The following is a 72,089-nucleotide window of genomic DNA, read 5'->3' on the forward strand; positions in this document are numbered from 1 at the left end:
AACAAAAAGTGGGGGAATGCTAATTGGACATATAACGACATTTCTACATTGTTGTTATTTGTGAAGTAATAGAATAGTTTTTGAATGCAGACTGTGGAAAGTTACAGATCCACATTCTAAATAAACACCAAAAAATACAAAAAGGTATGGCTAAAATGTTATTAGAGGAGATAAAATGGAACATTAAAAATATTTCATTTCCATACAATGGCAGGGGCATGGGAACGGAGGAACAAAAAGCAGCTGTGACAAATAGAAATCAAATGCTAAAATGCTGAAATTACAGCCAAACTCGTCAATATTTAAATTAAATGTAAGTAGATTGAATACTTCAAGGAAAAGCTTTTCATACTGGGTTTATGAAAAACAAGAACCACCTATTTGTGTTCTACAAAAAAAAAAAATTGGAAAACACAAAAACACATACAGGTTGAAAGTAAAGTAATAGAAAGTATTAAGAAAACTGTTGTGACTGCCAATATCAAAGAAGACTTCAAGAAGAATGCCAAGTAAAGGGTTCTATCGTGATGAAAAAAGAGCCAACTAATTGAGAAAATACAACTATTAAATGGGTATGAAACCAATAACAAAGCTTTCCAATTCATGAAGAAAATTATGTCAGAACAGAAGTGAAGTATCTACAGATTTATATTAATATCAGAGATGTACTCCATTTTCAAATAGAAAAGGTAGATCCTCCCCAAAAATATAGATCTATATGATTGAACAATACTATCAACTAACTTTTTGCTAACAAACTTGCCCTAATTGACATTTACACCCAACAAAAATACTATGTGTGGCTCTTTCACCAAGACTGACCAAATGCTGAGCCAGAGTGGAATTAAATTAGAAATCAATAACAAGTAGATAACTTACACAATTCTAGAGATTTTGAAACATGGAGATTTGAAAATGAGCTACTAAATGATCCATGGACTGAAGAAAAATTATAAGGTAAATGTGAAAAAATATTTTGTGATGAAAAAAATGAGAACACAACATATAAGAATATGTGAGATTTAGGGAAAGCAGTCCTTGGAGTGACATTTAAGTTTGAAATGCTTAAAAGAAAAAAGGCTTAAAACTAATGCACTGTGCTTCCACCTTAAGAATCTCAAAAGAAGAGCAAAGTAAACAAAATTAATTTTAAAAGGAAATGATAAAAATCAGAACATAAATCAATGAAGTAGAAACAAACAATAGACTAAATCAAAGAAATCGTGATTCTTTGAAAGATTTCTAAACATGATAAGTTTCATGAGTTACAAGTTATAAAGAGAAAAAAATTTAGCAACATAAATTATGAATGAGAAGATATAAACAACTTTATAACTTAAATGATTTTCCTTGAATAATAGAAATTATAAGAATTTAATAAAAACTTTAAAATGTAATAGTTCTATATATATATTTAGAAATTGAATTTATAGGCCAGGTGCAGTGGCTCACGCCAATAATCCCAACACTTTGGGAGGCTGAGGCCAGAGGATCACGAGGTCAGGAGTTCGAGATCAGCCTGGCAAACATGGTGAAACTCCGTCTCTACTAAAACTACAAAAATTAGCCTTAGCTGGGTGTGGTGGCAGACACCTGTAATACCAGCTACTCAGGAGGCTGAGGCAGGAGAATCACTTGAAACCAGAAGGTGGAGATTGCAGTGAGCCGAGATCATGCCACTGCACTCCAGACTGGGCAACAAGAGCAAAACTCCGCCTCAAAAAAAAAAAAATTAAATTTATAATTAAACTTTCTACAAAGAAAATCCTGGGCATGTATGACTTCACTGATGAATCTTTAAAAATATTTAAGGAAGAAAAAATATCATTCCTACACAAACTCAGACAAAAGAGGCCGAAGAATACTTCCTAATTCATATTAGGAAACCACTGCAGCTCTGATACCAAAACAAATAAAAACATCCCAAGAAGAAAAAAAAATTAAGACTAATATCTTTCATGAATATAGACAAAAAAATCTTAAAATATCAAATTGTCCTACAATATGTAAAAAGGATAGTACACCTCATAAGATTGCATTCACAATAGGAATGCAAGGTTTAATATAGAAAAATTAATATAATTCATCATTTACAGACTAAAGGAAAAGTTCATATGGTCATTTAGTTAGAAGCAAAAATAAGCTTTCTAAAAAAATACATAAAAAGCCTCAGCAAACTCTGGATAGAAGAAAACCTGCTAAAGAACATTTACCAAAATCCTATAGCTAATATTGTATTTAATGATGATATATTAAATGTCATCCTCCTAAAACAGAGAGAAGGATAAGATTGTCTGTTCTATTTCTATTAATTTTGTACCGGTCATACTAACAGTGTAGGGGACAAGATAAATACAATTTAATATACAGACAGGATGAAGTAAAATAGCCTAACCTCACAAATGACATAATTTTGTAGGCAGAAAATCCTTAACCATGTACAAAGACTACTACCAATAAAACTCAAAGCATCCCACCTGTCCATCAACAGAGGAATGTAAAAACAAAATATGTTATATTGATATGATAGGATGACAATAGTAAGCAAGAATGTACTTCTGACACAAAAATAACATGGATAAATCTCAAAAACATAATGTTGAGTTGAGTAAAAGTCCCATATTAGAGAATCCATTGGCAGGATCCTGTTTCTACAATGATGAAGAACCAGCAAATAGAAGTCAGAGCAGTGGTTGTTAATGAGTGGCAGTGTTTGAAAGGGAACATAAGGAAACTTACTGGGGTGATGGAAATTTTCCTGATCTTGATGGATTAATAGGTTGCATGAGAAATTACATGTATCAAAACTCATTGAAATTCTTAAAATTTGTGCATTTCATTGTGATATGGTTTGGCAGTGACCTCCCCTAAATCTCTTCTTGAACTGTAGCCCGCATAATCCCCATGTGTTATGGGAGGGACCAAGTGGAAGGTAATTGAATCATGGGGGTGGGTTTTTCCTGTGCTGTTCTTGTGATAGTAAGTCTCACCAAATATGACAGTTTTATAAAGGGCAGTTCCACTGTGCACACTCTCTTGCCTGCCACCATGTAAGATATACCTTTGCAACTCCTTCGCCTTCCTCAATGATTGTGAGGCCTCCCCACACATGTGGAACTGAGTCCATTAAACCTCTTTTTGTTTATAAATTATCCAGTCTTGGGTATTTCTTCACAGCAGTATGAAAATGGACTAAAACAGTAAATTGGTACTAGTAGAGTAAGGTACTGCTATTAAGATACCTGAAGCAACTTTGGAATTGGGTAACACGCAGATGTTAGAACAGTTTGCAGGGCTCAGAAGAAGACAGGAAGATGTGGGAAAGTTTGGAGCTTCCTAGAGGCTTGTTGAATGGTTTTGACCAAAAAGTCCAGACTCAGGTGGTCTCAGATGGAGATGAGGAACTTGTAACAACTGGAGTAAAGGTCACTCTTGCTATGCAAAGAGACTGGTGACATTCTGCTGCTGCCCTAGAGATCTGTGGAACTTTGAACTTAAGAGAGATGACTTAGGGTATCTAGTGGAAAAAATTTCTAAGTGACAAAACATTCCAGAGGAAAGACAGCATAAAAGTTTGAAAAATGTGTAGCCCAATGGCTGGCTGCATAAATTTACACAAGTAATGAGGAGATGAATGTTAATCACCAAGACAATGGGGGAAAATGTCTCCAGGGCATGTCAGAGACCTTCACAGCAGCTCCTCCCATCACAGAACTGGAGGCCTAGGAGGAAAAAATGGTTTCATGGGCTGGACCTAGGTCCCCCTTGCTGTGTGCAGCCTAGGGACTCGGTGCCCTGTGTCCTAGCCTCTTCAGCCATGGCTAAAAGTGGTCAAGGTACAGCTCAGTCTGTGACTTCAGAGGGTGCCAGCCCCAATCCTTAGCAGCTTCCATGTGGTGTTGAGCCTGTGGGTACACAGAAATTAAGAATTGAGTTTGGGGAACATTTACCTAGATTTCAGAGGATGTATGGAAATGCCTAGATGTCCAGGCAGAATTTTGCTGCAGGGGCAAAGCCCTCATGGAGAACGAATGCTAGGGCAGTGCAGAAGGGAAATGTGGGGTCAGAGCCCCCACACAGAGTCCCCAAAGGGGAACTGCCTGGTAGAGCTGTGAGAGGAGGGTCACCGTCCTCCAGACCCCAGAATGGTAGATCCACCAGCAGCTTGCACTGTGCACCTGGCAAAGCTGCAGGCACTCAATGTGTAAAAGCAGATGGGAGGAAGGCTGTATCCTGCAAAGCCACAGGGGCAGAGCTGCCTAAAGCCATGGGAGCCCATCTCTTTCATCAGCGTGACCTGGATATAAGACATGGATTCAAAGCAGATCATTTTGTAACTGTAAGGTTTAATGACTGTCCTATTAGATTTCAGATTTACATGGGGCTGGTAGCTCCTTTGTTTTGGCCAATTTCTCTAATTTGGAATGGGTGTATTTACCCATTTCCTGTACCCCCATTGTGTACGGGAAATAACTAACTTGCTTTTGATTTTACATGATCATAGGTGGAAGGGACTTGCCTTGTCTGAGATGAGACCTTGGACTCTGGACTTTTGAGTTAATGCTGAAATGAGTTAAGACTTTGGGGGACGTTGGGAAGGCAAAATTGGTTTTGAAATGTGAGGACATGAGATTTGGAAGGAGCCAGGGGTGGAATGATATGGTTTTGCTGTCCCACCACCCAAATCTCATCTTGAATTGTAGCTCCCATAATCCCCACATGTCATGAGAGGGACCTGGTGGGAGGTAATTGAATCATGGTAGTGGGTTTTTCCCATGCTGTTCTCTTGATAGTGAATGTCTCATGAAATCTGATGGTTTTATAAGGGGCAGTTCCCCTGCACATGCTCTCTTCTTTGCTGCCATGTAAGACATGGTGCCTTTGCTCTTCCTTCGCCTTCTGCCATGATTGTGAGGCCTCCCAGCCATGTGGAACTGCAAGTCCGTTAAACCTCTTTTTTCTTTTTCTTTTTGTTTTTTTTTTTTGAGACAGAGTTTTTGCTCTTGTTGCTCAGACTAGAATGCAATGGCATGATCTTGGCTCACTGCAACCTCTGCCTCCCAGGTTGAAGTGATTCTCCTGCCTCAGCCTCCCGAGTAGCTGGGATTACAGGCATGTGCCACCATACCCAGCTAATTTTGTATTTTTAGTAGAGACAGGGTTTTTCCATGTTGGTCAGGTTGATCTTGAACTCCTGACCTCATGTGATCCGCCCGCCTTGGCCTCCCAAAGTGCTGGGATTACAGGCATGAGCCACCGTGCCTGGCTAAACCTGTTTTTTCTTTATAAATTACCCCCTCTTGGGTATTTCTTCATAGCAGTATGAAAATGGACCAAAACGTGCTATGTGTAAATTATATACATACGAATATGTTCATGATTTATTCTTTCAATGCTCTAATCTATACAAATTAGAAATAGTGTAATGAATTCCTGTCAGGGTTCATTTTACAGTTTCCTAGGATTATTGCTATAATTCTTCTCCCTTTATTTATTGAATCTTAGTGTCAAAATTCATTGGAAATTCTTGGGAAGAAACTCACAGGTGTGTGTGTGTGTGTGTGTGTGTGTGTGTGTGTGTCAGAGAGAGAGAGAGAGAGAGAGATAGAGAATCCATTTGCATGTGCTGTTTATTTTCTAGAAATTCCTCTATTTCTGTCTCATTCTGACAATGCTATCTGGTTTATAGAGTGGCTCTGGATTGATTGTGTTTTTTCATTACCTTTTCAGTCATTTCTGCATTTTTATGTTTGTTTTAAGTCAGTTATCTTGAATTTGTAATCCTGCACCCATCCCTTTTAAAATCCAGATGGAATTTCTCTTGTTTCTTTTCCCTAAATGAATGTTTTTATATGCAGGGCCTTGTGGGAGGTTTGGTGGTTTAGAGCAGCAGTTAGGTAGGAGAAAGCAGGTCTCAAGAAGATACTGCCTTTATCAAAGTGCCTACCTAACTTGTGTATCACTTATTCACATAGGATATTTTGGAAATCAGGTTTAGAAATTCTCTAGCGCTATTTAATAATATTCTTATTGGATCAAATGTATTTTAGAAATGTAAATCAAGGAAGGAGGTCAGTTTTGTTTTCCTGTACTAATTTTATTATTTTTATTTTTACATTACCCTTTCAGCACATCCCAGTTACTTTGGTTCAGGAGAAATTGCTATGTTGCCTTGGCAACATTTCATATTTTGGGCAAAATTTATTGCTAAAAATTAAGCAATTTAACAAGCTTATAAAATATTACTTTGACCAAATGCTTTTTTATAGCATGCCAAGGGAAAGATGAGTGATGAACGAGACTATTATTCTTTTGTGACTATTTAAAGTACTGAAGTGAGAAATCTGCAGCTTGAAATAGAAAACAAATAAATGTAATCAATGTTCTCATAGCAACAAATGCTCGAGCCATTGTGTTCGCTCATAAGCTACCATGGTACAGGAATGGTGTTGTGGGGTGATATTCACTGAAGTAAGTGACAACTACCCTTGTTTGGTTAGAAATACCACTATGGAATTATTAATTCTCCTACCTCTTTGATTCTTACTAAATATAATGTAGTCTTTCCAAGTCAAAAGTGTTTTGGAGTTTGCAGACCCATTATTTAACACTGATAATTTTATCCAAAATCATTCATTTTCATTTGCCATGGATTTTGGATTTTGTTGGGGATTGAGATGAGTAAGTATTTTGAATCAATAAACACAGTCCCAATCTTGGCTAGACCAGCTGCTCACTTTGATTTCTTCAGAAGGCAAATCAGTGTATTTGGAGCTATTATAAGACTAAATTGTGTGTGTGTGTGTGTGTGTGTGTGTGTGTGTGTGGCCTAGATTTGGTAGGGGTACAATAAATGTTGCTTACTTTTTATTTTGTTTATATGCTTTATATGAAGTATCAAGTAATCCTGCATTATTCATTCATTTATTTATTAATTAACTGAATTACCGCTTATTCAGAACTGAAGAGAAAAAATAATAATATCATGGAGAAAGAGAGAAAAATGAGGGAAAATGGAAAGAAAGAAAGAAATATCAATTTGTGAAAGAAGGTCATGTGCATTCACAAAGGTTTTTATAAACTTACATACTAACAGATCCAATTGGTTGTAAATTGCAAAAAACCTTTAAAAATAAATAAAAGTAATGCTTTGGAAATAAATTCTAGGACTTCCAGTATAAACAAGGTTGACTGATCCCAAGGATTTATTTCTATTCCTTTCCCAAATCCCACTGAAAGTACAGGAAAAAATGTGATTTGAGAATAAATTAAAAATAGCACCAGCAAGCTGGAAAGGTGCCATCAGCAAGCTAGAATAGATGGGAATTCAGAAAGTTACAAAGCAGATGCTATCAACTTGAGAGAGAAACCCAAGAGAACTGAGAAATCTGCTACCTCATAAAAATGAAAATGGAAACCTCCTAAAAAGCTGCATTTCCCTGGTAGAACATCATCAGAGGTGCTGTGGGCTGACCAAAGGGGTAGAACAAGTGGAAGAACTTCAATATTTGTTACATCATTCTCCAGTTAAATTTGTGCATATAATTCTCCCAATAACCAGGGTGTTATTACCAAGGAGACTTGCAGAGTTGGCTCTGGGGCCAAAGTGGAAGAACAGTGAGAGCCACAGATTACTTAGGCCACCAGAAAGCAAATTATCATACCTAGAGTAAAAGATAAGCTACCCCCAATACTGGAAGAAAGGCTTCCTTGTGGTAAGCCTCACTTTCCCATATGGGGAAAAGGGAACCGGCTTTGGGCTTCCTGTGAAGCTCCGTTTTCTCTCATATACAACCAACACTATTCTCCTGATTAGCTCTTCTCTAATTCAACATTTCAGTGTCATCTTTTGGGGGAAGACTTCCATGACTACCCTACTTAAAGCAGACTCCTCTTTGTTATTCTCTAGCTCAGCTCTTGTTTTTTAAGTGCTTGTTATGAATCGAGATTATTTTATTTTATTGCTTGCTTATTTTACTGCAAATGGTTTATTTGTCTGTCTTCCACAATCAAAATGTGAGCCGTATCACTGTGACCTTGTTTTATGTCCGTGGTACTATCCCCTTTCTTTCCCAGAGCTTGGCACAAAAAAAAAAACTGCTCAACAACAGTTTGCTGACTGAATGAGTGAATGAATAAGGCACTCATAAAACATTTCAAAATAAGCCACGTTTTTAGTTACAAGAAAAGTATTTCCTTAGAAATAATATAAAATATGTTTTAGTAAGCAATGTAATACTCTAGAAATTATCTCAAAAAGATAACAAGAAATGAAACAAACAAAATCCACCTCTATCCAACTAAGCCCCTTATAAGTTAACTCTAAAGGTAAAAACAATTTCTGCTGAAATTACAGATTTTAGAAATGAATGGAAACACTGACTGCATACAAAAACTGAAGGAATGAGCCTTAGTACATATTTTTGAAAATATGAGTTTTTCAAAAAAAAAAAAAGTTCACTTTGAGGAGCTAAGGTAGATGAAATAAAATTTAAAATACAAGAAACAATAAAAACAAGAAAACTAAAGATTAAAAATGTAAAAATAGATTTTATAAATAAAACTAAAAGTTGGTTTTAGGGAAAGGAACAATAAAATAACAAGGCTTTGGTATGTCTGATCAATATAGGCGTATTAGCTTGCTAGGACTGCCATAACAGAATATCACAGACTGGGGGGCTTAAACAATAGAAATTTGTTTTCTCACAGTTCTGGAGTCTGGAAGTTCAAGATCAATGTGTTAGTAGTTTTGGTTTCTCCCGAGGCTCCTATTCTTGCTTTGCAGATGGCTGTCTTCTCACTGCGTCCTCACATGGCCTTTTCTCTGTGTGCCCATATTCCTGGTGTCTCCTCCTGTATATACTAATCTTCTATTTTCACAAGGATTCCAGTCAGATTGGATTATGGTCCACCTGAATGGCCTCATTGATATGGTTTGGCTCTGTGTCCCCTCCCAAATCTCATGTCAAATTGTAATCCCCATGTGTTGGAGGAGGGGCCTGATGAGAGGTGATTGAATCATTGGGGGGACTTCCGCCTTGCTCTTCTCATGATAGTGAATGAGTTCTCACAAGATCTGATGGTTTAAAAGTGTTTGGCACTTCCCCTTTCACTCTGTCTCCTGCTCTGTCATGGTAAGACATGCTTGTTTCCCTGTTGCCTTCTACCATGATTGTAAGTCAGGACTGTGAGTCAATTGAACCTCTTTTCTTCATAAATTACCCAGTCTCAAGTAGTTCTTTATAGCAGTGTGAGAATGGACTAATATACACATTTTAACTTAATTCCTTCTTTAAAGTGATAATATGCAAATATAGTTATACTATTAAGTACTAGGGGTTGGGACTTCAACATGTGAATTTTTTGGGGGAAGGGGACACAGTTCAGTCCCTAGCATGAGGCAACAGATGTTAAGAAACTATATTAAGTGTTAGAAGAGGGTTAGAACCACATATGTGGATAATTTAAATATCTTATTAAATTACATTAAAATTTGTTATTTTGTGAACGATTCACTAAATCTCATAAAATGAATATGTCCAAACTTGATTAGTAAAACAGCATAAAACTTGAATTCTCTGCTAGTTCCAAAAAAAACGTAAATGGTAGCCAAATCTAATACACCATCCCTAGTTTTGCCCTTAAAGTTGCTAGACCCAGGCAACATCAAGTAACATGGTTTCTATGGATATATTTTTTTTCCAAAACAAAGAAAACAGAGTTTCTCAACATGCTGTATCAATCAGTGTAATATCCTTAACTCCTCACAATAAAACAAGAATGTTAGAAATATAATATCCCAAATTAATTCAAAATAATTACAAATATTCCAAATACACAGTTGTTTATGCAATCTAGCAGAGGACTAGAGGACTAGTACAACATACCTACGTAGTTATTCCAGAAATGCAAGGAGATTTAGCACTAGGCAATATGGTAAACTTAATTAGATTAATAAATTAAAGTACACACAAAAAATTCAATAAAAGATAAAAATATATTTGATATAACCTAGTAAGCCAGAAAAAGAAAATCATGTCCAAACTCAATAGAATGAAATATATGAGAAATATTATACTTAGAGTCACAATGTTAGGATCATTTTCTCTAAAGTAAATTAGTGAGTCTGGAAAAAGTCTAAATGTCCTAGCCAATTGAGTAAAGCAAGGAAAAGTGCGTATAGAGTAGATTTCTCTTTGAACAATATTCTCTCTGGGATACTGTTCTTTTAACATTGTAACCTTGACTTTAATATGCCTAAGTATTTGGGTATGTGTAGACAGACACACATATATGTATGTGTAAACATCCTTGCAATATATTTATATTTATATACACACATGCGTACTTTTGCACATACGCAAGTTGTCTACCTAAATATGTAAATATTATTTGAAGTAGTTTATTTGGAAATTCATGAATCTAGTGACCATTTCATCATACGTAAGTGTTTACATGCTTTAGAAACTACTACAGTGTAAAGCACAAGCAAGGATCAAAAAGCTATTTTTAATATAAGACCTTAATGGGAGTAGCCATCAGTAGTTTGTATTACAGGTCCTATTTGTGCCTGTGGCAGCCTCAAACCAAATAGTGATGAGATATTTAAAGATCAGTTGATCTTTACTAGACCTATATTTGCTCATGGCATCATTTGCTGTTTTAAATGTGTAAAATTATTCCAGTGTAAAATACAAGTTGGTGAAAGGGCCTGGGGGTTCATCAACAACAATCTAACCCTACTCTTCTCAGAATGCTGCTTCTGATAACCATGCTAGTGTAGCACACACTTCTCATGTTATATAACATGCCTACGTACCTTAATATTTTTTCCAGGCCGGTACCGGTGGCTCATGCCTATATCCCCAGCACTTTGGGAGGCCAAGGCCGGTGGATCACCTGAGGTCAGGAGTTCACCTGGCCTGGTCAACATGGTGAAACCCCATCTCTACTAAAAATACAAAAAATAGCTGGGATGGTGGCGGGTGCCTGTAATCCCAGCTACTCGGGAGGCTGAGGCAGGAGAATTGCTTGAACCCGGGAGGCAGAGGTTGCAGTGCTGAGATTGCACCATTGCACTCCAGCCTGGGTGACAGAGTGAGACTGTGTCTCAAATATATATATATATCCTCCAAAATAAACCCGAAAACATAATTGCACAGTATCTCTTTAGAAATACTGCATAAATAAATGTGCCAAATATTTATCTGAGTCCAATCTCATACTCTCCTTGTGTTATGAGGGGCTAGAATTTTAAATTATATTTCTTGGACTCCCTTGTGAACTGTTTGCCGGTTAGATTCTGCCAAAAGAAGGCACTTGTTTTAGACTGAAATTTTATAAAAAGTATAGGCCATATTGTTTCTGCATAGCAGAATACTGGAGGTAGCCATTTGCTCCAACAATGGGGAAAGCCAGCAGCATCTGTGGGAGAGTGGACTTCAGGCTCCTGCAGTATCATGGTGTGCACTCATAGCTGCCTGCTAGGAAGCCACTCTGATGGCAAGGAAGCCACAAAAAGAGCTGTGGGTAACACTACTTTCTATTTCACTCTCTAAACCTCCTAACACTTTTATAGCCAATTCATCTATTAACTATTTTTTTTGTTGGAAATACCTAGAGTGGTTTCTTTTCCCCAGCGTGGACTGATATAACACAAGATAAAAAGGAATTTGAAGACTTAGGGAGTTATATAAAACAGATGTGAAATCTGAATAAACTATGACATACAGTGTTGTTAAGGCCTTGAGAATTACTCTCAAACAGAACTTACTGCAGATAGCTGTTAGTTTTAGGAGATGTCTTAGTCTGTTTTCTGTTGCTATAGCAGAATACCTGAGATAGGGTAATTTATAAGAGAAGAGTATTTTTTTTTTCTTATAGTTCTAGGGGCTGGAAAATCCAAGATCAGGCAGCCACATCTGGTAGGCTTCCGGTAAGGGTCTTGTGCTGTGTCATAACGTGATGAGAGGCATCACAGGGTGAGAAGGCAGGAGCCTGCCACTTCAGTTTTCTCTTCCTTTACTTATAAAGCCATCAGTCCCATCATGGGAGCCCCACCTTGATGACTTTATCTAACCCTAATTATCTCCTAAAGGCCCCACCTTTTAACATCATTATAATGGGGATTAAGTTTCCCACACATGAAATTTGGGGTGCATATTCAAGCCATAGCAGGAATTACAATAATTGGAATTTCTAACTCCCTGTATATAGGCTTTTCTTATACTTTTTCTATTATATAACAAATTGGTTTGGGACAGCCCTAGTAATCACATTCTTGTCTACAGCTTGCATGGCTTTGCTAGAAAACTATGTTTCCCTTTGGCATGTAAAATTTTCAAAAAATGAGACTTTAAAAACACCACCCTAAAATTAGCTATAAAAAGGAAAATCTTCTTGCCAAACTATTTACCAAGAATTTATGACTCAAGATCAATATTCATCTCAGCAATGATATTTTTGTAATTGATATCAACTTGTATTAAAGTGCTTTCCATGTGGAGCTTCAGAAATCATTTGCTTTCACAAACTCCATTAATTCTAAGGAGTTTTATCTTTTCCCAAAATTTGTATAAACTTGCTTTGTTTTGTGATTTTCAGATTAAACCAGAAGCCAAAAGAAGGTCAGGGATGAGTGTGGAGAGAGGTAGGGGGAAGATTTCTGTACAAGAGGTTAAATTGAGGAATTACAGTATGGAGTTTTATGTGAGTTAGATGGCATAAAGGTGATGAAATTCATAGATTTTTATAACTGGAAAGCTTATTATTTGAAACTGTATATCATTTTCCTAAAATATGTACTCCATATATACAGATCTGTTTCAAATGTATAGTGTTTGTTAAAATATGTGCAGAACTATAATATCATACACATTACCCAAAGAACCATATACTTCAACCTAAAGTGTTAGAATTATCCTACTGAGCAAATGACTCCTAGCAGAAGAAATAATGTTATATGAGCTATTTTTAAATAGTCGGATGTGTCACAGAAGCTCTTCAAGAAATACATATTTTAAAACCTAAGTTATATGTATATATAAAGTGTGTGCTAGTCCTCTAAATAGCATATCTTATACATAAAATAGAAACTAGTTAATTTAAGCTCTTAAAATTTCATATAACAAGTCTGCTGGAAATTTTTGTAGAGTTTGGTGATGAGAACTTGGCACAGGGATTGGGAATTTATGTTCTAAAGATGTCTTGGATTGCTTTATATGGCTCAAACCAATTGTGGTGGCTCCCTTTGCTTATTCAGGCAATGAGAAAAAAAATACCAGCCTTTCATTTTCTGGATGCAATTTGAAAAATAAAACAAACTCTTTTATTGATGTTTTATAAGTCTCAATTTTTAAATTGAAAAAAAATAAATGCAAATAACTCTGTTAAAAAAATCCCTAAAGACTGAAATATGAAACACTCAAGTCTACAGTATTAAAACAGCTCATAATTAAGGGTGCTATCTTAATATATTCACAGTTGTTTTTCTGGGCTACATGAGGCACAGGCATTAAGAAGCACCTGTTAATAGGTTACCTAGGTTACTTCCACTCTAGTCAGGAGGAAGTGAACTTGCAGAGCTCTTTCGGTTTGGCTTGAAATGTCTTGAGCCTTGCTCAACCACAGACATAGTCTCTGGAAAATGAGCTCTTCATTGGAAGACAGGCTTCCCATTTGGTTTTCCCACCATTAAGGAAAATTATACAATATGCAGAACTTTAGCAATAATGGATTCTGGGGAAAGGATGTTTAACTTTCCTGCCTCTGATATACAAAAATATAAAATAAATGAAAATGAAGATACTAAATGATTATATACAGCATGTATGTAGAATAAAAACAATGTATAAACTTATTTTTAATCATAAAGTGTTGACATATATACTGTAAATTCTCCTCCATTTTTCACAGTTGATTGTTTTTTGCCTCATTTGCTTTTTAGCCAATAGGAAATTTGTGATGCAGAGCTCTCAGGGGAAATATCTGTGGAAAGTAAGGAAAGGGAACAAGATTGGGCAGTGGAGTAATTTGGCCAAGGGAGTAAAAAGTGGCACCTAAGTGGTTCACTTGAGTGTGAACCATGTTCTTTCATGCTCCCATTGTGTAATAGTAGCCAAACTTTCTCCAATGATCAGCGTCAGTAAATCACTTCAGAATGATGACTTTTCTATCTGCTAGTCCCTTGACATGAAGAGTTAAGTGCTCCTGTGGTATTTCTAGTTTATAGTTCAATGAGATTCTTGCCAAATCTCTGGCTGAAGCATCCCCCAGCAGAATCATTCATTGTTTTGTTAGAAATTTGAGAGTTTTTAAAAGAATTTTCCAAACCAGAATATTTTGAGTAAAAAGGGGTAAATAATAATGGGCAAACTATGCTATCTGGTTACTATAATCATGTATGACAGTATAAATAATTGTGCAACTACTGCTAGAGAAGTAAACCTGGTTTAATATAATAACACGTAAGGTTATATTTTAATGGAGTCAGGTTGATTTTTCTATACTTCCATTATGTTATGTATGATTATGAATGGCAAATTAACATGAGGTATAGATCTTTTTGTGTATTATGTTAGAACATCTATGCAAAACAAATATTTTGGTAGGTAGGTAAGCACTCAGGCCTTCTCAATTTTCACCATAACTCAAAAAAATCATTTTAGACTACGACTAATTTCATTTTCTCCAACTTATAAGAGAGCAAAACAAAGACAAAAGGAAAGAAATAATCCACTACAAATAAAGACATTCTTGCTTTGAGAATGTGATCTGAATGACTGCAAAGACAGAATATTTTCCATGGAATAGAGGACTTTTTTTATATTGCTCATCTGAATATTAATTGTCTTAATGCTTTGGAACATCTCAAAATGCTGAATGAATCAAAATTCCTCATTTGTGCAATGGAGGAATAAGAAGGAAAATTAAAAGATTATTATATTAAGAAATCATGAAGTTTATTGACATTAAAGTATTTATGAAAGTTACATAATTATGCATATATAGGTGAAAAGAAATTGTTATTGTCTAAAAGTGTGGATGTAGTTGAAGTTATACTCACTGTTGACTGGGTATACAGGAGAAACCAATGACTGATTGGAATTTTCTGGGTGTAATCAAGCACTAAATGTACTTGCACTCTTGCACTTTAAAGACCAAAGTCTATAATTTTTGACTGCTGAATTGCCTTTATAATTCTCATTTTCTCATATATTCTCTATTGCTTTCCAGTGTGTTTATTTTCTTAGTTTTTCTTTTCAATACAGCATCAAGTTAACTATCTCCTGTTCTTCCAGCTTCTGGGGCAAATAAGGAAACTTTCCCCCAAAGTTAGTTTATTTGGGGTTATGTTTATAGGATATTGGCAAGTTGCCAGCATCTGCATGATAAATGTGAATGTTATACTCTCCTGACATTTCTTACAAATGATTTGTTTTTAACTATAAAAGACAGATGTATTCGTATGATCGAGTATTCTACATTTTGCATAATTTTGGGGAATGAATATTCCTATTGTGCCAGAATAACAGGCACAGAATTTTCTGTGTGAGATTTGAAAAAACCTTGTGTTTTGCCCTTATTGATAGATGAACTAAGTAACTGCAACAAAAAAGTAACCCAGTGATAATTACCACTTGTTTTGGATTCCAAATATTATTGTAGAAAAGTGACATCATCTCTACTGCCTGCTATTAAATTATCATTATTTTTTCTTATTGTAACTTTGATGTAATTTAATATATTTTTTCAAATAGGCTGCATCTCTAATTATGTATTTATAAGAGAGTCTTCATTAAGGAGTTGTACTAGAAAATTTTAAACATTCAAACAATTTTTGCCAATTATTGAGCCTCAATAATAAGTGCTTATTTGGTACTAAGAGCACTTAAAAGGCCTTGTCAAAAAAATCTATCATTCCACCAGGCGCAGTGGCTCATGCCTGTAATCCCAGCATTTTGGGAGGCCAAGGCAGATGGATCACCTGAGGTCAGGAGTTGGAGACCCGCCTGACCAACATGGAGAAATACCATCTCTACTAAAAATACAAAATTAGCTGGGTGTGGTGATGCATGCCTGTAATCCTAGCTAGTTGGGAGGCTGAGGCAGGAGAATCGCTTGAACCTGGGAGGCAGAGGTTGCAGTTAGGCAAGATCACGCCATTGCACTCTAGCCTGGGCAACAAGAACAAAACTCCATCTCAAAAAAAATAAAATAAAATAGAATAGAATAAAAAATAAAAAAATGTCTGATACCTGCTCCTCTTTGTACCTCTGGTAGAGTTCGGCTGTGAATCCATCTGGTCCTGGGCTTTTTTTGGTTGGTAGTCTATTAATTAGTGCCTCAATTTCAGAACTTGTTATTGGTCTATTCAGGGACTCAACTTCTTCCTGGTTTACCCTTATGAGGGTGTATGTTTCCAGGAATTTATCCATTTCTTCTAGATTTTCTAGTTTATTTGCATACAGGTGTTTATAGTACTCTCTGATGGTAGTTTGCATTTCTGTGGGATCAGTGGTGATATCCCCTTTATCATTTTTTACTGTGTCTATTTCATTCTTCTGGCTTTTCTTTATTAGTCTGGCTAGCGGTCTATCTATTTTGTTAATCTTTTCAAAAACCAGCTCCTGGATTCATTGATTTTTTTTGAAGGGATTTTCGTGTCTCTCTCTCCTTCAGTTCTGCTCTGATCTTAGTTATATCTTGTCTTCAGCTAGTTTTTTAATTTGTTTACTCTTGCTTCTGGACACAGGGAGGGGAATATCACATACCAGGGCCTGTCAGGGCATTGGGGGCTATGGGAGGGATAGCATTAGGAGAAATACCTAATGTAGATGAGAGGTTGATGGATGCAGCAAACCACCATGGCACGTGTATACCTATGTAACAAACCTGCACGTTCTGCACATGTATCCCAGAACTTAAAGTATAATAATACAAAAAACTATCATTCCTATTAGATAAAAATGCAGGAGATAGTTTTAGATGATAAAGCTAGGTCAAAGTCAGAGGTATAAACAAGCTAGCATTTCTTCAAAAGCATAGGTCACAAGTACTTTCAGATGGAATGATACACCTATTGGAGCAGTATACCTGGGATTCTTTTGAAAATTAAGATTCATGTCTGTTATATAATTGCTTTGTGATCAGGAAACAATATATTATGAGATGTTTGGATTCTGCTAAAGTTACCAAATAAAAGATAGCTGATTATCTTCATCATTGGTGATGTAATTGGAAGTCAATTTTTTAATATTGGATAATTCTTTGATTATTTAAATAGCATGTTCCTTTTCACAGTACCACACCATCTTTTAAAAACTGCAAAAAATAAAGAGAAACTTAGCTGTTTCGTGCAATTTGATATAGATATAGACATACAATGTGTAATGAATCAGGGTAATTGGAGTATCTATCACCTCAAACATTTATCATTTCTTTGTGTTAGGAACATTCCAGATCTTCTCTTCTAGCTATTTTGAAATATACAGTAAATTATTGTTAAGTATAGTCATGCTACTGTGTTATTGAACACTAGAGTGTATTTCTTCTAACTGTATTTTTGGACCAATTAACCAACCTCTGTTTATCTCCCTGTCCTCACTTTTCTCAGCCTCTGATAACCTTCATTCTACTTTCTACCTCCATGAGGTCAACTTTTTTAGCTCTCACATATGAGTGAGAGCATGCAAAATTTGTCTTTCTGTGCTTGGTTTATTTCACTTAACAAAATGTGCTCTAGTTCCATCCATGTTGTTGCAAATGACAGAATTTCATTTCTTTTCTTATGGTGAAATAACATTCCATTATGTATATGTACCATATTTTCTTTGTCCATTTATTCACTGATGGACAGTTAGGTTGATTTCATATGTTGGCTATTGTGAATACTACTGCAAGAAACATAATAGTGCAGATATCTTTTCAAATACTGATTTTCTTTCTTTTGAGTATATACCCAGCAATGTGATTGCCAGATCATATGGTAGGTATATTTCTAGTTCTTTGAGTAACCTCCATACTGTTTTATATAGTGACTGTATTAATTTACATTCCTGCCAACAGTGTAAGAGTGTTCCCCCCGTCTGCATCCCTATCACCAACTGTTATTTTCTTTCTTTTTGATACCATTTTAACTGGAGTGAGAAGATATGTCACTGATTTTGATTTGCATTTCCCTGATGATTGATGTTGAGCATTGTTAAATGTTCTTGTTGGTCATTTGTGTGTCTTCTTTTGAGAAATGCCAATTCAGATCATTTGCCCATTTTAAAATCAAATTATTTGGGTTTTTTTTTTTTTTTTTTTTGGAGTAGAGTTGAGTTTCTTGTAATGCCTTGTCAATGGATAGTTTGCAAATATTTTCTCCCATTCTCTACATGCTCTAGGTTGTTCCTCACTCCGGACTGCCTGCCTGCTTGCCTCCCTCCCTCCCTCCCTCCTGCCCTCCCTCCTGTGCAGAAGCATTTTATCTTGATGTAGTCTTATTTGTATATATTTACTTTTGTTGTCTGTGCTTTTAAGTTCTTACTGAAAAAAAATCTTTGACCAGAACCATGTCCATAAGCATTTCTCCAAAGTTTTTATCTAGTAGTTTCATAGCTTCAAGTCTTATGTTTAAGTCTTTAATGAATTTTGATGTGATTTTTTGGTATATTTTGAGAAATATGGGCCTAGTTTCATTCTTCTGCATATGGATAGTCAGGTTTCCCAGCATCATTTATGGATTAGATTGCCATTTTTCCAGTGTATGTTGTTTGCACCTTTGTTGAAAATGAATTGGCCATAAATACATGGATTTAGTTCTGGAGTCTCTATTTTGTTCCATTGGTCTATATATCTGCTTTTATAACAGTATCATACTGTTCTGGTTACTATAGCTTTTTAGTGTATTTTGAAGCTAAAATGTGATACCTCCAGCTTTGTTCATTTTTCTCAGGATTGCTTTGGCTATTCTGGGTCTTTTGCGTTTCTATATGAATTTTCTGTTGGTTTTTTTCTACATTTATTAAGATTGTTATTGGTCTTTTGACAGACACTGCATTGAGTTTGCAGATTGCTCTGGATAGTGTGAACATTTAAAAAATATTAACTCTTCCAATCCATGAGCATAGGATATCTTTCAATTGTTTCATGTCCTTTTCAATTTTTCATCAGTGTTCTATAATTTTCATTGTAGAGATCTTTCACATTTTTAGTTGAATAAATTCCTAGGTATTTTTGGTACCTATTGTAAGTGAGATTATTTTCTTGATTCATTTTGCGGATTGTTGTTGGTGTATAGACATGCTACTGGTTTTTGTATGTTGACTTTGTATCCCACAAATGTACTGAATTCATTTATCAGTTTTAACAGGTTTTTGGTGGCATCTTTAGATTTTTCTAAATATAGGCTCATGACATCTGTGAACAAGAATAATCTGACTTCCTTTGCAATTTGGATGTCCTTTATTTCCATTGCTTGCCTATTTTCTCTGGGTAGGCCTGCCAGTACTGTGTTGAATAAAAATGGTGAAAGTGTGCAACCTTCTCTTGTTCCAGAATTTAAAGGAAATAATTTTAATTTCTTCTTATTTAGTGCATTACTAGCTGTGAGTTCGTCACATATGGCCTTATTATTTTGCGGTACATTCTTACTATGCCGAGTTTGTTGAGAGTTTTTATCATGAAGGGATGTTAAATTGTATTGAATGCTTTCTTAGCATATGTTGAAATAATTATATGGTTTTTCTTCTGATTCTGATAATGTGATATATCATGCTTATTGACTGCATATGCTGTACCATCCTTGTATTCCTGGGATGAATCCCACTTGATCATGATGAATGATATTTTTAACGTTGTGTTGAATTTTGTTTGCTAATATATTGCTGAGAAATTTTGCTTTTATGTTCATCAGGGATATTTGTAGTTTTCTTTTTTTTTTAAAATTCATCCTTGTCTTGTTTTGGTATCAGAGTAATGCTAGCCTCATAGAAAGAACTTCAAAGTAGTCCCTTCTCTTCAATTTTTTGAAATAGTTTGAGTAGAATTGGTATTAGTTCTTCTTTAAATGTTAAGTAGAATTAATTAGTAAAATTGTCTGGTCTTTCCCTAGGCTTTTCTTTGATGGGAGATTTTATAACTTCTTCAAACTTATTATAATTATTGGTCTGTTCAGGTTTTCTATTTCTTTATGGTTCAAACTTGGTAGGTTCTATGTATTCAGGAATTTATCCATTTCTTCTAGGTTTTTCTAATTTGTGGGTGTATAGTTTATAATAATCTCTAATGATCTTTGTATATCTGTTGTTTCATTGTAATGTATCCTTTTATATTTCTAATTTTATTTATTTGGGTCTTCTCTCTTTTCTTTGAGTCTAGCTAATGTTTTGTCAATTTTATCTCTTTTTAAGGAAACGACTTTTTGTTTTGGTGATCTTTGTATTTTTTAGACTTAATTTTATTCATTTCTGCTCTGATCTTTATTCTTTCCTTCCATTAATATTGGGTTTGATTTGTTCTTGCTTTTCTAGTTTTTTGAAGTGCATTATTAGGCTTTTTGTTAGAAGTCTAATTTTTAATATAGGCATTTATTGCTTAAACTTCCCTTTTACATCTGTTATTTCTGTATCCTATAGGTTTCAGTAGCTTTTGTGTCCATTTTCTCTTGTCTCGAGAAATTTTTAAAAATATTTTAAAATGTCTTTATTAACCCATTTGTTGTTCAGGAGTAAGTTGTTTAATAACTATGAATTTATACAATTTCTAACTTTTTAAATTGATTTCCAGTTTTATTTCATTGTTGTCAGAAAAATACATGATATTATTTTGTTTTTTCAAAATTCATTAAGACATGTTTTGAGGACAAACATATGGTCTATTCCTGGAAAGGTTTCATTGTGACATGGAGAAAAATGTTTGTTCTGCAGCTATTGGATGGAATGTTCTATAAATGTCTGTTAGGTCCATTTGGTATAGAGTACAGTAGTATAGAGTCCAATGATTCGTTGTTGATTTTCTGTTTAAATGATCTGTCCATTGCTGAAAATGGGGTTTTGAAGTTCCCTACTATTATACTGCAGCCAATTTCTCCCTTTAGGTGTATTAATATTTGTTTTATGTATTTGGGTGTATTGATGTCAGGTGTATGTGTGTGTGTGTGTGTATATATATATATCTGCAATTGTTACATTCTCTTGCTGTATTGATCTGTTATTATATAATGGCCTTATTTGTCCTTTTTTTCTTCTTGAATTAAAGCCTATTTTACCTGATATAAGTATAGCTACTTCTGCTCATTTCGTTTTTCATTTACATGGCTATCTTTTTCCATCTCTTCACTTTCAATCTGTATGTGTCTTCATAGGTGACGTGAGTTTCTTGAAGAAAGCACATACTTGGGCCTTGCTTTTTTAAAAAATCCCTTCAGCCATCGTCTATCTTTTAATTGAATTATTTATTTCATTTATATCCAAAGTTATTTTTGATAGGTAAGGATTTACTACTGCCATTGTGTTACTTGTTTTTTGGTTGCTTTGTGGATCCTTTCTTCTTTTTTCCTTTCTTACTGTATTCCTTTGTGGTTAAGTAATTTTCCGTAGTAGTATGTTTTGATTACATGCCATTTTTTTGTATCTATTATGTGTTTTTGCTTCATGGTTATTATATGGTTACAAAAAAAGTACATAGTTAAGTTATTTTAAACTGAAAATGACTTAACTTTGATTGCAAAGAAAACTAACACAAACAAATTCTGTGCTTTAACACTAGTTTATCCCCACCTTTTGCCTTTTTGATGTTTTTATTTACATTTTTATATTGCCTATTTCTTAAACAATGTGGTTATTATTGCTTTAAATAATTTTGTATTTTAGTCTTTATATTTAAGATATAAGTGATTCACTTATCCCAATTACAGTATTAGAGTTTTTCAAAGTTATCTGTTTTCTTTCTTTTGCCAGTGAGTTTTATACCTTCAGATATTTTCTTGTTACACTTCAGTGTTCATTTCTTTCAGAATGACGAACTCACATTAGCATTGCTTGCAAGACAGTGTTGGTGCTGATGAGTTCCCTCAGCTTTTGTTTTTCTGAGAAAGTTTTTAGCTCTCCTTCGTATTTGAAGAATTGGTTTTTTGGGCAGATTATTCTTTGTTGGCAGTTATTTTCCTTCAGCCCTTTAAATACGGCAATCCCCTCTCTCCTGGTCAGCAAAGTGTCTGGTAAGAAATCCACTGAAAGCCATATTGGTCCTCTGTTGAATGCCATGTTTCTTTTCTCTTGCCCTTTTGAGTATTCATTCTTTGTCTTCAAATTTTGCTACTTTGATTATGATGTGTCTTGGAGAATTAGTCTTTGAGTTGAATTTGATAGATGACCTAGGAGATTTCTGTACTTGTATGCTGCTGTATTTCTCTAGATTTGGGAAATTTTCTGCACTATTTCCTTAAATATGCTTTCTAGGCCATTTTTGCTCTCATCTTCTGTGAAAATTACTATTACGCAGAGGTTAATTTGCTTGACAATGTCCCATAATTCTTGTAGGCCTTCACTTTTAAAAATTCTTTTCTTTTCTTTTGATGGAGTCTCTCTCTGTCACCCAGGCTGGAGTGCAGTGGCATGAATGATCTCGGCTCACTGCAACCTCCACCTTCCGGGTTCAAGCAATTCTCTGCCTCAGCCACCCAAGTAGCTGGGATTACAGGCACCCTCCACCATGTCTGGCTAATATTTGTATTTTTAGTAGAGACGGGGTTTCAGCATCTTGGCCAGGTTGGTCTTGATCTCCTGACCTCATGATCCACCGCCTTGACCTCCCAAAGTGCTGGGATTACAAGTGTGAGTCACCATGCCCAGCCTTCTTTTCACTTCTATGGTTGATTAATTTTATATGTTCTGAGTCAAAGTTGCCAATTCTTTCCTTTGTGTAACCAAGTGTGCTATTGAAGCTTTCTAATGAGTTTTTCAGTTCAGTTATTTTATTCTTTATTTTTATGATTTCTATTTGTTTTTTTGAAAATTGTTTATATTTCTTTATCAAAGTTTTCATTTTGCTCCTGAATTGTAGTCTAAATTTTATTTTGTTTTCTAACTCTATTTCCTGTGATTTCTCAATCTTCTATAAGAGGATTATTCTGAATTTTCTGTCAGATATTTCATGCATCTTCAATTCTTCTGGGTCTATTGCTAGAGCTTTGCTGGTTTCTTTCGGTGGTATAATATTTCTCTGAGTTTTCATAATCCTTGAATTTTTACATTAATGCCTATGCATTTGAGGAAAGAGCCACTTTTCTCAGTTTTTGAAAGCGTTCTTGGGTGGTGTTAGAGCTTTACTGCTTAGTATGAGAACTTAAACACTCATCTGTTCTTGCTTCATGTTATGGGCAGGACTTACAGTGAGTGCTGGAACTAAACCTACTACACTGGAACTAACTTGCTGCCCTGATGTTGTTTTCTAATATGAGGAAGACTTACAGTGAACTCTGGAACTTCAATATTTCTCCAGAACAAAATTACTGCGCCTCTGTTGTTTCCCATTCTGGGGAAGACTTAAAGTGAGCACCAGAACCTAAATGTTGTCTTAGAACTATATTGCTGCCCTGCCATTGTTTCCAGTCTTGGGAAGAATTAGTGGACACTAGAACTTTATCCTGACCTTTTAGTTGTTTCCAGGCCTGAGGAAGGCTCCATATGAGCACGTGGGAATTGTGGAAAATCCTATTAGGTATTTTCATGGATTGTGCCCCTGGAGTGCTATAGCACTAGCCAATCTCTTCAAAGAGTTGTATCTCCATTGATTAGAGTGCAAGTAGCCATCAATATCTTCGTGACAGTCAGTGAGCTCAGCACCCCACTCTTTGTCCCCAATTCACCCCACTTGGTTCAGCCATCCTGGCACTTTCAATGGTTCAAATGGAATAGGACTGAAGTAGGCTTCCTGTGAACATTCCAAGAACAGAGGGGAGATTAAACATCCACATCTAATTCTCTCCTCTTGCTTAGAAACTATGAGTCTAGGAAAATCTGTGAGTGGAATTATGCTAGTTTCGAGGAAGGGTGACACAGTCTAAAGTAACCGTTTCTCTTACTTCTCATGGCTTCTCTTGATTCTGTGGGCCCAGTGGGTTTCTTCACTTCTCCCCAAATTCTAGTGAATTCCCGTGGTAGTCTTATCTTTGAATAGTTTCTAATTGTATTTTTGTAGGACGGAGTGATCCTGGGGTATTTTTTAATCGAAATCATGCTGACTAACTCCTTGCACTATGCAATTTTTTATCTCAGGTCAACTATCAATAACTCAGAAAAGATTTACCTAACATAAGATGTTAATTCAACTATCTAAATGTTGTATTATTACAGCTTCAATGATGTTCACTTCTTAATATTTATCACCGTTGTAATTTTACATTTTATGAAATTATTTGATAGCTGGCTCTCCCACCAGATTGTGAGCTACACCACAGACATTTTGTTCTTTGGTTTTCTTTTCTTTTCTTTTTTTGGTGGGAGTTGGTGGGAGGCAAGATGGTGATTTTATCATCCTACAACTAGTGCCTAGTAGAGTACACAATAAATAGGAAAAAAAAGTATTTATTACCTCATTGACTGAATAATAAATAAGGATTGAAAATCATTACTGATTTTAATTATCTAGGCAGTTGTGTTTAACAATGAAGAGGCCCCAGTCAACATAGCATCCTGCAGTTATTTTAGTATCTCTCCATAAAACATCAGAGAAAAAAAAACAGTGAAATGTAAAGCATATAAACAATAAAAAGGATTAGTGGTCTAAACAAAAACCAATAATACAACAAGTTAAACACTTACGTAGACCAAAAGTAGAAAAAAACATATACCAGTAATCTTGGCCAATGTTTTAGACTTACTCCAAGCTTAAAAGAAGATGGAGGTGGGTAGTAAAAGGGAGCTCAAAAGCAACATTTTGGTGGCAATGTCGAAAGCCAAGAGGAAATTTATAAAAAACAGGCCAGTAAAGGCCTGTGCAAGAAATATAAAAAGATTGTGATTATTATGTGAGATCAACAGCCTTGAGCATTGGTAGCTTTTAAAGTTTCCTAAATTAATCTATTGTATTAATATTACCAAGGTTGAGAACTATAGGTCTAAGAAAAGTTATTTTTAATATATTTAAGTCAATATGTAACGTATGTGTAAAACACCTTCTACAAATAGAAACATGGACTCCTCATGCTAACATTTCAGAGAGAAGAAAATGTGTAAGTTCATAAAGTGAAAGTATATAAAAATATATTCCAATTTACCAGTAATCAGAGAAATGAAAATTAAAACACCATTGAAATATTCATTTTCAAGGACTCATAAGTAGGAAGAAAAACAGATTAAAATTGGAAAGCTTGAAGAAATAGAAATTTTATACATTATTGGTGCTAATGTAATGAAATTATGGGAACCAATGTAGGTTTATATAGTGAAATTGAAATTTTCTTAGAACTTCTCAGTTTTCTTTCTAAGCATATACTTCAGAGAAGTTCTTACTCATGTACTCAAAGGAGTCATGCTCATTGCATGCAAATTGGACACAGCCTAAATATCTATCAATAAGGAAATAAATACCTACATAGTCATATATGGATCTGATGGAATACAGGTTCATAGTTTCTTATCTGTATTAGCTTTTGCTGCATAATAATACAGGCTTAAAATTTAATCATTGAAAACAATGCCTATTTATTTAATTCATGTTTCTGTGGGTAGGCAATTTAAACCGGGTTCACCTGAAAACTTCTTTTGGTCGTGGCTGTGCTCAACCATGCATCTGCAGGCAGCTGTTGGTATGTGGCCTCATTCACAAGTCTGGAAGTTGGCAGGCTGCTGGCTGGGGAGAGGGAATAGAAGAGCCTTGTGTCTCTGATCAGCAATCAGGCAAGGCCAGGCTTTTTGTCATGGTGGTAGTCACAGGATTTCTATGAACAGCAACTAATCAAGATCTGATATGGGGTCACCTTTCAAGCTTCTGCTTGTGATCCATCACTAACCTGCTACTGGCCAAAGCAATCAAATAGCCAATCCAGACTAAAGTTGTGGATAAATACACACTACCTTCTCATATGAGAAGTTGCAAATTATTGAGGCTATTTTTTTCAGTCTACCCTTGGGGTTAGAAGTGCCTTCAAATTCAGAAATTTTTCATTGTAGAAAAGTGATTAACTGTATATATTAAATATTCACTGAGACCTCAAGCAGAATCTGGAATAGCTCTCTATATTCAAGCTCATTAATATACAGTAAAATATATAGCTATTGATAAAGGTAATAAATTACATCAATGTAAATTCAGGAGTTTTGTTAAAAAATTAGTTTTGTTATCAAATTGACAAACAACACAATAGCAAACTTTTGGATTTAGAGCTTTTGAGGTGTCAGAATTGTAAGTGATTTTGGACCTTGTAAACATGAGTTAAAACTAAATGAAGTTGATCATATATACTAACTTTGATAGAGCCGAAAACCATAGTTTAGATGAAAGAAAGCAAGTTGCATAAAGATACTTATCACAGTTTAACATTTATATATAATTTTAAAATCAGACAAAATAATTTTTATATATGTGCATTAAAATATAAAAACACAAATTGAAATAATATACACAAATTTCAAGGGAGTACTTAGTCCTGAAAACAAAAACAATGACAGATCAGGCTGGGGGTAAATAGAAAAGGAAAATTATTTTAAAACAATCTAAGGCAATACAAATAAGTACAGATGGAAGCTTATTATATATTATATCATGTACTATATGATGCGAATCTCAAATCACTAGGGAAAAGTCATACTTTTAAATAAAAGGAATGAGGAATTTGATGGCCATTGGAAAAAAATTGGAAAATTGGACCCTTACCTCATACCACACACTAGAATAAAACCCAAATAAGTCAGAAATTTCAATTGTAATAATCAAGCCAAACAATTACTACAAAAATGGATTATTTTATAGACTGAGAGTGGATAAAAGCTTTCTAACTGTGATTAAATTCAGCCATGAGAATTAGGAGAAAGATCTTATATATTGAATGTGTGAGATCTTTAAGACATATTGCTGGGAGAGAAAGAAAAGTGTAGAATAATATATGTAGCATACTTCCTTTTGGATAACAGAAGAAAAGGAAATAAATAATGAAATCTATAGACCCACATAATTCACTTAGTTTCAAAAAGGAACACGTGTCTATGGCATGGGAGGAGGTAGGCAAAGTGGAATAGCAATGGATGCAATACTTCTTTTAATAGACTATTAAATATAGCTTTGACTACAACCATTTAAATGTTTTTTTCAATTAAATAATAAAATTAGTTTAAAAAGAAAACAAACCAAACCCCATACTATTGAATACAAGAGGAAGCAAATCACTAGTTTTTATCTCAAATTTACAAAAAACAAAGTAGCAAACTTTTGGATTTAGAGCTTTTGAGGTTTCAGAATTGTGAATAAGTGAATAGTCTATTTACAGTGTGATATAGTTAGGATATTTGTCCTTGCCCAGATCTAATGTTGAATGGTAATCCTCTATGCTGGAAGCTGGGGGCCTTGTGGGAAGTGTTTGGATCATGTAGGCGGATCCCTCATGGCTTGGTGCTGTCTTTGGATAGTGAGTTCTTGTAAGATCTGATAATTTAAAAGTATGTGGCACCTCCCTCACCACTCTCTCTCTTGCTCCTGCTTTCGCTATGTGATGTGCTTGCTCCCCGCTTGCTTTCTGCGGTGATTGTGAGCTTCCTGAGCACTCCCCAGAAGCAGATGCTGCTATGCTTCCAATATAACCTGCAGAACCATAAGCCAATTAAACTTCAGTCTCAGGTATTTCTTTACAGCAGTGCAAGAGTGGCCTAATACACCACATTTGTAACATAGCCACACAGACAAAAATTTCAAGACTGCACTGTGTGTATTCTTAGAGGAACATATCCTGAAGACATAAACAACAAAGAAATCTTAAACTTCAGACAGTATCTTATTTTTCATATTATGGTTGATATTCTAGAGTAAAACCATTTAATTCATACATTGCAGGCAAATTGCAGAAATTATCTTGTGATATTTTGGAAACAATGTTTTCAGAGAAAGAAAATACATATTAATATACTAGTACGCTAATAATATATTAGTGCACTGATATATGTTTATACATATATTCTAATATACAATCAACAAAATTCAGAAAAATCATTTTGATGTTTGAAAGTGAATTAGAAATACTAATGTAAACTCATTATTCTATTTTTCAAAACATATATTCTAATTTTGTCACTGAAAGGGCCTACAAACAGTAAAGCATCCCTAGGGCCCCAGTCTTATTTTTTAAACGTAATATTCCATTGAAAGCAATTAGAACTCCTTCAAGAAATAGTTGATTCCAGGTCTAGGGAAGGAAATGTTCAAGATATACGTAGTATAAATTATGCCAAAAAGCAAGGAAATGCTCAAAGAATAAGGGAGTGTATCAAAAGGATATAGAAGTAAGTTTAACTACATGTTAATTGCTTTAAGTGTTGGATCCTGAAAAGACTGCCAGGACTCCAGTGGCTTCACTCATGGAATAGCTTTCTTATAGGCAAAGGAGGCAGTACAACGACTGCAGGGGAAGGATATGGATTGAAAGGGATATGGAGATCTCAGGGTTAGGCTTCTTTGATTTTCTACCACTGGGTTGCAGAGGAAGCACTGACAAATCAAGACAAATCTTCAACTTTGGATCATGGGTGGCATGCTTGTGAAGCAGCTTGGTAGCAGGAAACCCAGTTCTGCTTGTGAGAAGAATCTCTTATATTAAGCAAGTCTTATAGGTACATTCGAATTCTATAATCAACCTTAACCATCAAAACCCCTGAGTCTCTAATAAAACCATGTGTAAAACATGAGTCCAATTATCATTGCCAAGTAATGCTGATAGGCAGGTATGTCCTGCAGATCTGTAATTAAAGGACATCACTTATCTGTAGTTAATGTAATTCACAGATTGGCCAAGGGATTATCATATTCCAGGCTTTTCTGGGGCAAAGCACATGATTAATCCAAATCAGCTGAGTAACTCATGCTATACAAAAGAATTCTCATTAGCTCAAATCAGGGCATTTCAAGCACTAAAAGAAACAGTGATAGGCAACACATAAAAAGTTTTTTAAAATTACCCATTACTCAAAATGAAAGTTTTATTCATAATTTATTATTTTTTCAGTTTTTTCTAAATATTTTAATATTAATATTCAAAAACATTGGTACACACTAAAGCAATAGTGTAATGAACACCCATATATCCAATTTTTAACACTTTGCCACATTTGCTTTATTTATATCTATATTTTTTTCTGAAACATTTCAAAGCAAGTTGCGAACATCACACTTAATTTCTAAAATTACATTTTACCACTCCTAAAATAAGAACTTACTCTTATATGCTTGTATATCATTATGTCACATAAGATAATCTTAATTGATTACAATATCATTTAATTCACAGTTCATATTCAAATTTTCCCATTGCACAAAATGATTTTTATTAATTTTTTCAATAAATCTTACTAAGTTTCATGCATTTAATTTGGCCATGATTTTGCTTCCATTTCTATCACTCTAGAATGACTTTTTTTCATGACCATAATTTTTTGAGAGAATAGGTCCATTCTCTTGCAATTATAACATTATTGGAATCATGTGATTGTTTGCACATGGTTTCATTTAGCTTTCATCTCTAATAATTATATTACACAGGCATTCTAAGCTAGAATTGAAAGCTTATTTTTTTATATGTTTTTGGCAAGAGTATTTCATAGGTCATACTGTGTATTTCATATTATATCATATCAGATAGCAGACAATGTTTAGGTGGCCCCACTATTAGTGGTAACAGATTTGATCACTTGGCTATGATAGTGATAGCCAGATTATTAGTTTTGGGGAAAGATTTTTTTTTTTGCATTTAGAACACAATCTACTGGATAATATTCTGCAATATCCACTTTCACTCAGCCTTTCACCTAATGGTTTTAGGATCCATTAATGATCTTTGTATGAATCAGTTACTTCATTGGGTGTTACAAAATTGTGATTTTCTAATTCTGTCATTTTTCCCCCTCATTTTAGCTGACATTGTTACCTGATAGAGTTTGATCATCAGCCACTGTGGTGAACTCCAAAGTCTTATGAAAAGGCAGACTAAATAGTTAATTTTGTATCTTTAATTTTCAATGTCAGTGTAAGGAGGTCCTATAATAATCTCATTCGTGGCATATGAATTTTTTCCTCTTTCTTTTTGATTTTCATTATGGGTTTTTAAGTATCGAGTGTGTAAATATCAACTGTAGATGCTATTTATTTGATATTTATATTTTACCTAATTTGGCCAGTGACAATTCCAGTAATAATTCCATCTGGGTCCTGGGTCCATTTGGTATAGTATCAGCAGTCTTTGAACTCTTCCTTGTCCTCTGGCATAACAAGATGTCCTACAATTAAGGTATTTTTTTCCCCCTTACATGGAATACTAATTTCTCCAGGAAGCTCTGATTTGTTTTAGTTAAGAATAATATTTAAAACCAAGATTTATATACAAGGAGCGCTCATTGCTATTGAGACAACTTCAATTCTTTTTACATTCAGAGACCAGAGCTAGAAAATTTTTTTAATCAACACCTTATGATCATATTGATTTTTTTTACTTAATTTGGTTGATTTTATATTTGCATCTTTTTTTTTTTTTTTGAGATGGAGTCTTGCTCTGACGCCCGGGCTGGAGTACAGTGGTGCAATCTCAGCTCAGTGCAACCTCTACCTCCTGGGTTTAAGTGATTCTTGTGCCTCAGCCTCCCGAGTAGCTGGGATTACAGGTGCGTGCCACAATGCCCAGCTAATTTTTGTATTTTTAGTAGAGACGGGGTTCCACCATGTTGGCCAGGCTGGTTTCGAACTCCTGACCTCAAGTGATCCACCCACCTCGGCCTCCAAAAATACTGGGATTACAGGCATGAGCCACCGCACCCGGCCTGCATTATTTTTTATTGCACTGAAAACCTTGTTTCCTAATATAATTAATATATTAACATAATTATTTGTTTTCTTTATTTTACACAGGTAGCATATTTGGAATAGTTTCAAAGTTACCATGGTGATAATATTATTAGCATTATACCTACTGAGTTAGATTAAAGACTTCTTTGCTGGTTTTTCTTTTCTTTCTTTTTTTTTTTCAGTCCTTCACATATGTGTCACCAAGAATATACAGAATACAGTATTTAAAAGTCTCTTGAAATAATGTTTCTGAGATTGCACCTCTGTATTAATGTGTCCAAGTTGATAAGTAGCTAGGATTGTTTCTTTCTATTCATTATTCTAAGTTTTAGCATTTGCTTTTTCATATAACTTTATATTTTTGAGTAGATAAAACATACATATGTGTCAAAATTATATAAAATATTGTATTTAGGGAAGTCTCTTTTCCTTTTTTATCTTTACCACACAGTTCCTCCTGCCCTCTGTAGTTGTCTATTTTAGCTTCTGGTGTATACTTCCATTGTGTGTGTGTGTGTGTGTGTGTGTGTGTGTGTGTGTGTTTGCAAAAATGGACAAGTATGCCTGTATTTTGTATATTTATAATGTATAATTATATACTTAATTTATATAATTTCTTTTTTATATGGAATATGTAACTACTATATGAACTGTTCAGTTCTTTGCTTTTTTAACTTTTGATACATTGAAAATTACTAGAAATTGTTTTCTAGAAAGCAAACAAAAATAAGCTCATTTATTATTGCTCTTATTTTATTATATTTATACAAAGCAGGTACATTTACAATATATATTATTCTTTTCACCTTAGTAATTGTCTTCAAAATCTTCTCACACATTAAGCTGTCTTTCCATCCCACGCTCAAAAGGTAGCTTTTCCACTATCATTAGTGCCCATGTATGAGAAATAGCTTGCTTTACTGAAATAGTCATTCTACCTATCTTTCAACAACTGATATCATATTACTCTCTTTTGAGAACTAACTGGAGTCATTAAAGTTTAAGCAAGAATCTTTAAAAAAATTCTATAAAAGTAGTATTAATTAATCAAGGCAAGAAAAAGAAAATTAGCATTGCTCTGTTAAACATTAGCATCTGAGAAAATTGCTTAATAACTCTACATCAAAAATTTTAATTTATATAATCAAAATATGACAACATTCCATGCACTATTCATTTACATTTTTTTCTTTCAAGCATGTTATTGGAATTAAATAAAATTCATATGATTATACTCAATTTGCAGTCAAATTTCAAAATGAAAGAACACAATTTTTTTCAATTTTTTGAAATTATGTCTTTTTTAAAAATCAGTTTCTTTCTAGAAGTTAAGCTTATAGCCCCAGGTACAATGATGTATTTGATTTGAATACTGTTTTTCCCTAAAATTTAGTATATAGGCCATTTCTTTAGTGAATTTAATTTACCTGGTCTACGTTTTCCTTGTATTTGAAAATTGATTGATATTCAGATCTAGTTATAATCTTGCCATGCAAAAAATAATACAAATCAATCCAAAAATGAATATTAATAGTTACAATTTATTGAAACTATATAAATTTTCAAAAACTAATCCAAATAATATGTGCAATGAAGATGGGTATTTTAAATTTGCTATCTGTTTGCAATTTGTTTCAACGATTCACCTTTTGATTCATACAATACAATGATCCATATAAGGTCTGAACACATAAACCAAATTGGTAATTGCTGAACTTTTTACCCTTTCTCACTGTAGTCTGAATTTTTTTTTCCACAAAGAAAGAAATGTAAATGAGAGATAAGTTACCTCTTCACTTATAGGTCAAAACTTTTGGCTTTAAGGAAGGCATAAGTAAAGCTAATATTTTAAATTAAAGAGAAAATTAAAAGTACATGAACATATATGTCATTTGCATTATGTTAATACATGTTATATAGCATAAAATATCTAATAATATTTTATATTAGTAATGCCATTCCAAAATTCCAGAATAGAGTGAAAAAGCCCAGATATGGGAGCCAGAAAAACCCTCACCAAGTTCAGCTGAACTTGCTGTCGCACCGGAAAATGAGATGTGCGGGGTAGGGGGCAGGGACGAGGGGGAAAGGGACCACTCGGGTCGTTTTTAAGATGAGAGAGTAGTCACAGGGGAACAGAACCAGGAGTCTAAACGAAGTAAAGCATGACGGGCGTACGTTTCCCTATACAAGGTCCTATTTAAGGGCACAGGAAAAGTTACAGAATGACAAAAGAGGTGAGCAAGAAGGTCTGCAGGGTGGCTGTTTTGAACCCACCACCAGTTTAGTTTAGAAGAGGTCCAATCACTAGGACGTGGGGTATGACAATCTAAATACCCACAACCTTCATGGTGCCAGAAATTCCAATCAGGTGAACGTTCTTCACACCTGACTTGCCTCTGGCAGAACAGACAGGACTGTGCTGGCCAGCCTAAACGACCGATGAGAAATTTAACCTCTTGTGACAAAAAATCAGCACTAAGGACCTTGAAGAAGTTTTTATCCAGACGTCGTGGACAATATCGACGTCCTGACAGGTAACACCTTGACAACCACTAAACAAGACAATAGACACCGAACAAAACAATAAACATAAAACAAACAATTGACCCTAGGGCATGTAAACAATTATGACAGTTTTCCTATTTATTATTTTTTATTAGACAGAGAAGGGGAGGGGGTCCCGTGGTGGGATCATTCAGGTGCCTGCCCGGCCACTCCCCCTGAGGGAACTTGGGCTCCTCTTAGCATTGGCAGGCCGGTAGAAACCCCCGGCTGGGATGGAGCTATGCCTGATGCTGCCTTAAGCCTTATGAGGTCGCCACGGAACGGCAGGTGAGGGCCCACTCGAACTCCTTAGCTTTTGTCGTGGAGCTACAAAGTGGAAGACAAACCGCAAGCCTTTGTCCTCCCCACTCACTCACCAGTCACACAGAGTTTATTGCAGTTTTTTTTTTTTTCTTTTAAACAAAGATACCCAAGATAAGAGGTAGGAAAAAAGAGGGAGAGAGAGAGAGAGAGAGAGAGAGAGAGAGGGAGAGAGAGGGAGAGAGAGGGAGAGAGAGGGAGGGAGAGAGAGAGAGAGAGAGAGAGAGAGAGAGAGAGAGAGAGAGAGAGAGAGAGAGAGAGAGAGAGAGACCGGTCTTCCAGAAACCAAGGCTCAGCTCCCCAGTGTCCTGGGTCTTGAGATGAGTCAACGGAGGGTCCTCGTCAGGACCACTTCCCACCCAAACCAAGACACAAAGGCGCCTACCAGAAACCAAGGCTCAACCCACTAGTGTCCTAGAGTAACAGGCTGAGTCAAAAGAGGGACACCCTCGTCAGGGCCGCTTCCCTCTTACCAGAAACGAAGTCAAATCTGAACTACCTGACCCCGGGGTCAGAAGCTGAGGACTCAGATGTTGAATTTCAGGGCACTCACACGGTAGTCGATCTGCTCTCCTCTGGAAGACGGTCGCCCTTCGGGGACCTGAAAATTCTTTTCTCAGGTGGCACCCCCCCTACAAGCCGGCCGTCCTTCCGGGGAGCCTGGAGCGAGACCGGCTCTCGCCTGGTGGCGTTAATATATCTCGCTGGGGCATCCAAAATGTTGTACCCGAGCGAGTTAGAAAAACAACACACTTTGAGACGAATTAAGAATCCTTTAGTAGCCAGCGATTGAGAGACAGCTAACACTTAAAATTCTCTCGGCCCCGAGGAAGGGGCTTGATTAACTTTTATACCTTGGTTTTAGGAAGGGGGGGTCTAGTTAAAACAATTTTACAGAAGTAGTCAAAAAGTTAAAAGGATAAATGGTTACAGGAAAGTAAACAGTTCCAGGTGCAGGGGCTTTAAGACTATTACAAGGTGATAGACCCGGGGCTTTGGGCCTTATTAATCGGACGAATTCCTGGGAACCGCGGATATAGCTTGCCACAGTATCTTATCAGTTAATTGCATCCTTGGATGTGCTGGGAGTCAGTTTGCGCAAGTTAAGTCCTTGAGGAAGGGGCTGCCAGTGAAAGAGCCAAGGTGGAGTCTGTCTGGCTGTCTTAGCTAAGGGAGAGTCAATTCAGGTGGAAACAAGGCTAGGTGATTAAAGGAAAAGGGAGAGTCTAAAAACAGAGTTAGTAAAAACCAGGTTGGGCATTACAACAAGAATATACTATCATAGAGACAATTAAATCTCTTCATTTAGTTAACTGTTCTGAGAAACTGAGCACTCCGTTGCTTATTTTGATGAGCCTTATTGGTCATCCTACACTTGCTTATGCACCACTTAGTTTTCTCAACAAAGTCATCTAGGCTTTGTTGCCCAGCTGAAGGCAAGAGAGTCAAGAATATAAAACCTATGTCCCCTTTCTCTCTGCGTTCTGTTCTGTTTGGCCTCTCAATTTACTCACTCTTCACATGAATGTGGTCTGAGAATGGGGTTTCTTTCAGCCAGTAGTAGAAGCTCTCTGCTTCTTTTAATTTACCACCCTTGGGTGGATGTGCATGAGAGTTATTAATGTTTCTTTTCTACATTTCTGTAGTGTTTTGCAAAATAAAGTTTCACATGCCCTTTCACAGTCCTAACTACCCTGAAAACTAGATAGGCAAGTATGATTATTCAAAATCACATGCTCAGAAATTTGGGTGTGATCTACTTTGAAAGAGATCCAGCTGGTAATTAATGATCAGTATGCAAATCTGCATTTCAAACACCTAGTCCAGTGCTTTTGGCAACATACAACAACAGAAGAAGTTACTGTAGTATGGGGTCATTTCTTTCTTAGCTGCCCTAAATAATATTTAAATAACTAATTTATTAAGGAAAATAATTTCCTGGCAGTTTCCTTAAAAAAGTAAACATAAGATAATATTTATCTATTGTTTTATCTTAAATTTTAAAGCAAAATAAAAGCACATGGTACCATAGGAATAAACTGCCTGCCATCCCAGTCTTAGGCTCAGTAAAAATGTTCATTAGAAGAATTTTCTCAGGATAATTCCTTAGAATCTGGAAGCTACTGCAAATATTTTAGGTTTGGCATAGAACTGAAATCAACAGAACATTTAAAAATTGATTGGAGCCTTCTGGATTTACCTCTGACATGTAACAAGCTTAGAAGTCATTATGCCCTTCCTAATAATAAGAAAAACCTGAACAAACTGAAAACAATATCTTTATTGGACCTGTCAGGGGACTATGGTCACAGGGAAAATCACCACCCTGAAATCTGGAAAGACAGGTGAATAGAGTCACAGCTGAGATTGGCTTGCTCTGGACCCATGTTTTTTTTATTGTCTATTCTGATTATTTGACATCTGGGGCCTTGCTGCTCATGGAGGGACTGCCATTCTCAGGGTTCATCAATTCCTAGAGACAGTTAACAACTCACGTGTGAGTGCACTTTTTAAATACAAACCAACCAATCCAGAGCCCACACCCCAACCACTCCCTTTAATTGAAGTCTCTTACTGAGGATGACTATCCACCTGACCTCTTTGCCACAGGCCTAGATACCAAGAACATAAAGGACAGCCTTTATGTTCAGAGTTTGCTGAAATTATTCAAACTAGCCAATCCTAAAACTGCTTACTCTGTGTTTCCTGTTCCTTCCCACAGACAAAAAACACAATAAGGCTTTTGCCAATAGTTTTCTCCTCTCCCGCTACCCCTTGACTGATCCTGATTCTTCTTCATGTGGCCCCTATGGCATGGCACACCCTCTCTTCTTGGGAATTGTAACTGTCTTGTCAGTAGCAATCATCTCCTGATATGTTGGCCTTACTGTACCTCATTTAAAAAATTAATACTGTATATTTTAAAACAAGCCATGAACTGGTAACACTTAAATAGGAATTTTGACAGATTCCTAGAGGCGGAGTGTGGACTAAACTGAGAGTGACAAACTGCTGGGGGCACTTGGTGAAGTAGCCACATTGGCTTCTCATGGTGAGGAACAGAGAATCCCACAGTGGCTCTGGCAGGTGGAGTGGAAAAGTAACCATTTTGAAATAGACCAAAGCATTCTCAATAACAGTTCTACTCACCAGGGAAAAAGACTTTACCAGGGCCTTCTCCACTGCTGCAGAAGGGAATTTCTCCAACTCTAGTACCCTTTGGCCTTCTTGTCTCCCCAGTATGGGAGAGAGAAGGGGAAGGGAAGAAGACAAAGCCAAAAAATACTTGTGAAAGTCATAACCAAGGGGGATCGGCCCATTGAAAGAGGCAAATTCAGCTATAAGATTATAGTGTGCTTCCCTTCTCTTGTACCTTACTGCTATATCAACAGGCCTTCAGTATAAAAACAGCAGATTACAATTGAAAGTACTTTAAACACATACTCCATTTGAGTAGGACTTCAAGGAAAGCCCAGAAACAATAGAGAAGATAAGAACAAAGACATTATAGGAATTTGAAGTCTCTGGCACCTACAGCTACAGAAAACATTAACCATAGGATGTCTCCTTGTCAGATTAACATAAGAACCTCACGCTAAATACTTATTTACCTCAGTTCAGTTACCCAGTTTGTTATATCCAGCTTTCAACCAAGAATTACAAGGCATTCTTAAAGGTAAGGAAAATAGTCTGGAAAGAAAAGCAAATATCAGAACCAGACTCAAATAGGAAACAAATGTGGAATTATCAAACAGTGAATTTAAATTATTATGCATATGTTAAGGGCTTTAATGGAAAGAGTGAACAACATGCAACAACACATGGGTCATGTGAGAAGAGAGATGATGGAAACTGTAAGAATCAAAAGGAAATGCTAGAAATTAAAAAACACTGTCAGAAATGAAGAATGTATTTGACAGCTTTATCAATAGACTGGACATGAACAAGGAAAAAAATCAGTGAGCTTGAAGATATGCCAATAGAAACTTTCCAAACTGAAATGCAGAGGGAAGAATGAAAATGACAGAACAGAATATTCAAGCACTATGGAACATTTACAAAAGGTATGACATACCTGAATCAAGAAATAAATATTCTGAAGAGACCCATATCTGTTAAAGAAATCGAGTCAAAAATTAATAATTTTTCAAAACAGGAAGCCACAGGCCCATATGGTTTCACTGGTGATTTCTACCATACACTTAAGGATTAAATAATACCAATTATCCAAATCTCTTCCAGAAAATAGAAGTGGGGGGAACATACCCACATTCATTCTATGAGGCCAGCATTATCCTAATACTAAAACCTAATAGAGATATTTTGAGAAAAGGAAAGACAAATATTTACTTCTGATAAATATAGATCTAAAAATCCTCAATAAAATATCAGAAAATTTATCTAGCAATATATCAAAATATCTGGTTAGTATTCTTCAAAAATTTCAAGATCATAAAAAACATGGGAAGTCTGAGAAACCATCACAGCCTAAAGGAGTCTAAAGAGACATGAGGACTAATGTCTTGTGGCATCTTAGATGGAATCCTGGAGCTGACAAAGGAGAGCAAGGAAAAACTGGGAAAATCTGAATAATGTAAGGACTTTAGTTAGTAATAAAATATCAATATTTGTTCTTTAATTGTAGTACACACATATACTGAGGTTCTAGATGTTAATAATAGGGAAACTGTGGAAATTGGAACTCTGAATTACTCTTGTAATTTTTCTGTAAATCTAAAACTTTTCTAAAAGGAAAGTTTATTTTAGAAAATATATCAAAAGTATCAGATATCAACCTCAATATTTTTCAGTGTTGTGCTTATAAGTCTTTATCACAGATTATGCCTTTGCTTGCTATTGACTATCAACTTTGGTCCATGCTCAGAGGTTCTCTATCTTTATGGTGCTTTGCTTCTTTGTTTATCACTTTTGGGTAGAGAGGAGGTGAAGAGTTTAGGAAACCTTGTTGGTATTTGTTTTCTACTGAAAGCTTGTCTTGTTTTATAAGAAAATCTGTTAGTTATAAAATTTCACACCCATTTTCAAAAAGCAAGAAACCTTTCTTAACAGTGAAAAAGCACTTTTTAAAAAATAGTAGACCAGAATGTTTCTTTATATCCATTTCTTCCATATTAGGTCTTGCCTTTTCTAGATGTGTTCAGCCACAGGCACTGAGGCCAAGTGCTAGATTCACCACTGCCTTGTTTCTGAGCCTAATTTGTTAGTCTGTTTCTGAGTCCTAATTTGTTAGTCTTCTGATATCAGCAGGGTAAAGCTCAAGTTATGGAGCCTTGGACATGGTTAGATAGCAAGTCAGTTCCCATAGACTTAATTCCCACATCCACTGGCTTCTTTCTCTTTCCAGAATTGCCCATATAATCAAAATACCATAATGCTTTCAGGCTTAATGGAAGTAATGACAAAAAAAGAGAGCAAAATATTTTGTCACAAATAGTAATCTAATCCCAGTTTCCCACGAGGGTTGTTCAATATTTGAAAATATTTATCAAGTCATTATCCAGAAATGGCTTTCCTCTAGATTAATTATGTGCATTTCTGGACTTCCACAGCCTTGATTGTATTTCCATAAAGGACATCTCTTTCACTTGTGTCTGTGTGAGGAGACCACCAAACAGGCTTTGTGTGAGCAGCAAGGCTGTTTATTTCACCTGGATGCAGGTGGGCTGAGTCCAAAAAGAGAGTCAGCGAAGGGAGACGGGGTGGGGCCATTTTATAGGATTTGGGTAGGTAAAGGAAAATTACAGTCAAAGGGGGTTGTTCTCTGGCAGGCAGGGGTGGGGGGGGGTCACAAGGTGCTCAGCAGGGGAGCTTTTGAGCCAGGATGAGCCAGGAGAAGGAATTTCACAAGACAATGTCATCAGCTAAGGCATTTTCACTTCTTTTGTGGTGGAATGTCATCAGTTAAGGCAGGAACGGCCATCTGGATGTGTACGTGCAGGTCACAGGGGATATGATGGCTTATCTTGGGCTCAGAGGCCTGACATTCCTGTCTTCTTATATTAATAAGAAAAATTAAATGAAATAGTGGTAAAGTGTTGGGGTGGCAAAAATTTTGGGGGGTGGTATGGAGAGATAATGGGCGTTGTTTCTCAGGGCTGCTTTGAGCAGGATTAGGGGTGGCATGGGAACCTAGACTGGGAGAGATTAAGCTGAAGGAAGATTTTGTGGTAAGGGGTGATATTGTGGGGTTGTTAGAAGAAACATTTGTCGTATAGAATTATTAGTGATGGCCTGGATACGGTTTTGTATGAATTGAAAAACTAAATGGAATAAGAGAAGGAGAAAAACAGGTATTAAAGGACTAAGAATTGGGAGGACTCAGAACATCTAATTAGAGAGTGCCCAAGGAGGTTCGGCATAGCCCTGCCAGAAAAAGATTATTTATTTACTTTAAGAGTTAAGAGTGGCGGGGCCGGGCGCGGTGGCTCACGCCCATAATCCCAGTACTTTGGGAGGCCGAGGTGGGCAAATCATGAGGTCAGGAGATCGAGACCATCCTGGCTGACATGGTGAAACCCCGTCTCTACTAAAAATACCAAAAAGAAATGGCCGGGAGGGGTGGTGGGTGCCTGTAGTCCCAGCTGCTTGGGAGGCTGAGGTGGGAGAATGGCATAAATCCGGCAGGCAGAGCTTGCAGTGAGCAGAGATCGTGCCACTGCCCTCCAGCCTGGGTGACAGAGCTAGACTCTGTCTCAAAAAACAAACAAACAAAAGAGTTTAGCACCAGGAGATATCAGCTGTGATGGCTTGGGGAAACAGTGTAAACCGGCAGTGTAAACAAGAGCAGGGCATTTATGAGTAGTTGAGAATGGTGAATAGGAGTATGACTAGACAGAAGATAGTAGGGATGACCAGTTTTTTGGGTGGCAGTCCAAGTTGGTCTGGTGTTTGGAATGAGACTGGGGCCTAATGAAAAGGAGCATCTATACAGGAGCTTAAATGGGCTGTACCCTTTAGCATTCCAAGAACAGGCCTGAATTCTGAGAAGGCCAAGTGGTAAAAGTATTGTCCAGTCCTTTTTAGGTTGGTGGCTGAGCTTGGTAAGGTGTGTTTTTAAAAGACCGTTAGTCCGTTCTACCTTTCCTGAAGATTGAGGACCGTAAGGGGTATGAAGGTTTCACTGAATACCAAGAGCCTGAGAAACTGCTTGGGTGATTTGACTAGTAAAGGCCAGTCCGTTATCGGACTGTATAGAGGTGGGAAGGCCAAACCAAGAAATTATGTCTCACAGAAGGGAAGAAATGACTGCAGTGGCCTTCTCAGACTCTGTGGGAAAGGCCTCTGCCCATCCAGTGAAAGTGTCTACCCAGACCAAGAGGTATTTTAGTTTTCTGACTCGAGGCATATGAGTAAAGTCAATTTGCCAGTCCTGGGTTGGGGCAAATCCCCGAGTTGATGTGTAGGGAAGGGAGGGGGCCTGAACAATCCCTGAGGAGTAGTAGAATAGCAGATGGAACACTGAGAAGTGATTCCTTGAGGACAGATTCCCACGATGGAAAGGAAATGATAGGTTCTAAGAGACGGGCTATCAGCTTGTAACCTACATGGAAGAGGTTATGAAATGACGACAGAACAGAATGGGCTTGTGAATCTGGAAGGAGATATTTTCCTTGGTCTAAGAACCATTTGCCTTGTGTGGGAAGAGATTGATAGTTGGAAGTTTCAGCGGGGGAGTAGGTGGGAATGGCCAGATGAGAAGGAGAAAAACTGCTGTGAGGGATAGAAGTTGGGACTAGCTACTTTTTTAGCTAACTTATCAGCATAAGCATTGTCCTGAGCGATGGGATCTGATGCCTTTTGATAGCTGCTTTTTTAGCTACCTTATCAACATAAGTGTTGCCCTGAGTGATAGGATCTGATGCCTTTTGATGGCCCTTGCAGTGAATGACTCCAACTTCCTTTGGAAGTAAAGTGGCTTTGAGAAGCATTTTTATTAAAGATGCATTAATGATGGAGGACCCTTGCATAGTAAGGAAACCTCTTTCTGCCTATATAACAGCATGGTGGTGCAGGATGTGGAAGGCATATTTAGAGTCAGTATAAATATTGGCTCATAGTCCTTTTGTAAGAGTGAGGGCTTGAGTTAAGGCAATGAGTTCGGCTTGCTGAAAGGTAGTGGAGGGGGGGCAGAAAGTATATGCATCAGGTGTGAGGAAGAAAATAGATTTTGGAAGTTATGAGAACTGTAGAGGGTGAGTTGAGCATAGTTTGTGATTTTGAGGGCCTCTAAAAGCATTAAAGCAGTGGCAGCCGCTGCACGCAGACGTGAGGGCTAGGCTAAAACAATAAGGTCAAGTTGTTTGGACAGAAAGGCTACAGGGCGCAGTCCCAGCTCTTATGTAAGAAATCTGACCACACTAACCATGCCTAGGAAGGAAAGGAGTTGTTGTTTTGTAGAAGGATTGGAGTTTGTGGTATTAGCCAGACATGATCAGCAGGGAGAGCACGTGTGTTTTCATGGGAATTATGCTGAGATAGGTAGCAGATGAGGAAGAAATTTGGGCTTGACTGAAGTAATGGGGGCTGTCTGTGAAGCCTGGTGGCACTACAGCCCAGGTAATTTGCTGAGCCTGAGGGGTGTCAGGGTCAGTCCAAGTAAAAGCGAAGAGAGGCTAGGATGAAGGGTGCAAAGGAATAGTAAAGAAAGCATATTTGAGATCCAGAACAGAATAATGGGTTGTGGAGGGAGGTATTGAGGATAGGAGAGTACATGGGTTTGGCACCATGGGGTGGATAGGCAAAACAATTTGGTTGATAAGGCGCAGATCCTGAACTAACCTGTAAGGCTTGTCTGGTTTTAGGACAGGTAAAATGAGGGAATTGTAGGGGGAGTTTATAGGCTTTAAAAGGCCATGCTGTAACAGGCGAGTGATAACAGGCTTTAATCCTTTTAAAGCATGCTGTGGGATGGGATATTGGTGTTGAGAAGGGTAAGGATGATTAGGTTTTAAGGGGATAGTAAGGGGTACATGATCAGTCACCAAGGAGGGAGTAGAGATGTCCTATACTTGTGGGTTAAGGTTGGGGGATATGAGAGGAAGATGCGAAGGAGGCTTTGGGTTGGGAAGAAGGGTGGCAATGAAATGTGGCTGTAGTCCAGGAATAATCAGGGAAGCAGATAATTTGGTTAAAATGTCTCAGCCTAATAAGGGAACTGGGCAGGTGGGGATAACTAAAAAGGAGTCTATAAAAGAATATTGTCCAAGTTGGCAAGAGAGTTGGGGAGTTTTAAGAGGTTTAGAAGCCTGGCTGTCAATACCCACAACAGTTATGGAGGCAAGGGAAACAGGCCCTTGCAAAAAGATAGGACGGGCGCGGTGGCTCACGCCTGTAATCCCAGCACTTTGGGAGGCCGAGGCGGGCGGATCACGAGGTCAGGAGATCGAGACCATCTTGGCTAACACGGTGAAACCCCGTCTCTACTAAAAATACAAAAAATTAGCCGGGCGTGGTAGCGGGCGCCTGTAGTCCCAGCTACTCGGGAGGCTGAGGCAGGAGAATGGCGTGAACCCGGGAGGCGGAGCTTGCAGTGAGCCGAGATCACGCCACTGCACTCCAGCCTGGGCGACAGAGCGAGACTCCGTCTCAAAAAAAAAAAAAAAAAAAAAAAAGATAATGTGGAGTGGGTAGCCTCTGTATTGATTAAGAAGGGGACGGACTTACCCTCCACTGTGAGAATTACCCAAAGCTTGGCGTCTGTGATGGTCTACGGGGCTTCCGAGGTGATCGGGCGGCGTCAGTCTTCAGCCGCTAAGCTGAGAAGATCTAGGAAGGAGTCAGTCAGAGAGCCCTGGGCCAGAGTTCCGGGGGCTCTGGGAGTGGCTGCCAGGTGAGTTGAACAGTCCAATTTTCAGTGGGGTCCCGCACAGATGGGACATGGCTTAGGAGGAATCCCGGGCTGTGGGCATTTCTTGGCCCAGTGGCCAGATTTCCAGCACTTGTAGCAAGCTCTGGGGGAGGAGGTTCTGGAGGAACCCCTGGCAGCTGCAGTTCAGGCGTTTGGAGTTCTTGGGTGCTGGAGATGTGGCTGGGGTTTGTCTCACAGTGGAGGCAAGGAATTGCAACTCGGAAATACATTGCTACTTGGCTGCCTCTACTCTATTATTGTACACCTTGAAGGCGAGGTTAATTAAGTCCTGTTGTGGGGTTCGAGGGCTGGAATTTAATTTTTGGAGTTTTATTTAATGTCAGGAGTGGATTGGGTAACAAAATATATATTGAGAATAAGACGGCCTTTTGACCTTTTAGGGTCTAGGGCTGTAAAGAGTCAGGGTTGCTGCCAAACGAGCCATGAACTGGGCTGGATTTCTATATTTGATGAAAAAGAGCCTAAACTCTACCTGATTTGGGATAAAGAAAAAGGAGCATTAACCTTGACTATGCCTTTAGCTCCAGCCACCTTTTTAAGAGGAAATTGCTGGGCAGGTGGGGAAGTTCTCCACCTGTCCAGTGACCATTATATTACACTTTGCAGAACATTCAGGGCATTCAGGGAAACTCATCTTGTCCACCTATTAGCAATCAAATGCCTCACTGTTAGTAACACAGAAATGTGGGTTGAATAACCAACTTGGACACCAAAGAGTTCTAAATATCCATTGTGGTCTAAGGTAACAAAGAATGAATCCTTTAAGCTTCCCATCCATCCCAAATGTGGGGCCAAGCTGGCATTAAAGGTTGTGGAAAACAAGAAGTCTTAATCATAATCACTGAAGACTCTTAGGGTTCTAATCTGACCTTCTACAGCATTCACTCTGACCACCAACTTTGTGAACAGATGATTTTGAATCTTGGTTCCTCTGAGCTGTCTTTCTGATAACAATAATAACTAATTGTATAAATCAGGGTTTTCCAGGGAAACAGAACAATAAGAAACAGAACCCAATAAGAAATGTGTTGTAGGGGAAGGGGTGAGTGGTGTCAGTGTATATACATATATTATAGAAAGAGATTTACAATAAGAAATTTATTCATGTTATTCCAGCTCCAGCAAGCTGAAAACCTAGAAAAACCAATGGTATAGTTCCAGTCACAGTCCAAAGGCCTAGTAAGCAAGAGAGCTGATGGTGTAAGTTCTAGTCTGAGTCTGAGTCTGAAGGTCAGAGAAAACTCTTTTCTCAGCTCAAAGACTGCAAATTCTCCCTTAGTCAGCCTTTTGACCTTTTCAGGCCTTGAACAGATCAGGTGAGGCCCATCCACATTGAGGGAGACAATTTGCCTTACTTAGCCTACTGATTCAAATGTTAATCTAACCCAGACACACCCTCATAGACATACCCAGAATAACATTTAATCAAATATCCAGGCACCTTGTGGCCTAGTCAAGTTGCCAAAACAATCAACCATCACACTAATATTTACTGAGAACCCTATATATCCCTGTCACTTAAGCCGGACTCTAGTCCTATTATATTTGATTTAATCTTTTCAGAAACTCTAAAAGGTAAGGTACAATTACTGTCTCCACTTTTCCAGTGACAAATAGTAAGTACAATGTTGTTAAATATTGTTATGAACTGAATGTTCCCCCAAACCCACACCTAAAATTTATATGCTGAAATCCTAACCTACAATATGTTAGGATTAGCTCTCGTGAATGGGATTAGCACTGTCTTAAGAGGAGACATGAGAGAGATGCTTTTTTTATTTTTTTATTTTTTATTTTTTTGTCCATGTGAGGATACAAGAAGACAGCCATCTGCAAAGCAGGAAAAAGGCCCTCACCAGATACCAGGTCTTGCATTTCCAGCTTCCAGATCTTTAAGAAATAAATTTTTAAGCTACCTAGTCTATGGTATTCTTTTTTATAGCAGTACAAGCTGACTTAAACAAATCTTTTCCAAAGATCACACTTCTAAGTAGTGGAACATCTGTCTAGCCCCAGAGCTGACTCAACTATTACGGACTAACTGACCCTAGTATGCTTGTTTTTTTTGAGTCCAGCTGAGCCAGCTGAAAGGACAACAATCCCAGCTTTGGTAGCAATGGTTGCTCTAATGAAAGTGAACTTCAATCACGCTATTGTTTATATATTTTGTCTGGTTAGCATGGCTGAGGACCTGGTATCCCTACTTTTCTGTGGGGAAGAAAAATCACAAGGCTTTTTGAATGGTCTAGAATGTTTATATTATAAAAAAAATCTTAACGACAACCAAATTTATACTCCATATTCTATTGCACCAAACTACTACCTGCTCACATTTCCACATTGTTACATATCTCTACTCAGTGATATACTGCAGTCTGCTCTTACCTGCTTGCAAGGGCCAACTGTGCACATTCCTTCCCCAGAGCCCATTGTTAGACATTTAGCAGCCCACCACTGACTTTATTCCTTTGTTCATGCTGATCACTTTTCTTCCATGAACTTCCTTGCCATTTTCACTGGGTTTAATTTTCAAAGGTCCTCATTCATCCTGTAAAAGTAATGTGTTGCCTATGTAAGCAATTCTTAAACTCCTTTCTTGATGCTTTTGCAGTACTTCATGGTATGTATGTACTATTGCTTTTTTATTGTTTTAAAATTATTTAGTTGTTTGAGCTTTTGAAAGATAGAGCCAATATTTTATTTATTTTTATATTCCCAGGATATAACAGAGCTCCCAACATGTGGTTGATGCTCAGTGCATGAATCTTAGGCAGGGGATCTAATAAAAGTTTTTGAACACAGGAGAAATGTGATCAAAACACTAGTTGGAGAAAATGACTTTGGCAGTGGTAGGACAGGTGAATTAAAGTGAGGAAGATTGAAGATCAGAAGCATGGTTAAGTGTCTGAACCAGGATGGCTACAGAAGAAATGATGTTGAAAAGTCCATGAAGAAAGACTCAACAGGATTTGTTAATAATCAGCTGTGATATAAACCCTTGCTACAGCATGTGTGGAGGCTGAGCTAGCAGTATCAGCATCTCTTGGAAGCTTGTTAGAAGTGTAGAATTACTAGCCCTACTGGAAACCCAGTAAATCAGAATTTGCATTTGAACAAGATCCCCAGGTGAGTTATATGCATATTCAAGTTTGAGAATCCTTAGTCAAAGAAGAGGAAAGAGTATAAGATGACAAGCTTCAATCCTTTGTTTTTTAATCAAAGGCTTTCTCAATATTTCCTTCTTTTACAGATTCCTTTACTGATTCCTGTGAAGTGACTGTAGGACAGGGACAGGTGAAACATTGGTTCTCGCAAAGAAAAATGGAAATAATTGAGATTTTTGGTGCATGTGTGGAAAATAAAGCCCCTTTATCCATAGAATGGATGCATATCCTTAAACAGCTCATGGAAAAATGTGCTGCATTGAAGCTTGTTTTCTACTGCATTTTTGTGGCAAAATATCAACTATTATGTGTAGAGATCCCTAAGTCCACGAGTAGCCTTAATTCTCAGGTATTACAGTGTGTCCTTCAACTCAAACTTATCTTCCTCATGGGAACCGTTTCCAAATAATTTTTTAACCCATTATTTCTAGCAGTCTTGTTCCTCAAGGCCATTTTTGAAGCTAAATTCAATTAGCTAAACTGGTAGATTAGTTGTCATGTGACAATGTTAATAGTAATAGTAACAGTGATCATACACATAAAGCTTATAATACGCCAAGCACCGTTCTGAGCACTCGACATGTATCAACTCGCTAAATCTTCATAACAACATTATGAAATAATTATACAGCTCTACCACCCTGAATGTGCTTGATCTCCTCTGACCTTGGAAGCTAACCATAGTTGGGGCTGGTTAGTACTTGGATGGGAGACAACACTAAGAAAATGTAGCCTACATTTTACAAAAGAAGAAACTGAAGAATAGAAAAATTAAGTGATGTGCTTATAGTCACACTCCTAAGTAGCAGGCTTGGATTCAAACTCAATGACTTAAGAGACAGTTTTCTTAATGACTCTGCCAATTGTTCTGAAACTGTAGCATGCATCAAAATTACCAGGCGAATTTGTTAAAACACAGGTATCTGCCTTCCCAAGAATTTCAGATTCAGTAGGGCTGGATAATTTGCATTTCCATAAATTTCTAAGGTGATCCTGTGGCTGCTGGTCCAGGCATCACTCTTTGAGGATCACTTAATTGTGCTACATATGACCTCTCTGTGTTTGATAAATTTTAGCTTACCTAATTATGCTTTAAAACAGCCTTTTTGTAGAAAAATAAAAACTAGACCCAGATGAATGATATGCATTGAGAATTCCCAGATGCTTTGAAGAAAACATTTTCTGATTAAGCAAATAAATCTTTTGGAGTGGCTTGTACCACAAACAATTCATTGCCTTTTCTTTACAACTAACCCTTTTTGGTAATTCCATTCCAGTGAGAAACAGGACTAGCTGGATTTCCTAGGCTATCTAAAAATCCCTAATACTAGGGAATATAATGATTTCAGTATGATGAGTTAGAAATAGCAGGTGACCTTGATACTCTACTTGTTTCTGTTTTGTCATGAATTACCTTCATGCCCCATGAAAGATCACATGACCTCTATTTCTTTACCTGTTACATGAGAGTCTTGGACTAAGTTTACTTGTTTCCTTTGTCTTAATCCCATAAATGAACAATTCAGGATTGAGGGCCAACAATCTCCCATCAGAAGGAGATTAGAGGCCCTACTGCAGAGTTACTTTATGTTGTTGCAATGATGCCCATGGCTTTCTTGTTGCCAAAAAGGAGGAAATAAAAGAGAACTCTGTCAGCAGTGTACTAATCATGAATCTATGCAACAGTGACAGTTAATCTTCTCTTCCTATTAATAGATGCAGATGCCTAAGGGCTTAACATTTTCCTACTAGCTTAATAAGGAGAAAAAGATTGAAGGGGAAGCAGAGATGCCTAATTGCATAGCCAGCAGCTATTACAGTGTTGCTCAAAGGGAGAAACTCAAAAAGAAGAGAAAGAGGCAAGATGGAAATTCAGCATTGGCCATGCCAGCAAGTTGTCCCCTAAGGAAATTAAAAGAAAGTCGTTTTGATCTGTTTTGGTGCATCTCTAGGAGAATATTCAATTAAGAACCCAGATGAGCTTTCACTCACTGTGGTGCCTGCACAGCTGTATAAAACAAAGCTGAAGATGTATTGATCTTCCTGAGTATGCCATGGAATACTTACTGCAAGTTCACAAAAGAAAAATAAAGCTAAGTCTTCCTGGCTTTACAAAACCATTTTGATTTTCAATTCAGGAAGTCATCTTCCTGTGCTTAGGTGTTTCACTGGCATTTGAACATAGGAAGGTTGTGACAGGGAAAGGGACATGTATGCTTATAAAATGAAAAAAAAAATTCACGTGTGACTTTGAATTTTTTCTAGTTTCATTTATAAATTAAATGGATTTCTGTTACATCTCTAAGTACCATATTCTGACAGTCACTCTGGATTTCTCAAATAATGTATTCCCAATAGAGGAAAAATAGTATCTTAAAAATAACATATTAAGAAATAGACAGTTACATAAAAAAGCTAACACATTATTTACACATTAAATATACTTACCTTTAAACAACTTCCTCACTAACGAATAGCCACTATATAGACTATTAAAATGATGCTTTGTAAGCTCCTATTCTGAGATTATAAGTAATGTCTTGATGGACCACATTGAGTAGCAATTAATCAAATTTAAATTAAACAATCATGCTTGAGTGCTTACTATTGATATTGGTGGGCTCGGAGAGGTCCCCAAATGCCAGTGGGACCTCGATCCCAGTTAGTGTTCAGGCTTTTGACACCATTGTGGGAATGCATTCCGGGCTGAGTCAAAAAATAGTGAAAGTATGACAATTTCTTGCAAAGTGAAAAGTACACACTCAAGAAAAGGGAGTGAAGGTATACTCAGAGAGTCTCATACAAGGGGGTTTGGGGCTTCTTACCTTTATGGGTTTCTTCAACCCAGGGGTGGAATATTGATGAAGATTCTTAGAAAAAGGTGAAGATTTTTTGGAACTGTGATGCCACCCATTTTTACACCAACTATAGATGTTTCCAGAACTGTCATGGCACTGGTGAGTGTGGTAATTTAGCATATTAATGACTGTGTAATGAGGTCCTAGATGAAACCTGGGTCAAATCCAACACCATGTTGGGTCCAGTGAGTGTTAGCCAGCTTGGCCCATATCTTGTTTTTCAGGATCTTATAGGCCCCTAGCTTATGAATCTATTTCAACAGTTTCCTTTTGCTAGTCATGTGAAACTGCTGCCTAGAATTTTTCTATTCTCTGGCGATCACTCTGTATTATTCCTGTCTCACTATGAGCCAAGTCTTCTGCTAGATGCTGAGCACACAGATATGAAAAAGAAAATTGCCTAGCATCCAGTGAGTTAGTGAGGAAGCAATTCCATTTAGAAATAAGAAAACCTTTGAAACCACCTTTGCACAAATTATAGAAACGAGAAAAGGATGACAGTGGAATATACCTGATCTAACCAGCCCCCAACTTACCTATAGCCTCCAAACTGCCCTTAATCATCACTAGGCTTGGGCCAAGCTAACTTTGGGAGAAATTTAGTTTATAGTTTAAATGATAATAGCCCTTCCCCAAAACTAAACCACCTTGGAAAAGTTAATGAAAGGCCTGCCAAGTTAGGAGGATGAGAGGAGCCTGAATCCTGCTAAGGTGTAGACATAAAGGATTACCAGCCATTATTCCAGAAGCTGTAAGATTTGCAACTTCCCTAATTACTCCTGCAGATAATATCACAATTGTAGAACTTAAGATTTGGCCTTTTGAGATGTCTTTTCAGGATTTTGCATTTCTGATGACCAATGGCTCCACCCAGACCGCCAACAAATCCTGTGGCCACAGGCTGGCTCAGTGCACATGAGGACCATTTTCCACACCACTATGATTACATTGCCAACCAATCAGATGCAGACATTACCTTACCCGCCAAATTATTCTTGAAACCTCTAGCCTCTGATTTTTGTGGGAGTCTGATTTGAGTAATAATAAGGTCTCTTGTTCAGCCTGCTGTGTGTGAATTAACCTCTTTCTCTGTTGCAATTTTCCTGTCTTGATAAATAGCCTCTATCTGGGCAGTGGGCAAAATAAACCCATCGTGCAGTTACACCTTATCTACTTAACTTCTCATATTTCTCCAATGTGGGAAAGGTGTGTTTGAATTCTGGGAAGCATGAGGTGACTCATATTTGTTACAACACTAAAAATAATTGTGAATTTTCATTATTCTGTTATTAATTTCTGCTCATGTTGTTTGTCTAGTGTCTTACATTACTATGTCCATAATTTATTAATCTGTACTATAGTGTCTTGTACATATAAGCTCCCTGTTCTATCCAAAGTTGAGGTTCCTCATCTCTAATATAAAGATTATATAATATATTTAAGGGATTTTTATGAGAATTAATAATATCATAAAAAGAAAATGTTTTTTAGAAAACCAAAAAGCACCTTAAAATGTAGGCTTTTATACAGAAGTGTTTTGTACTATGGGCAACAATTTAAGCTCACAAGATGAATACATTATGATCTTGATAGTTTAATATTTATTTGTTATTGTGTTATATCCGAAAGAGGTTGTCAACATGGAGATGACTATTTCATTACTTTTTGTGGAAAAATGAATTTCATCAGAGTGATCACACCTTGACTGTAATTTATAAGTATTTACTTACAACTCCCCCTTTTCATTGCAACAATGACTAATCATGCGTCATCTAAGATGGATTATATGAGTGATTTAAGAAACATTGAATTATTTAACCTGATTGAGGGTTTAGATATTCAAGAGAGTTGAAATTGTCAAAAGAGATACTTGTGAATAGGAGAGATTGCATTGTTCATATTTAAAATTGTGGAGCCTAAGATACCGATTTTTTTTTTTTTTTTTTTTTTTGAGATGGAGTTTTGCTCTTGTTGCCCAGGCTGGAGTGCAATGATGCTATCTCAGCTCACCACAACCTCCAACTCCCAGGTTCAAGCAACTCTCCTGCCTCAGCCTCCTGAGTAGCTGGAATTACAGGCATACACCACCACACCTGGCTAATTTTGTATTTTTAGTAGAGATGGGGTTTCTTCATGTTGGTCAGGCTGGTCTTGAACTCCCGACCTCAGGTGATCCGCCTGCCTGGGCCTCCCAAAGTGCTGGGATTACAGGCATGAGCCACGGCGCCCAGCCAGAAACAGATATTTTAAACTAAACTTCTCATTCTAGTCTTGTTGACTTTGCATTAATTGCAGTTTTGTACAGATACTCTTTTGCAGGAAGAAAGAGACTTGGGGAAGTACACTCTCGTGTCTTAACCAGCTCATGGGGAGAAATTACTTTGGACATTATTTGAACCAAAATATATTTATTGTTTGAATAAAAATGTATTATAGGAATGAATTTCAAATTGAGATTAATATAAATCTTTTTATTCAGATACTATAAAAATGATCTATAATATATACTATATTATTTCATTTTTTAAAATGACATTTTCATAAGCTTACATAAAGTAGATTTCACCTCAACTCTTCAGTTTGCATTAACGAGTCAGTTATTATTGTGTTTAGCTGTAGGGAAACCATTAGGACATTGATAAGACATCTTAACTGTGATGAGAGCAATTGTGAATGTAAGGGGTAGCAGTTTGTAGAATGCAGTGAGATTAATCTGTAGTGTACTTCATAGGGATTGGTAAAATCAGGCAATTCACCAGGACACAGTACCTTTCCTAAATGACTCATTTCTCTGTTAGAGAGAAAATAGTTTAATAAATAAAAGACACTTTGTAAGAATTAGTTTCTTTAAGAGCAAAGACCAACATATAAACTGAAAACTTGATGCCTTTCTCTGCTCTTTTGTTTGCACTTTCTTCTTGTGGTGTTGTATTCTCCTCGTCCATCCAGTGTGAGAGTAATCTGTTTCCCAAGGACGTATGGTAATACAATGTAAAGAGGGGTTTTTAAAGTATAATAGTGTATTTAAGCTGTCTTTTCCTTCCTATGCAAAGTTATTTACCTTTTTAAAACAATTGAATGGCCTTATGGTATTTCACAGTAACATGATTTAATGCCATTTCCCTATTAATAAAATTTTAAGCTCTTTCTGTATTTTTACTATTGGAAACAATGTGACAAGGAGCACACTTGTATTATTGTGCACAACTGACTATTTGTATAGAATAGATTCCTAAATAATCTTTCTGGGACAAAGAAATGTATATACAGAATTTCACAGATATTGCTAACTTTCCCTCCAAAAAGCTTATGCCAATTTATACAAAAATAAACAATTGAACAAGGGCAACTTACCTTCCCAATATTTTCAATCCTCTTTAAGAACTTTTTAAATATGTAGCCTATTTCTTTTAAAGCTGTGAAGTCATTATTTTACTTGATAGTTTTATGCTTAACATTATATATTTCTACAATGAAGAATTTTCTTTCTAGATAAGTTTCTTTCTAGATAGGAAATTTCTGAAGGGGGATGAGAATAGCATTGGAATTCTCCAAAAAGCCAAGTTTGTGGTTTTCAGAAAAAATTCACTTGTGATATACTAACTTTGTTAAATAAAAGGTGACTTCTTAAGGTGTGTGATTGTCATTATGATGTGTATATATGAAGGATGTCTAGGATTATGTTTGAAGCATTGTATAATACTGCAATTTAACTTGTCTCTTAAGAAACAGAGAAATAAAAATTAATCTATGTTGGTTGAACCAAACGTAGTGCTTACAATTATTAGTCAGACACAAGAAAATAAAGTTGTTATTCATTAAAATGGCAAATTCAAAATTGGCCTCATTTTTATACTTAAATCTCTGTATGTACATATATTTTTGCATAAAGAAAGACTTTCCTTGAAAGAAGAGGAATAACACAAAAGGGTAGATACTGTGTGATTCCATTTATATGGTATTCTAGAAAAGGCAAAATAATGAGACAGAAATTAAATCAGTAGTTGCCAGAGGCTGGGATGGGGGAAGGAGATTGACTGCACAGTGGCCTAAGGGAACTTTTGAGGTGATGGAGATGTTCTATGTCTTGATTCTGGTGTGGTTACCTAACTGTCTGTGTGTCAAAACCAATCTTACTGTATACTTTAAAAGGGGGAATTTTACTGTATATATCATATCTCAATAAACCTCCCTTAAAATCTTTTTAAAGTTTTAAAAAAAGACTTCCTTACCAAATTCCTGGGTATAAATGATGAAACAACATTTATATAAGAAGAGTGAGGAGAAGGCTGTTTTTCAGTACATTAAAATGATTTTTTTTACCCCCAGAATAGCTCCTGGCCTTATAAATTGAGACACTTATAAAAGAAATGATTCCCTAGCCTTGGTACTTGACTAATGTTATAACACTAAAGACCAGTTGACACTGCATAATGATTACATGTGACAGTGGCTTTCTAAATATGTCCCTGATTTTTCCTTGAAAACCACTTTAGGTTTTAGAAACGCCAGCTCTGAATAAATGTTTCTGTAATATACTTTTACTTTCAGGTTTTGAGATTTATTCATCACAACTTGCTGTTCTGAAAGTTCTCACAGTTGCAAGTCACTAAACATTACACAAGTTACTAAATAATTTTATGCAATATTAGTTCTTCTAAATAAATTTTCAATGTGTTTAAACTAAAAATGGAGTGTTTTGAGTGTGTTAATGAGATAACTTAATATCTCATAAGATATTATTTTAAAATTTTATTATAGAAATTATAGCACTAAATACTATAAGTAAAGCACCCATCCCCTTCAAAAGCTATTGTTAATATTTGGTGACTTTTTCTTTGTTTTTGGGGGGATGGAGTCTCACTTTGGCGACCAGGCTGGTGTGCAGTGGTGCGATCTTAGCTCACTGCAACCTCCAGCTCCCAGGTTCAAGCAATTCTCCTGCCTCAGCCTCCTGAGTAGCTGGGACTACAGGCGCACGCCACCATGCCAGCTAATTTTTGTATTTTTAGTAGAGATGGGGTTTCACCATGTTGGACAGGATGGTCTCGATCTCCTGACCTCATGATCCATCTGCCATGGTGACATTTAAATCTAGTATTTTATTCTAGAAGAAATAAAACCATGTTTACATAAAAGATTGAATTGTCAAAACAGACTCATATGAATCACAATTAACCAAAAAAAAAAAAAAAAACTCTCACTGGTACTACACAGAATACATATGGTCAATGACTAGAATAGTGACTAGCTATTGTTCTGTAAATCCTTAATTTCTTCAAGATTTCTATTTGTCTTTAAGTCAGTTTTTATAAGTTGGATATTTTTGGAAATTTATCAATTTCACTCATATATATTTTCAAATTTCTTGGTATAATGTTCATTCAAATCATATTTTGATGTTTGTAATCCATATATAATCTGTAATATATAATATATACATATGTATATATAAATATGTATGTATATACTCTATATAATATGTAATCTATAGTAATGTACCCATTTTCTTTCTGAAATAGTTTTATGATGTTTCCTGTTTTTTTTTTTCCTTGCTTTCTTTTTTTTCTCTCTTTTTTTTTTTTTTTTTTTTTTTTTTTTTTGAGATGGAGTCTCGCTCTGTGGTGTAGGCTGGAATGCAGCGGTGTGATCTCAGCTCACTGCAACCTCCACCTCTTGGACTTAAGTGATTCTCCTGCATCAGCCTCTGGAGTAGCTGGGATTATAGGCATGTGTCACCATGCCTGGCTAATTTTTGTATTTTTACTAGAAATGGGGTTTCACTGTCTTGGACAGGGTGGTCTCAAACTCCTGATCTCAAGTGATCTGCCAGCCTTGGCCTCTGAAAGTACTGGGAGTACAGGAGTGAAGCACCGCAACTGGCCCCTTTCTTGTTTCACCACAGGTGTGTAAATCTTATTTATATTGTCAAAAAAATCAACTTTTAGCTTTGTGGATTCTTCATTATATGATTGTTTCCATTTCATTATTTTCTACTTTCATTTTTATTATGTCCTTCCTTCTAGTTTCTTTTAGGATTTGTGTGCTGGGTTTTTTAATCCTCTAACTCTTAAGAAGAATGCTTTATTAATAAAATTTTTTTATTTTAATTTTTGGCCATGATAAAAAGTCAAAAAAACAGATGCTGGCAAGGCTGCAGAGAAAAGGGAATGCTTATACACTGTTGGTAGAAATGTAAAATAGCTTAGCCACTTGGAAAGCATTTTGGAGATTTTTCAAAGGACTTAAGACAGAGCTACCATTCGACCCAGCAATGCCATTACTGGATATATACTCAAGGGAAAATAGACTATTATACCAAAATGACACTTTCATGCATAGGTTCATTGCCACAATATTTACAACAACAAAGACATGGAATCAACCTAGGTGCTCATCAATGGTGGATTGAATAAAGAACATGTGGTTCATACCTATAATCCCAGCACTTTGGGAGGCCAAGGCAGGTGGATCACTTGAGGTTAGGAGTTTGAGACCAGCCTGGCCAACATGGTGAAACCCTGTGTCTATTAAAAATACAAAAATTAGCCAGGCGTTGTGGTGCACGCCTCTAATCCCAGCTACTAGGGAAGCTGGGGCAGGAGAATAGCTTGAACCTGGAAGGTGGAGGTTGTAGTGAGCTGAGATTGCCCCACTGCACTTCAACCTGGGTGACAGAGCAAGACTCTGTCTGGAAAAAAAAAAAAAAGGACATGTGGTACGTATACACCATGGAGTACTATACAACCATAAAAAAGAATGGCATCATGTTCTTTGCAGCATCATGAATGGAGCTGGAGGTTATAATCCTAAGCAAATTAATGCATGAACAGAAATCCAAATGCTGTATGTTCTCACTGATATTTGGGAGCTAAACATTGCGCACTTATAGACATACACATGGGAACAATTGATACTGCCAACTAATAGAGGAGGGATAAAGGGAGTAAGACATGGGTCAAAAAACTGCCTATGCTCACTACTTCAGCGCAAAAAACCTACACATGTACCCACATATCTAAAACAAAAATTGAGAAAAAAAATCTTCATTCATTTAATAACATAGATTTATCTTGATACATTTCCTTCAAACTAGTATTTTAGCTGTATCTCTTGCATTTTGATATGTTGTGTTTTCATTATGGTTTAGTTTAAAATACCTTTTAAGATTCTATGATCCATTTGGTACTTATATTTGTATTTGAAACCTACCAAACTTGGAATTTTCTAGTCATCTTATTGATTTCTAGCTTAATTTCATATGTTCAAAGAACCTTTAACAAGTATTCTACCACATAAATATACAAATCTGTTTACTCTTTCTATGGGTAGCATTTGGATATTCACAGATTTGTGGTTGTGTGTATGTGTTTATTCAGTAGATTTGTGGATTTGTTTTTTAGCTTTATATGACTGTAGCCTTATAGACTTTGTATAATTTATATAGCTTTGGATATAACATAAATTTATGGGTAACATTTCTTTAGACTTATATTACTGTAAAGTTCTTCTTCATTGATTTTGAAACTATTTTATTATGTTCATATACATTTAGCAATGTTATATCTCTTTGGTGAACTGAAAGATTTTTATTAGCAGTATCATTCTAAATTTCTAATTGTGCTTTTTTGAGTTCAAAGCTATTTTTCCTTTTTACTAATATAACTAAAAAGGATTTAATTTGAGCAGTCTTTGAATGTTATTTTCTATTTCTTCACATTAAACTTCTGTATGAATATGTTTTATATATATTTCTCATAAGGGACATGTAATTTTGTTTTTAAATTAAATATATCATTCTGTGCTTTTTTAGCTAGTCCATTCATTCTTGTCATTTGAAATGGGTGTCATTAATGACCTATTTCCATTTGAGTTACCCATCTTATTATATGTTCCCTGTTTGTCCCTGTAGTTCTGTGCTTGTCTCCATTCAAAATTTTTCTTTTATAGTAAGAGTTTTAATTTTTTTCTTCTGCTGCTTGTATAAAGTTATAGTATCTCCTTTTATTTTTGTTTTCATTGTAGAAATTAAAACATGCATGCTTAACTAAATATTTTCTCACAGTAGTCAATATATATTACTCTTCTCAGATGTTACAAGTATCTTTGAATATTTTAACATCATTCCCAGAGCTCTAAACGTTCTCTACCCCTGGTTATTCAATCAAACACTAATCTAGGCATTACTGTGAAGAGATTTTGCAGATATAATGCAAATCACAAGTCAACTGACTTTCAGGTGCTGAAATGATCTGGGTGAACCTGACCCAATCAGGTAAGCGCTTTAAAACCGAGAATTTTTGCTGTCTAGTGGTAGAAGGGGAAGGTAGATTCCTAATACCAAAATGATTTAATATGCTATTGCTAGCTTGAAGATGGAGAGTCTCCATGTGACAAGAAATGAAAATGACCTCAATAAGCTGAGAGCAGCTTGTGCTGTTAGCTAGCAAAAGACCTCAATCATAAACCTGGCAGGAACGGAATTCTGCCAACAACCTGAATGAACTGGATTCATCCCCACTTATTCATGCTTTTCTGTATCCTTATGTAACTGATTATACTTTTGTGTTGCCTTTGCAAAAGAATATATGAGTCATTTTTTAAGGTTGCTACCTGGATGACTGGGGGGGCTCAACTGGACCCTTTCTTAGGCAGGCTTTGGACTTCGACTTCAGTCACGCATTGGCCCTGGAGTTCATCAACATCAAAGCTCAATTCACCACTCTGTTTCATGAATATTGATCTCCTAAAGTATATTATTTAATAGTTTCTCAACAAATTTCTGGGTTACTAAGTGCTTGCAGCTCTTAATTGTCTGAAAATATCTTTATTAGGTAGCCTTATTCTTGATGTTAGTTTAGCTTGACATAAAATTTCAGTTCAGAATTATTTTTCCTCGGCATTTGAGATTTTTTTCCTGAGATGTAGGCTATTAACTACGTGGTTTTTCCCTTCTAAGTAATCTGGCTTTTCTGATCACTAGTTTTCATGTTTTATTTCCTTTTGTACATTATTTTATTTACTTTTATAATTATACCCTAAATATAAATATGTTTCTACTAGGCGGCTTTTGTTGAATCATTTCAATGTGAACATTAATATTCTCAGTTCTGTAAAATTTCCATTCATTATCTTTTCAAGGCGCAATCTCTTTCAATCTAAAACTCATGACAGAAGTTTGAAATTTCTTCATTTCAAAATATTCATGGAGATTGTTTTTGTCTTTTGCTAATTTAAGGTGGAAATGTATAACATTTCTAACATCTAAATGGTACACTTTCTTTTTTTGTTTTTATTTTTATCTTTTTGAGATGGAGTCTCACTCTGTCACCCAGGCTGGAGTGCAGTGGTGCAATCTTGGCTCACTGCAACCTCCGCCTCCCGGATTCAAGCGATTCTCCTGCCTCAGCCTCCCGAATAGGTGGGACTACAGGCATGTGCCACCACACCCAGCTAATTTTTGTATTATTATTATTTTTTTTTTGAGACGGAGTCTCGCACTGTCACCCAGGCTGGAGTTCAGTGGAGCGATATCGGCTCACTGCAATCTGTGCCTCCCGGGTTCAGCCTTTCTCCTGCCTCAGCCTCCCGAGTAGCTGGGACTACAGGTACCCGCCACCACGCCTCGCTAATTTTTTTGTATTTTTAGTAGAGATGGGCTTTCACCGTGTTAGCCAGGATGGTCTCAATCTCCTGAGTTCGTGATCCGCCCGCCTCGGCCTCCCAAAGTGCTGGGATTACAGGCGTGAGCCACCATGCTCGGCTCTAAATGGTACATTTTCAATGCGTATTCTATTCTTGTTTCTCTAGATTTTTAAACCTTCTACTCTTATTTTGAGAAAACCTTTCCATTATTAATCTCTTTGATGGTTTTTGCCATAATCACATCTCCACAGTCACTTTTGACATATATGGTACTAATCTCAGGAATTAAAATGTGGATAGAGTGGTTGGGGGGCATAATTTAGTGTATGAACTCCATTTTATTTTATTGATCTATTTCTCCATCACAGTGTCTTATTTACTATAGCTTTAAAATAGATCTCAATATTCAAGAGTGGAAAAACTATTCTTATTCAAGACTGTGTCATTTTTTGCTCTTTTTATTTACATATAATTTTGAATATCAGCTTGCCAGTTTCCACACATATGTACACCTACTGAGATATTTATTTTGAATGCATAGCATTCATATATTAATTTCACAAACTTTAGCACCTACACATTTTTGTCTTTAATAATTGCATGGATTGAGAAGGTACATTTAAATTTCTAAATAATTACATCTATTTTGAAAAAAAAAAAAACCTGTTAAAGCAGACTAGCCTTGGGGAGGTCAGAATTGTTCAGGACATGCACAATTTGTTTTAGAACATTAAATATATCTGACTCCAGTTACACATGCACTTACTGATTCAATGTTAACTTGAAATAGTTCCTGCTGGTAAACTTGCATCATCATCTTTTCTATTCACCAACTTGCTGAGGTCAACTTTCTTCCTTGGATCTTGGTTGTCTAACTTTATTCTTTTCATTTATATTTATTCCTAGCTTTTTTGTATGTGCTCCTGATGAGTATAAAGGAAACCAAAGGCTCTCAGCAAAGTTGCAAAACAAGAAAAGACTGATTTGTAAAGACATGATGCAGACATATTTTCTAGAATATAAGTGCAGAATCTCTGCAGCTTCACTACCTGTACTAAATATGTCTACAGATGCCAGAGACTTAAAAATATTTTTAAATGATTTATGTTATTTATTGAGTCAGGTTCCCTTAGAAACAGACTGAAGTGAGAATTTGTGTGCATGGAAGATATCTATTAAGGGTGATCTTAGGCAAAATCGGCAAGGAAGTGAGGGGAACTAGAGAGGATAAGGAAATAGCAGTACAAGAGCAAGGTGTCAGGGGACGTCTAGCTTCAATCTGATTCATCCAGAAACTTTGATGCTCACGTTGCAATGCAGATTATGTTCTAACTGTAGTCAAAGAGGCTGGACTTCTGTAATTCAGACTAGTCTGTCATGAATATACCCTTGGCTGTGTAACCCTAAGACAACTCCCAGAGAAGTGGCTCCAAATGGCCAAGGGTGAGCCTCTGAAGAAGTTGCTGGGTAGTTACAGGTGTGAGCCTTGTGCCCACTGTGGGGATGGACACTCAGCAAGTACAAAGTTTCCCAGTTGATTTGTCCTGGAGCCAACATCATATTTTACATGTTTTATTCCCTTGTGAGCTCTCTTTTACATGAACATTGCTTATAGCAAATACTGATCTCATTGTTAACCATGATTTCTCAGAGTATTTGATATTCTTTAATTGTATGAATTGATTTATAAGAAATTTATTAATCTGAAGGTATACATAATTTTAGAAGGATATTCTTTGGCTTCTTACATGTGTTTAAAAATTACATCTTGGGCTCAAACATTTTTAAAGAAACATACATTGAAATTATAATGTAAATTAATAGGGTATTAATGGAATTAAGAGGCTACAGACGACACTGGCTAGCTATTTACCAAAGCTATTTTCCTGTTCTTTCTTTTCTTCTTAGACTGTATTTCCCAGCCTACCTCTACTGAGAGAGTTGTTACGAGATTATGCCAACAAAATGTTCATGGAAATTATGTATGCGACTGCCAAGCCTGATCTTCCATACAATCCTCAGGCTTGCTCTTTCTCTGTGGGCTGGTTGGATCTCAATGCCCAGGGTGACCAAGGGGTGGGGGATGGGGCGGATGTGTTCAAGATGGCAGAGCCTCCAGCCATCTGAGTTTCTGAATTAGTAACAGAGCATGTCACATCCCTTGCCTCTAACTGGACTCTAAAACGAGCAAGTAATGAACTTTAATTATACTAAGCTGTGGAGATTTGAGGGTGTGTAGCTAATGCAATTACTAGTATTGTCTTATTTAACATACATACCAGAATATATACACAAACGTACTTTCAGGAGATTATAGACCCTAAAAATTGTTAAACACACTTGTGTATGTATATCATTAGTATATAAGGGTAAATAGTAAAATCTTAAGATTAAAATCCTTTTCTATTATGTCATCCTTATTGGTAATGTATTTTAGAATTCTTTTCACTGTAAATACTATTGCTTAATATCTTGAAGCCAGAATCTCCCTTAGACTTATATATTCTACCTAATGCTTAAAATAATTGTTGAAGAACAAGAATAGCAGTAATTTTAGAGGTCAAAAGAAGAACATTTTAAGAATGGCTGTAAAATTTCCCATGAAGTTTTGTTTTATTTGAATTTGTCTATGCTTGATTTTTTTTTTTTTTTTCTGGTATGAAACCCTGAGCCACAGTAGGCATTCGATAATTTGTTTTTCTGCTCTCAGCTTATACAGCTAAGCAGCAAACCAGCTCCCCAAGGAAAATTGGAGAAATATCCATTCTTTCAGCTACAAATTTGACTGCAGTGAACTCACCAGGCACTTTAGGTGTCCATGATTAATGGGAAGTCAATCAGCTCAGACACAATATCTTATATTATTGACATCCCACTAATTAAAATAATTTGAGGGATAGCAAATAATTTGAGGTAGAATTTCTGGAAATATCATATGAAAATAGGATTATTAGCTGGTAACTCAGTAACATTCATTGACACAGTAGCTTGGTTTGCCAGACAAATTATCATCAATGAATAGGATATGAGATGTGATTTAGAGAGGTTTTAAGAAAGGGAACATAAAATCGAAGGTCTGTGTTCAGTTTTTTTCCTGATATCCTGGGAATAATTTGTGCTGCTTGTAACCTGATGTTGGAAAAGAACAAGTCTAGGGACTGTGGAGGACAGGACAACACCACAACTTTCTGCTACAGAATTACAGCTAGGACCAATCTTTTTTCAAAAGAAATACAGAACTTGGTTTGTCATTACATTATCTCTAAGGCATTTTTATCCATGTGGCCATGCTTGGAAATCGGAACATTTTTCAGTAAAAATCTACTTAATATGATAAAAGATGTGTTGCTAGCACCTGGGTCATTGTGACTTCAAAAAGAACATTATTTGAGGAATAATTAACACAGTTCTTCCTTTCCAGGATACGGTCCCCAGAAACATAATTTTATTCATAATTATGCTTAGAAATTATGTATGATGTTCAGGAAATTAAATGTATGTTTTATTTTGAAAGGTCAAAACATTGTTTCCAAAACTAAGTATTTATTAAATATCCCATTTAATTCATGACAAAGAATAAGAACATTCTAGAATTATAAATGTGTTTAATTTCATTTCCTATATTTAAATATGAATGTGGTGATTTGCTTTATTTCTTCAAAGGCCACTATAATAAATCTTTCTTCAATGGAAGAGTTCTAAAGATCTAAATTATGGTGGTTTTTTTTTGTTTTGTTTTGAGAAGTAGTAATTGGCTTTGTTGCCCTTTTAAGTGAATTATGTGGGAGGAATCTCTACATGTTTTCTGAGACCTAGAAACAATCAGACAGCAGTTGGCATGTCTATTTTTAGCATCATTGAGATTTTATAAAATAACATGAAAGCCCACTTATAATTATTTTTATTCCATTGGTGAAAGGGTCACAGATTATATTTTTAATAATTTAAGCTTTTTTAAATCCTTAAGGTCATAAAAATTGCTTAGCAAATTGCTAAGCTGAGAATGGAAGATCCTAGGTTGTCATTTAGGTCTAAGCAGTGTCTGCTCTCTTAAGTAAAATAACACCTTTTCTGATAATATACAGGATATTTATCACATATCTACTGGATATTAAATGCAAGGTATTCTTTCAAAGATGGCTATGAGATATGGTATGGTATGGTTTAGATACTAACCTAAAGATTTAATTCTGGATAATTGGATTATTTGACGGAGGGCCATAGAGATTCATTTGCTCTCCTAAATCCATAGCCTTATTTAGATAAAATTTAGATTTGGAGATGTAAGTCAAGATGCAGAGAGTGCTTTGGACATGTATGGGTGAAAGAAAAACTTATACATATTTAACTGATAGTATTTACCAAGATTTGAAGCAGGTACTTTATATACTACATTTTATGGAATCTCCATAAGAGCCATGTGAATTAAACATTGGTTTTCCTATTATACAATAGATGATCTTCTAGTGTTACCTGTAAGAGAAATTCAGAGATATAAATTACAATGGGATCTTTTACTTGGGACCATGCCAGCCTCCTTACTTAGTGTCTTTTACCCAGCACCATCTCCTGGAGGGAAAGCACTTCTCTCTTGATCATTCTTAGGCTCTTCTTTCCTGAAATTTTCTTTTAGTGAGAGAGGGGAAACTCATTGGAGCAAATATTTGTGGCAACACTGACTAAGGCCTACTTGTTTCTTTGTGAAGCTATTTACCACCCGAGGAATTCTCACAATTGTATAACCACAGAAAAACAAACCTATTTGTGGGCTGCATGACCCAGGCAGTTCCTGTCAGGTGGCCAAGCCAGGAGGAACACTTCTGACACCCAAATTTCCCGGATGACTAGGGTTCTAGAATAGCAGGTTTCTCATATTAGTAAGGCCCAACCCTTGATCATAAAGCTCCAGGTTTTCCAACTTGATTGCATCCCCACTGCCAAATCCAACTCTTTGTAAACATGTGTTTCTAAACATAAGAGGCAGCAGGGTATGAGATCCCCTTCTAGAGAGTCCAGTTGTGGTCGACCCACATATGTCTCTCCATGTTGTACTAGAGCTTGGGGAACCCTGTCATTCACCAGCCCTGTGCCTGAGGATGTCTGTTTTGAGATTTTTCCTGTGGATTATTTGTGCTGCTTAGCTTAATTCTCAATTCAAAAATAGCTTAATGGAAATTATTTTCCCCATCCTGTTTTTTTGTGTAACTGTAGACATGGCTTGGGACAGAATTTAGGAGGAAAAACTCAATATTGACCTCTACCTGTGTAAAAAAGACAGAAAGATTTCCTTTATGCTATTTGCTTTACTATTTCTTAGCTTAGCACTTCACATTTTAAATGGAAATATTTCAAAGCAAATAAAATACCTAAAAAGTAGTCATGGCATTCTATGCAGTAAAAAGAAACCTATCAGCAGAAAGGTGGGATTTATATTTCTGCAGAGTGTACCTTCTGAGTTACATGAGCATTAAAAAAGATGGGGGAAGAGAAAGAGGTACTTCAACTATACAGGGATAAGTGTCACAGTATTTTTAATTAAGAAAAAATACTGACTAAGGAGCTAAAGGGAGAGCTCTTGTTTTGGTAGTATCAGACTGTTGATGAGAGTAGAAAATAGTCTGCATGTGCCTATTAAGTTATTTTTTCTGCACCCTGCATCAATTCTTATTACAGCTGTCAGAGTTGGTACAGGTTTTCAAGCAAATTCAGGCAATGCATTCACTTTTCTTTTTCCCCATTTATTCTTCTCTCTAACATAGGGCCTTAAGTTGCCCTCAGATTTGCATCCTGCCTTATCATAACTCACCATGATATTTCTAGCAAAACTGGTGTCAACCTACTTGAAAGTACATTTCCATTTCTTCAGCAGACTAATTGTCTCCTTCAATCCAACATCTGCTTGCAGAGATTTTAAATTAAGCCCCAGAAGATTAAATAAGTTATATAGTTATTAGCAAAAGGAGATGGTACCAGAATATATCAAGAATTTAGCAAAATGCAAACGCTATACCAATATCAAGTATAACAAAGTGAGTCTTCCAAATGCAAAAGCCTAACAGAAATCTATATATTTATTTTATTGTGTAGATGTCAATATAACACTTGTTAGTATGTATGAAATGGTGATTTGGAATCTTTCCTAAAGCAGCAAATGATAATTATCCATGGATGTCTACACTATTTCCCTATTGACTGGCAATCTAATATTTAACTAAGCTAGCTTAAATTGAAGTACATTTCAATTGCACCATTTCCTTTGAGAGCAGATTGCAGTTTTAAAATTCAGTAGGCTGAGGTATATCAGATATGGCCATGCTAAGGGAGAAGACTGATTTTCTGTAACCAATTGCCTCCTAAGAAAGTGAAATAATAAAGAAATAACCTTGAGCTTTCACACTGTAGACACAGAATATTTGTTTCAAAAATAACAAAATAACAATAGCAATTAAAAAACTGAATCCCTGACTTATGAAAAGTGTATTAAGATCTATCTAAAAAAACCTATTAGACTTTGTTAAAAAATTCTTAGAGAATACCTGGGGCTATTATTTCCATAGCAAAAAGATGAAGATCTGGGTATTTACTCAGTTATTTGCTTATAGACTCTTTTCTTTATTTATGCATTAATAAACATATATTAAGCATTAATTCCTGAAACCTGGTATAAAAGGTAAAAGATTACTGGCAATTAGTTATATCAGGTTGCTAGTACCTAAAATGGTGGGAATCATAAAATAATCAAATAATAAAAAGTAACTTGTATTTTAAATTTACAAAACAGTTTAATGAATTGTTTTTATTAAATATATGTTTGTAGCCATAACATTCATATCAATATAAACAGATATATGGCAGTGCTTGACTAGTTGTACCAAGTATTACAATTTTACATTTAATTTAGCCAGAAATTGTTTCTAATATATGCTCAGAATGCTTTAAGCACCAAATGATATCACCTGCGTTCAGGCCCCCAGAACTGGGGTTTGAAGCACTAAGCTGTAAAATATATTGGGCTTCTTTTTCTTTTTCTGATGTTAGGAACATCCTAAGACTCTTTGAAATTGAGTGGTGCTATTTTCAGAAGACATTAAATGTGTGCCTTTTCAAAATCTTTTGATAGTTTATGCCACTTTTTTTTACCACAATAATAATTTTAGAGCATTGTGGTATTTTTCAACTCATATATTTCTTCTTTCCTACTTCACAGTCTTGAAGTCTTGTCAGATTTCCCCATATGATCAACTCACTCCACATTCAGATGAATAGGTATGAGATCCATGCTGCCCAATTCTTCTATATGCCCAGCATACATAAATAAGGAGCTATCATTAAGAGCTTCACTGCTATACCACTTGTTCATATAAGTTATTAAAAACAGGAGCAATTCTGTTCCCAAAAATGTTTCCACCGACAGCTCTAGGGAAACTAGAAAGCAGTAGCTGATATGAATGTAAAAAGGGGAGTGACTTTACAATATATGTCTTTCTGTCTTTATTTCCTAGGCTATAAAACTGTCGAATTTCAACTTCATATTTGATTTTTATTGCATTGAAAAACTTCAGTAGTTATTTTTAACAACAAATTTTTATTCTTTCCCATACATACTGGTTGAAAATAAAACTAATCAAATCATTTCATTATATTGTTCTTCAGACTTAATGAAATAAAAGTTTGATAACTTGTGTCTTTTATTCTTTCCCCCTTCTTTATCTACTTCAGGAATATTAGATTCCTTTACAGTTTTTAAAAAATTTTAAATTTATGAGTAATACATTTCTCTATGTTTTCCAAGAGGTTTGCATCTTATACTACTTTTTTGAGTAGACATGGTCAAGTATCATTGAAGGGGCAGCCAATTCCTGCTCTGTGAGGCCATTTTAACACCGCTGTCCCTCACCCGAAAATGCTTGTGTTACCATAGACATTAATTATCAGGTCCTTCAGCAACATAATGTCAAAATACGCACTTGGTATATTCAAATAATTCATTGAAAAATAAATCGACAAATTTCTTGGCTTCAGTGGCCAGGCTTTTAAATATTCTTTTTTTTTTTTTTTTTTTTTTTTTTGGTCGGAGTTTCGCTCTTGTTGCCCAGGCTGGAGTGCAATGTCGCGATCTCGGCTCACTGCAACCTCTGCCCACGGAGTTCAAGCCATTCTCCTGCCTCAGCCTCCTGAATAGCTGGGATTACAGGCGCCCATCACCACGCCCAGCTAATTTTAGTAAAGATGGAGTTTTGCCATGTTAGCCAGCTGGTCTTGAACTCCTGACCTTAAGTGATCCGCCCGCCTCGGCCTCCCAAAGTATTGGGATTACAGGCGTGACCTACCGTGCCTGCCCTTAAATATTTAAATCTTTTTTTTTTTTTTTTTTTTTTTTGAGACAGAGTCTCGCTCTGTTCCCCAGGCTGGAGTACAGTGGCGCGATCTTGGCTCACTGCTCACCTCCACCTCCCGGGTTCACACCATTCTCCTGCCTCAGCCTCCCGAGTAGCTGGGACTACAGGCACCTGCCACCACGCCCGGATAATTTTTTATATTTTTAGTAGAGACGGGGTAAATATTTAATTCTTTAGCATCTCACTTTTGTATTCTTGGGTTCATATTTATGCCCAGGTCTTGACACTGTGTCTTCAAGTAGCCTCTTGACTCCTGCCACAAATTACAGCTGTATATTATGTTATCTGAATTATCTAAAATCATGGCTATTTTCCTTTTTTAAGAAAAACAAAATCAGTTTTTGAGTACTTAGATATTGGTTTTAAACAAAACACAATAATGAGAGCCTTTACATATTCAGTAATTTAGCAGTCCAATTATGTCCTTCTGTCCTCTAAGTCAACATGTTTTAAAAGTGAGAGAATAGTAATTTTATATCTACATATGTGGAAACCATGTTTTTTTTTTTAAATACAACCTTTTAGCTTTGATATGAGGCAATTCTGTTTTTCAGTAATATCTGGGATCTATTCTACCTGTGACAATTTTGTGTGTTGTAATAAGCCACAGAAAACTGTTGTAGGAATTGGAGGGCTTGGGAAGTAATGCCTTTGACTCTTTGCTTGCATAACTACCTGGCAGAAATTTTTCCTTCCAGTAAAAATATAATATGAAAAGCTGATTACTGCTCAAATCAGGTGTACCTGGGAGCTCGGTAGATAAAGGAGATTTGTGATAACAACTGAAAGAATGAAAAAAGGGGAAAAAGATAGTAGTTTAGAAGGTAAGTAGAATAATGATTTCAGCTTTGTTTTTAAGAAAAAAGGACTCATTCCAAATTAAATGTGGTTCCTGTTATCTGTGAAAACATTGAAAAGTTTAAGGTTTCTATTTCTGAAGTTTTTGTATTCTACTAATATCACTTCCAAGTTAAAAACCCAAAATAAATATTTTAAGACAAAGTGTGCATATCATTTACTTTAAGGATAACTGTTGCACCTAAGAAACAACAACAAAAAAAGATATTTCTTGAAAAATTTTAATTATCTTATCCTCAAATATCTTGTGATTACATGCTGGAATCAAATACACAATATTTTTATAGATCATAAAGCAGTATACTTAATTCTATCAAGGAAAAACTATTCAACATATATACCCTTCATATCTAAGGTTCCCTGAATCAGAAGGTTTCTAATTCAGGAGGTTGCTTGGAAAGGCCGATGTATGAAGTGCTCTAATTTCCACTTGCATTAGAATGCTGAGGTCCATTCCTTCTAAACATTTTCCAAAAACATTTTTGAGTATGTCATTTATTCATTCATCCTTTCAGTTGATCTGACAAATATTTATTGAGCTCCAACTATATCCTATGTTCTGTGTTTGGGATATCGCGGTAAACAAGAAAGGCAAAATCAATTTTGCTCTCAAGGGATTTATACTCTAATCAGGGAAATCCACATTTGTTTATATGCTTATATAAACCAATATGTTTGTATCTTTATGTGCTTATGTACGTTATAATCATATACACAAATTAATAATTAAAATAACTTTAGATATTTTAAAAAATCCTGGATATTAGCCATGATGATCTGGCAAGGCCATTTTAAGAAGAATGCATTTCAGCTGCGTCATGAATAAGAAAATAATAAGCCAGCCAAGCAAATGTCTGATGTGAGATGTCTTCAGATAGAGGAAACTACAAGAACTAAACTTCTGAGGCTGGTGCAAGTTAAGAGATAGAAGTAGACAATAGTGGCCAGATGGAAAAAGATCTTATAGGCCTTAAAAGTAAGGAAGGGATTTCCTGGTTTCTTTGTTTATTTTCTTTTCTAATAATATTATAATAAGGATTTTAATCATAGGAAATAAGGGATTTGATTTATACTTTAAAAGATCAAATGGAAAGTGAGCTGTAATTAAACTAAATGGAAAGTGGACTAACTCTGGTAAGGTGTAGATTTAGCTATGTTAATCTATCCTAGCATTGTTTCAGTATAAAAGACAAGGTACTGTGTTAGTATAATTCTTTGCACAATCTTTTATACTAGAGGTAAGAAAAAAAAAGTTTCAGTCAGAAGCATCTAAGAGTGTTCCTTATCTCTGGGCCTTACTAAGATATCCTTTTCATTTCTTTCTAGCCTTTCATGCCAGAACAGGGAGAAGCTTTCACCCAATGGCATAGGGACCAGCTAGTTGGTTCATGTCTCTAGCAAACTTTCCTTTTATTCCACCACCAATTCCAACCACCAAATTGGGAATCTATGAGCATTTGGTTCAAAGAGCTCACAGCCTCATTCACAACCAAAAATATTTCAGAGTGTACTCTGCAGTAAGAGCTATACCATAGTGTGAACACATTGCAAAAAAAGAAAGAAGGGAGAGAACACTTCTGTCTTGGGGAAGTTAGGGAAGACAGCATAGAGGATGTTGTGTTTGAGTGAGGCCTGAAGACATCTAAAGTGGTTTTAGGCAGAGAAAATATAAATATAAAATTTTCTCTAAATTACAAGGAAAAGTAGCATGAATTAGAGCATGTAAGTATGATCATATATGATTTTTAGGTAAATGGAAAAGCACACGACTTCAGAAAAAGCAAAGATTTTTATGTCACTGGCAGTGGTAGGAAAGAAAATTGAAAAATTTATTATTTGTACCCATGGTACGGAATATGAGCATTAATTTTCAGGCCTTTGATGGAAAGTCTGCAAATAATTTTTGAGCATGAAGGTGACCACCAAATTTGTGTTTTACAAAGATAATGCTAAGGAAGAGTGTAAAGAATGGATTGAAGGAGCAAAAGGGCAAGAGACTAGCAGCAGAAAAACCTGTTAGAAGTCTTTAAAGTGATCTAGATTAGATATGCTAAGGGGCTGGACAATGAGAGATGGAATCAAATGGGGCAGAAGGATAAATTAAGGAACCATGTTGGTGTAGAAATGATAGGGTTCATATGTGAATCAGGTTTATCTGCAAGAATAAGTGACGTTATTGAAGTTTATAAAGCTTCAGGCTTAGACTACTTACTGCATGAGGATGCTGGCAACCTACTAACCTATGACCTGGCCCAGGTATTCCAAGGATTATAGTCATTTGATAGGCTGGAACTTCACCTAAATCTCCCCATAATCATCCTAACTTCCAGTTTCTTTTTTTTTCCCCTTGATGTTTGGTATTTGAATAATGAATGTACCTTTCTTCAAGTAAGATGCAATATGCTTTATGTTTTAAGTTGGAAATATCTCCTGCCTACCAGTTTTGCCAGTGTGTTTAATGTTTGTTTTATTTTTCAAAGATGAATAAATTTTGGTTGAGCCATTGCTCCTAATAGGCAATACAGTCACATATTGTTTTCAGTCCTCCTTTATAAAGCAGCCATATTTTTCACTTATGGCTGATTCACATCTTCTCATGAATTTAAGTTTCTTCCATCCACATTAATTATCTAACTAAAGATGATATGGAGTTGTAATATCATATCAGTGACATAAATTGCCTATTACATAAAGTTAAGATATAGTCAGTTACAAACAAAAGAATCAACACAACTAATTTTTAATGAGAGATTTTTATGTTATATATAAAAAGAATAGTGCAACCAGCAGGTTGGTTAATTGAAAGGCTAAATATAAAGCAAAGAAACAGTTTCCTTCAATCATCTTGCACTGCTATTTTCATCACACCAGGTTATCTTTTTAAGGTATCACAGATACCTTAAAAAGACATCACCTGTTCTGATAAAAAGATACCACCTTTTCTGTGATATCACTTTTTAAGATATCACAGAAAAATGAATAATTCTTATAATGTGTCCCTTTACAAGAGTTAGAAAAACTTTACTAGATGGTGTTGTCTAGACTTCCTCTCACATCTCATTGGCCATTTATACAACACTTGCTCTGTCTAAGCCAGTCAAATGTGATGACAAGAATAATGAAACCACCATGATTGGCTTAGACTCATCCTTCTCTGAAATGCATGACCATCTAATACCTGAACAAAATCAGGGTTTTATGTGAAAAGATGCAGGAACATGGAGGATGGTTTTCTAAATAGGCTACTAATAGTATTCACCACTGCAGTATTCCTGAAGGATGTTTCTTTTGGAATATTTTAAGATTTGTCAATTACATACCATGATCTCTGGGTAGATAATGCTCCCTGAATACCTTTCCAACCTTGGAGCTTTCAGCATTA

The sequence above is a fragment of the Pan paniscus genome, chromosome 13, assembly GCF_029289425.2.
Source record: "Pan paniscus chromosome 13, NHGRI_mPanPan1-v2.0_pri, whole genome shotgun sequence".
Classification (NCBI taxonomy): domain Eukaryota; kingdom Metazoa; phylum Chordata; class Mammalia; order Primates; family Hominidae; genus Pan; species Pan paniscus.